Source organism: Thamnophis sirtalis, unplaced genomic scaffold, assembly GCF_051295495.1.
Source record: "Thamnophis sirtalis isolate CommonGarterSnake01/CBP01778 unplaced genomic scaffold, rThaSir2_p1.2 scaffold_9, whole genome shotgun sequence".
NCBI classification, from domain to species: Eukaryota; Metazoa; Chordata; class Lepidosauria; order Squamata; family Natricidae; genus Thamnophis; species Thamnophis sirtalis.
In genome coordinates this window covers 263,966-330,563 of record NW_028261389.1, presented here as the reverse complement: position 1 = coordinate 330,563, position 66,598 = coordinate 263,966, and the positions used below count along the sequence as shown (strand labels likewise).

Genomic DNA, 66,598 nt, shown 5'->3' with positions numbered 1-66,598 from the left:
ACTCTGCTGTTTCAGACGGGCGGCTGTCCAGTCGCTTCTTAAAAGCTCCACGACTTCTAGAGCTCAGTTCTTCTGTCGGGAACCCCTTCTGCTTGGGGCAAAAGGGGGGGGGTACTTTTAGCAGTCCCTCTGCTGTGGGGAGGGGAGGGGGGGCGTCAGCCAGGCCTCCCACAAAGCCTCCCAGGTTCTGCTGTGAAGTGAATCCAGTTTCCCCCGTTGACTCTGCTGCTCAGAAGGATGGAAAGAAGGATCACGTGACCTGAGGCACATCATAAATATGAATCAGTCCCAACTCCCTGAATTTTGACCGTGTGACCGTGGGGATGCTGCAACGCCATAAGTGTGAAAAAGGGTCATAAGTCACTTCTTCTGTAACTGAACAGTCACTAAATGAACTGTCGTAAGTCGAGGACTCCTTGTAGAGAAAGCCCTCCTGTCTCCTCAGAATGCCTGGGACTACAAAGCTCATCCAGAAGCCCGGCCCTGGCCAGGCCCCATTGGCTTGGAAGAGGAGGGGGGGGCTGGGGCTGGTGGGGGCTCTGTGGGATGGCTACACGTGGCCATTGGAGGTCTGGCTCTCGGCATCGGCCACGGGGGCAGCCCTACCTGGGAGGGCTGGAAGCTTCCCTGCCAGTCATCCCAGCCAGCCAGCCAGGGGGGAGGGGGAGGGGCTGCTGGGGGCGGCCAAGCCAAAGTCTTGCAACATGCCAGTAAGTGGCCGAAGGGCCTCTGAGCGGGAAGCGCGGCTGGCCATCGCGGCCTCTGGAAAGAGTGACGCGGCTGCAGGAGGCGATGGCAGCAGTTGGGGCCAGCCGTCTGAGCGGCTGCTGGGTTCAGGCTGGGGGCCACGGGGGGCTGGCGGAAGCTCCGGGGGTCAGGGCAACCTCCGCATCTGGGCTGGGACCCAGAGCGCCGTCGTCCCTTGCAGATGTCCTGGATCTTGGGAGTTTGGGCAGAGGAGCGTGTGGGTCTGGCCCTCTGCCTGCTGGCACCCCTTCTGTTGCAGGCGCCTCATCCTCGTAATGCAAAACTGAAGCCTGGCTTGTCCCGTCCCCCCCCTTCCCGGCGCCAGGGAAATGAGTGCAGAGCCAGCCCCATGACCTGACTGCCCCTTCCCCAGAGCCTCTTAGCGCCTGCCCCACACTTCCTTGCCCAAGCGCCCTTCCCTGCAGCCCTTCTGCCCAAGGTTTCCCAGGGGGCTGACCCGCTGGAGTGCCCAGCATGAGGAGAGCCACTTCCGTGCCTCTCTACCAAGTGGGACCTTCTGCCAACCGACAAAACGCAGAGCCAAGCGCCTGGTTTTGGCCCAGGGCTGAAGGGAGGCAAATGCAGACCAGAGGGCGACGGAAGGGGGCCGGGCGATGACGGGCTGGCTGGCTGTTGCCGCCACCACAGACTCTCTGATGGTGAGAAGAAGAAGCCACCGCCTGGCATCTGGAGACGGGCAGCTCTGGGGATGTTGCTGACTTAGCTGGAGCTCCCCCAACGCCCCTCCAGGGGCCGGAGGGCTTCAGGGAGGTGGGGGTTGGGCCAGTGCTGGGCACAGGAGCACCTGCAGGGGTCTTTGGTGCCCACAAGGCCCGGCTGGGGGTGGCTCCCTGTCACATGCCAGCCACACATCCCCCCTCCTAGCCATGGGGGCCACCAGGGTAGAGTTTGGGGCAGGATTTCCCTGGGTGGGTGGCTGCATCGTTGGCAACCTGAGGGGGGGGGGTCCTGGCCCTGCTTATTTCTGCCGGCGTTTCCTTTTGAGGTTCTTGCTGGAGATAATCCAGTGCAGGATATCAGGCTGGAATTCTTCAGGGCAGCTGGAATTCTTCAGGGGCAAATGGGTGGACAGCTGCCTCCTGGGCCTTTCCTTGATCGCAGTTCGGTGCCTGCCCATTGGAAAGCAGAGGCTGGGGAGAATCACTGCCGCCTCCAGCAGTCCCTTCCTCGGGCGGCTCTCCCTTTGGGCACGCTGGGCTAAGGGGCCAAGAAGGAAGAAGACTTGCTGGGCCCCCAAGGGACACACAGCTCCCCTTGCTGTGGGGCAGAGACTGCTTGGGTCTGAAGCACAGGCCGGTGGCCTGGGGAGTCCCAGAAAGGAAACGGAGAATTGCCCCTTCGGTGTGGAAGGAGAAGCCCTGGTTTATGCCACCCCCTGCAACTGCAGAGTGCAAGACCGGGGGGGGGGGGCATCAGGGGGTGAGAGGCTGAGGGGGCAGGAATTCCCGAAAGGGGGATTTGTGGAAACCGTGACCCTTAAAAGACTTCCCAAATTGGGGGAACGGACTTTTGCAGGGACCAGGCTCTGAAGTCCCATGCCCACTTCATGCTAAACAACTGATTCCCACAACAGTCATATTACCTACTAAGATTGTATTACTATTATTATTATTATTATACAATTGTATCACAGTGGCCAGTTGTTTCGCCGGATTTGGCATTGGTTACTAGTCGGGCCCCACCCAGGGGCCTAGGACGTAGTAACGTATTTTCGTAATATGCGTGCAGATCCAAGCAGTGCGGCTTTTTGCATTTGACTGATGGGGATTTTGTCCATTTTTAACTCTTTTAAATGTAATTCCAATGCTTTTGGAATAGCACCCAGTGTGCCAATTACCACTGGAATTACCACTGCTGGTTTGTGCCCACAATCATTGAATTTCGATTTTTAAGTCCTGGTATCTTGCGATTTTTTCATGTTCCTTCTCGGCGACCCTGCTATCACCTGGTATTGCGATGTCTATGATTGTGACCTTATTTTTCTCAACCAGTGTGATGTCTGGTGTATTATGCGCCAGTACTTTGTCGGTTTGTATACGGAAATCCCACAAGATCTTGACCATCTGATTTTCGGTGACTTTTTCAGGCTGATGTTCCCACCAGTTTGTTGCTGTTTTAATATTATAATTTTTGCACAAATTCCAATGGATCATTTGCGCTACTGAATTGTGCCGCAATTTATAATCAGTCTGGGCGATTTTTTTACAGCAGCTGAGTATGTGATCAACAGTTTCATCAGCTTCTTTGCAAAGTCTGCATTTGGCATCATCAGAGGATTTTTCGATTTTGGCCTTAATGGCATTTGTGCGGATAGCTTGTTCTTGTGCAGCCAGGATTAGTGACTCTGTTTCTTTCTTTAATGTACCTGTTGTTAACCATAACCAAGTTTGTTCACTGTCCACTTTGTCTTTTATTTTTTCCAGAAATTGGCCATGCAGTGCTTTGTTCTGCCAACTTTCCATTCTTGATTTTATCACATCTTTTCTGTATTCTTGTTTCGTCTGTTGGGCCTTCAGTAGATTTTTGTTTTTTACTTCGATTAATAGATTTTCTTGACTTTCTTTTAAATAATCAGCCAGTGCATGTTTTTCTTCTTCAACTGTTTGCTTCACTTGTAATAATCCTCTGCCACCTGATTTTCGGGTCAGGTATAGTCTATCAGTATCACCACGTGGATATAAGCTGTAGTGCATTGTCATTGGTTTCCTGGTTTTTCGGTCCAAAATGTCCAAATCAGCTTGTGTACAGTTAACTATACCAGCTGTGTATCTTATAACTGGTATTGCCCAAGTATTTATGGCCTTGATTGTATTTCCATCGTTCAATTTAGATTTCTGTTGGTGTACTCTCCCCTGACAATTGTTTTTACTTCTCCGTGCTTGATATTTTTGCTCTACTGGCAAGATGTTATTTGTTTCCAAATAATCCATAATGTTATCTGCAATAATGCCTGTGAGTAATTCAAAGATTGTTGGCAAGCATGTTATTGGTCTGTAGTTTTCAGGTATTGTTCCTTTAGTTGCATCCTTCTGAATCAAGTATGTTTTTCCAGTTGTCAACCATTCATCAATTTGACCATTTTGTAAAATTTCAGTTGCCTGGCCAATATTGCATGTAAACTGGTCAGATATTTGAGCCAGAAACCATGCAATTGGTCATTTCCAGGTGATGTCCAATTCTTTACTTTTTTTACTCGATTTTTGACCATCTCAGTTGTTATTTCTAACACTTGCATTTGCTTGTTGCCAATGCTTTTCTCAAAGTCATGTATCCACTATGCTTCCTTATTGTAGTCCTTTGCATTTTCCCACAGTTCTTTCTATAATTTAACCGTGGCCTGCTTTTCTGGTTTTTCACTTTTGATGTCACCATTCACATTAAGACTTTGATAAAAACACCGTTGGTCTGATCGAAATTGCTGATTTTGTTTATATTGGATGATTCATGCCTCATATCTTTCAATTTTTCTAGCTGTTGCTGTTATCTGCTGTTTTACAATCTCTACAGCTTCATTGATGTTTCTTGTATCCAATCTATATCTTCTGATTAGCTAATCTATGATTTTGCTGTTTTTAAGCCGTTGGTCATGCATGTTCTTTAAGTTACTAGAATCTGCCCTTAATTTTTTGACTTTTTGTTCTAATCGGATTTTCCACTTTGGCTTTGATGCTTTTTCCATTGTGTGACTAGGTGCTTTGATTTTAATGCCTAGTTCTTTAGTGACTATTACAGCTGCACTGTACATTAACTGATTCATTTCCAAGATGGATCCCGGTTTGATTGTTGAAAACACTGCATTAACCATTTTCATAATAGGGGCCAAAATTTTCTTTGGCACAATTTTTAATGATGGTAAACGTTGCCTTTCCTCATTAGACAGAAAATGCTCCATGATCTTGTCCTTCAATTCTTTTTGTTTTTGAGTTAGTTCATCAGTTGGTTCAATGATATCTGGTTCTGGTGGTGGTGGTGTTATTTCCTCCCCGACATTTTCTTCTGGGAGTTCTACTACAATGTCTTTAGTTGTGTCTTGAGTATTGGTTGTTTCCGCTCGTGATGTTGTTTTTTTATTTTTGCAAATTGCCTGAATTTCCTCAAGTTCAACTTCACTAAACACTTTATTCCGTATAATAAATCGCCTTTGATCTGCTAGTCATTGTTCACTAACATTTGAATCTGGATATTGTTGTTTCCATAATCCATACATTCGCTTTAAATAGCCTCTTTTTTCTGGCTCTGAGTTGTAATAACAGGCCATTATGGCATGATTTTCATCTACACTATATTTTTGTCATTTTGGTGGCTGGTCCACTTGTAGCCCACTTGTTGACGGATGCCCAGGGACCTCAACATCCGCCGTAGCCCTTGTTAACCCGCGCGACGACCGATGCGGTATATAATTTTTATTCGTTTCTTTCACCATGTTATATGGGTTGGCGGTTTTTTTTTTATGGGGTCAGGTTGGCAACCTGATCCCAACCCTCCTCCTTTCTCATCCAGGCTTGGGACCGGCAATGGGGGAGTTGTTGTTGTTGTTATTACTATTACTATTATTATTTGGTTAATCTTTGGTGAGATTCACAGCCTTTGAGGCTGGTTGGTAGCTCAAGAGCTCGAATCCTAACCAAGGACCTAGGAACTGTTAAGGTAACGTCGGAGGATATCAGCTGTTCCAAGTAGGGAGGTTTTTTTGTAGAATCAGAATGTTCAAGTCTGATAAATTTAGAATTTCCAAATAGAGAGGTAGCCCTTTGGGTATTGCTCCAAGGGATCCAATTACAATCAGGAAAACACACGATTTCTTTTCCACAGTCGCTCAACTTCAATTTGCAGGTCCCGGTACTTTGTGATTTTTTTTCTTGCTGTTTATCTTCAATTCGTGCATCTCCAGGTATTGCAATGTCAATGAACCATACCTCACAAGGTTTGTCTAAGAATAGAATAGAATAAGAATAGGAATAGAATAGAATAGACGAACCTTGTGAGGTGCTGCCTGAAAATGGCATGCAGATTTTCAGTTAACAGATGGTGGCACTACAGCTGCTTATGCCCGGTGCCTTTTTTCTGGCAGAATCTGCCCAGCCCTGGAATATTGCAGCCAGAGACATTTGCCAGAGCTTCTGAATGACAAGGAGCCCCCTGCCCTCCTGGCCAACTGAGTCACTGCAGATCTGAGAGAAGGGTGGCACAGCACCCAGGGCTGGTTCAAGGGCTGAAGGCCGACTGGCAGGGTCCTGCCCAGGGGGAGCCAACCTCAACCTGTTTGGGCCTTGGGCCACTGATGTCTCCATGGACCCGGGAGGCTCCTGGGTGCCTAGTCCTTCTCGGCCCCAAACAGCAGAGAGTTGGGGGGGGGGTGTCCAGGTTCCACCATGGGGTCCCCAGGCCCATTTCCCCAGTCCCTGCAAATGGGGGGGGGGGCGATGGTCCTGCCACTGGGCAGCACTGAAACCTCAGCTCCCTGCTGGATGGTTTGTGGGCAAAGTGAACTTGGGCACCAACATGCCCAGCCATCTGACCTCCCTCCTTGTGAGCTCTTAGGCTCCACCCGGAGGATGCCACCCAAGCCTCCCTCCCACCCACCTGACCCCACCTCAGGCACGTTCAACCCCACTTCTGAGTTTGGCAGCTCTGGGAGGGGGCTGTTGGTGGGAGCCTCTCTGTGCAGGCGTGGGGGAGGGAAAGCAGAGGGGAGGGGGGCAGGCTGAGCAGAATCAGTCCTGCTCTGTGCCACGTCACCTGCGGTGCTGCTGTGGCTGCTTGGGGCCAGGGAGCCGTTGGCTGGGCCTCCGCCAGGTGATCCACCTGGGGAAGGCAGCCAAGGCGGGGCAGCCCCAGGTCGCCTCCTCTTGGGAGGGGTTTTCCTCCATCGCCGGCTGCTCTGCCTTGGCCGGCAGCCAGCCAAAGTGCTCTTGGCGAGGGCCTGGGTTAGCTGCCTCTGCACTTGCCGTATCCTCTGTTGACCCGGGTTGCTGTGGAGACACGCGAACTGCGTCTCAATGGCAGCCGGCTGCTGTCATCCTGGCCTGCAGGGACCCCGCTTGCTCGCCACGGGGGCCCCAAGCCGGGTCCTCACCAAGGGAGGGTAGCCCTTGCGAGGGGTCCACTCAGGGCCCTTAGCCCGCAACCCTGCTGCTCCAGGGCTGAGGCACAAAAGCTGCCAGGGACAGAGCCGATGACTCCCTGGGGTGCCCTGCCCTTGCGTGGTGCCTCTCCCAACTGGGCCCCGCCAGAGGTGAGGCTGTGCCACCTTCTGTGGCAGATGTGGCTTTGATCACCACCCAGGAAGGCATTTGTGGCCCAACCTGTGTGCTGGGAAGGTGGTGGGAGGGATTCAGGTGGCGTCCAGAGAAGGTCCCTGAAATGCCGCAGCAGGCGGGCTCTTTCAGCAGCCCAGCAATCTCTTCCTTAGCACTTCGGAGCCCCCTCGGGGTCCTTCGATGGCAGCAAGGGTGGGCAGGGGGCCTCTCAGGGCTCCATCCTGGCCTAGGAGGTTTTCAACATTTTTTAAAATTGCTTGGAGAAGGGGATCAGAGGGGAAGGCTTTACATGGGCAGACAATACAAAGCTGGGGGAGGTTGCCAAGGCCCTGGGAGATCAGCTCAAGATCCAAGAAGCTCTTGATAGGCTTGAACCTTGCAGTTCAAGGGTGACGAAGGTAAAAGTCTGCCCCTAGGTAGGAAAAATCAGACTGACAGGTAGAAGGCCGGAAGCACTCGGCGGTCGCACTTGAGAGCCAGATCTCAGCCTCTTGGTAGGCCTCCAGTGGCGTGTGAGCCAGCCGTGCCAAAGGAGCCAACGCCATCCTGGGCTGCATCAGCCAGAGGCGAAAGGGGGGCTTCACGGGAACAGCTGCGGGCTCAGGTCCCTCCGGAACTCCTCTGTCCAGATCCTGTGAGCCCCTGGCCATCGTTAACCCCCGGAAGAGGGGCCTCCCCGCAGCCTTCCCAGCCTTGAAGGGCTGCCCCAGGGAAGGTGGTGGCTTCCAGTTCTTCTCCAGGACCTCCGAGGGCAGGACAAGGGCCACCCTGGCCGAGAGAGAGAGGCTGAAAAGCAGGGAGAATTTCCTGACTCTTGGGGCGGAAGAGCTGCCCCCTGGACTCAGGGCCCTCTTATCTCTAGAGGCCTCCAAGCAAAGACAGCCCTTCTCTGGGATGCCTTGAGGATTCCTTCTCTGAGGGTTGGACTAGAGGACCTCGCAGGGCCTTCGCATCCTTGGGCTTGTAGGGTGATCCCAGACTTCTTTCCTGTCAGTGAGGGGCCTAGCAGCTTCAATTCCACAAGGCACCGAGATTGGCTGAGCCTCCTGTGTGTAGCTACTCCTGGGAGTTAGCTTAGTGTAGCTTATTGTGTGAACCTCAAAATACGTGGATTCTGGGTCCAGGTTAGGCGTGTTTTGCACAGGCTGTGCAGCCTGGAGCACCTTCCTTTGTCAGTGTGCATGCACACCTCACAGAATGGGGGGCCTGTACCCCCATGGAGGGAGGTGCTAGCAGCCGGGGGTTCTCCTCCCCCCAGATGAGCATCTGTCCTGAAGTGGCCTCTTGCGGCAACGTGAAGAGTGGGGCTGTCTCCCCCCCCCCGCCAGCCACGCAGGGAGGTTACAGGAGGACGAGGGTGGGTGCGGCTGCCTTGGATTGCCGCCAGCCCCCCGGCCCTCCTGCCTGCCTTCCCTCGCGAGGGAGAGAGCCCCCTCCTCCTGGGGGCGCAGAGGCGCCTCTCCGGCTGAGCCCCCTGCTCTTTTTCAAGTCAGCACGGAGGAGGAGGGGGACAGATTGATGGGCTGGGGGCTGGGAGGCCCCCCAGCCCTGCTTTCTGCAGGCCCTCTGCCAAGGCACCCGGCCCGGAAGCCCATAGGGGGGCACGGAAGGCGAAGCTCCAGCCGGCAAGCGAGGGGCTCCGTGCTCACGTGTCTCCCCCTGGGGCTGGGGGGCTTAATTAAAGGAAAGCGGATCATAGTTCACACGGAGTCCTCAAACGATCCGTCACGTTTTAAACCTGATCTTTTTTTAAAAAAAATCCCCAAATGTTCAGCTAAAAGAAAAGCCTCCTATGAACGCAGGTAACAAAAGGGAAGCCACCCGGGCGAAGGGGAAGCAGGAAGGGCTCCAGTCTCGGCTCCCCCTGGGCTGGGCGGCTTCTGTCTGTTGGCAGGACGGCCGAACCAGGCAGAGTCGGCAGAGTCCCAGCTGGCCTGTGGGGCAGGGACAAGCCGGGACCCCCAGGCTGCAAGTCCCTTCTGAAGCAGGGGGGAGGGGACCCTGGGGCCGAGGTTGACCTGGGGGGGGGCTTCCCTCACCCCCGCGACCATCCCAACCAATCATTTGGCGATTGCTGCTTCTCAAGGAGCTGCTTCCCTGCCTCCCCCACTTGTGTCCTATTGAGCTGTCCAGTGATGGACCTGACGGAGTCCAGGGTCACCTGAGGCTTCCTGACCTCAGCTTCACGCCTTCACAACCTTCCCTTATTCCCCCAAGAAGAAGCCGGCTGGCTCAATGGGGAAGGGGGGCGGGGGTTGTGGGTGTGTTGTGGAGCACCAGAAATGGTTCTCCTGGGGAAGCCAACGGCCAGGGGGAAAGCCGATTTGGTCCAATGGTCCTCTCTCAGCCCTCGGTTCCACCTGCCTGCCTCTGGGGAAGGGAGATGGGAGGGGCAGATGCAAAGAGAGAGCGGTTTGACAATAGAGGTGGCTTATACGTTGGATGGATGGATGGATGTGTGTGTGGATCAGTCAATCAATCATTGACTCAATCAACCAATGGATGAATGAATGAATGAATGAATGGATGGATGGTAGGGAAAAGGCCATTTATTGTCCCTGTTTGCTATTGCATGGTTCATACTGGGAAGCCTTGCAAAAACGTAAGAAGCAGGGCGTCAGAAGGAGGCCGTGGAGATGGAAAGGCTGGTCCTCCTGTGGGATCCTGTGCAGAATGGCAGCTTGGAAGGGAGGATTGGCGGCCAGGACAGATGGATCCGAGGGCAACGGGGGTCCGGGGCCAAAGCTCTTGGTCAGATGGGGTGGACCAGCCAAGCCCAGTGGAAGCAGAGGAGTGGAGAGGAGCCCCTTGGTCAATCTGTGACTGAAGCCAGGCCTGGCCAATGGGGTCTGGGTCGGGAGGAGGGCCGGGGCGCCTGTGAAGAGTGTTGGAAGAGAAAGGCTGCAAAGCTCCATCTGCTTCTTGGAGGGAAAGGAGGTGGCCAGGAGCAACAGAATGTCACCAAGACCCTCCTCGTAATGCAGGGAGGAACAAACGCCATAAAATTCAGCAAAAGGCAGTTTGACCTTGGAAGGCAAAACCTGGCATTTGTCCTCCTGCCTCAGCAAAGAGGCCTCTGGGGGGGGGGAGGGGGGAGGGAAGGACTTCTCAGCATCAGTAGCTGCTCTTGCAGTGGGGTCTGTGTGTGTGTGTGGTGTCTGAAGATGATGAGCCTCCCCTCCCCCCACTATAAGAAGGAAGGTCCACAAGCATTGAACCATCTGGTTTTTATGAAATATGGAGAAGGCTTTCCCTCCCTCCCTCCCTCCCAGACACAGGCACTGGTGGGGAATGATGGGAGTTGAAGTTCTACCCATCAGTAAGACCACCAGCTTTTGGAAGGCTGAGAAGGGATCCCTCAGGGATCAGTTTGGATCCCTCCCTCCAGAAAGTCCTTTGGTTTCCCAGCACATTTGCCCGAGGCCCCCTGGGAACAACCCCCGCTCAACTTGTGGGAGCCCCTCCCTGCCCAGCCAAGGAATCCAAGCAACAGAAATTCAGAAGGTTTGTTTATAAAACATAAATAGTCTTCCAGGTATATAAAGAAAACCACCAGCGTGGAAAATAAATCAACGGAAATAAATAAAAAGGCCACTTTTTTTTACAGGAGAAAGGAAGGGCTTCGTTGGATGTGTCCCCCCCCCCTCCTCAAGGCCCACTTCGGGTCTAAGCACCGCAGGGGGCTGGACTTCGGTTGTTCACGTTCGGGGGGGGGAGTACGGGCAGCACCGCCCGAAACTAAGCGCCGGTGGCGGTCTACTTGATGGCGGGAGGGGGGCTGCAGAAGGCAAGGCCAGCGCGCTGTCCCGGCAAGCCCTCCCACCCCAATGCCTGTCTGGTGGTGCTTCAGGGTCGCCCTCCCAGGTGGCTCCTTCCCCGCGTCTCCTGGGGTTTGCCCGTCCCTATGATCCAGGCTTTTCAAAGGTCTGGGGAGGCCGCTGCCAGGGAAAGCCTTCAACTGCCCCCCCCCCCCCCCCCGCTGAACATCCTTCCTGCCGAGAGGCACACAGAGCGAAGGCGCCTCGGACTGCAACAAAAACGCCCCAAGTCCGTCGCCAGGAGTCTCCTTGCTTGCCGTGGTTGAAGGCGCAGCCGGGGATTTCTGGATTCTGGATCGAGTCTCCTGGATTGGGCTTTTCACAACCGGCCTGCAACGTTTTGCTAACCCAGCGCCTTTCCCTGCCGGTCTCCCCAGCACGGTTTGGCTGGTGGGTCTCCCCCCGCCCCCCGCCAGGGGCCTGAGAAAGAGGGGCTGAGCCACCGCCGCCCCTGGCCGCCTTCCCAAGTCCTCCGTCTCGGCCGTATCCAAAAGAGAGCTGCGATGCCAGTCTGGGGACGAAGGAGGAGCCGGAACCGGCGGGGAAAAACAGGGGAAATCCTCTCCTTCTGGGTGTTGACTCAATCGGCGGGCGAGCCAAGAGCCAAAGGCCCACGCAGGTCTGCCTTTGAGGGAGGAGGGGAGGCGTCCCTTTGATCTCGGGGACCAAGAATGCAGCCACCGCTCTGAGGCGGGGAAGGGAAACGCAGCCCCAGCCCCGAAGCTTTGCTTGGGAAGAAGATACCCAATCCAGGGAGTCGGATGTGGACCGAGGAAAACCCCGCCCGCTCCGCCCCCTGGAATCTCAGGGAGCCCTGCCCTGCCCTGCCCCACCCACCACCCACCCCGCTCAGGCGTGGCTGGGGGCTGCCTCGGCAAAACGCAGATGTTCTGAGCTCTGCGCTTGCTCCGGGGCTCGGCCAGGCCCACAACGCCCGGCTCTACCCAGAGGTTCTGACCGCCAGCCTCCGTCCAGGTGTTTCGCCTCCAATAATCCTCAACTGCCTGCTTGCCTGGGATGAGATCCAGGGTGGCTCTCTGGGCCACAAGCCTTGCAGGCGGAGAGACATCCCACCCTTGGAAGGAGGGGTTCTTGCTACACGTTTCATCACAAACTCGCCCACCACCATTCCCCATCATCCACCACCAATACTCAGTAATTCTCTGCCCTACAAAGCGACACCCCACAACCGAGAAAATCCACCCTGGGATTTGCCCACCAGGGAAACAGCCACGGGGGCAGGAAGAATCTGCCAACCAGGCTTGGGTGCCAAATGCAAGTCAAGCCCCCCCCCCAGTTTTGCTGCAGGGGTGTCGCTGCTGGGCCGCCCCTCTCCTCGAGGCAGGACCCTCCCTAGCAGTTGTGCACGTGGTCGAGGTGCTTGGTGATGCTCTGCAGGCACTTCTGGAGGCGGTCCAGGGTCACCACCGCCGCGGTGTAGGGAGAGACGGCCAGGCGCTCGGTCAGGTTCTGCAGGGCGTCGGAGCGGGCGGGCCTGTGCGGAGGGCAGCCCAGGTGAGAGCCGAGCAGCTGCAGGAGGCTCTGGAGGTTCTCCACGTCGTGGGAGATCTGGACGACGGGGGCCTCCAGGGGCAGGTTGGAGAGGACTTGGTGGAAGAGCTCCAGAGCCTCGTCCATGGCCTCCAGGCTCTGCACCGGCAGCTCCCCGGGGATGAAGTCCAGGCCGTTGATCTTCAGGCTCAGCGGAGGGAACTGCAGAGAGACAGGGGGGCTGCCGATGAGTTTAAGCAGGGTCTGTGCACGCGCCGCCCAACCAGGCTCAGGGCAGGAGCGCAAACAACCCCCCCCCCAGGAAGTGCCTATCTGGCGTCTGCTTGAACTCAGACCCCACTTACACTGGGTCCCCCGGCAGCGCCTCCTCCTCCTGTTAGGAAGTGGCTTCTGGGCCCTCCGGTCTGAATGGGGCTGCCTAGAACTGACATCCCCCCCCCCTTCGGGCTGGCGCTGGGCAAGAGGCCGTGACACGCACCCTTCTTCCCTCTCCCAAGGCCGGCTGCGGCTGCTTCTTTGGGAGCACGGCCTTAGCCCTGGCCCCCATCCCAGAGGCCCCGTGGGGGGTGGGGGTGGCGGGGGTCTGGCTGCACCGTCAGGCTCCTCGACTTGGACGGGGTAGGGGCGCTCCCTCCGGGCTCCTCCTCCTCCCGCTGTATCCCCAGAGCAAAGATGAGGCAATTGAGATTTCCCAGCACTGACCTAATTAGGTGGCTGCCTCCCTTCCGCACCCCGTCCCCTCCCGTGTGGGTGTGGAAAGACGAGTTATGGTATAACGGTTTCTGGTGCAGCCGCCACGTCTTGTGGCGAAGATGCTCAACCGGCCCAGGACACCGGCTGGGCTTGGCCCCGATGAGCTGTTTTGCTCCGCGGCGTGAAAGCAACGCGGCTCTGCCTGCACTGGGGTGGCCTTGGGGTGCTCGGGCCTCGCCCAGCCGCACTTCCACCAGGAAGGCGCGCAGCCAGGAGCAGGAGAAGCTGCCGTGTCTCTGCGTGTGTGAGGCCCGCAAAGGCTCCCTGGCCTCCCCAGGCGCCCCTGCAGCTCCATAGCGGGCTCAGAAGCCGGTCGCGCAGTGGGGCTGCAGTTGGGGTCAGCTCGGGGCCCCGAAGGGAGGGTGGTCTGCCGGGAAGCCCAACCTGGCAAGAGGGGAGCGCCCCAGTGGCTGGCGAGGAGCCCCTCTTACCTGGTGCTCCTGGATCCTTGCAACGATCGTCCTGGTGAGGCTTTTAGTGTCGGCGATCACCTTGTCGATTTTCACAGACCGGCTGTAGAAGAGGGGCAGCCAGACCCACAGAAACCCACACACAGAAATGCGAGGGGAGCGCATCTTCCCCTTGAGCCCTGCGGGGGGGGAAAACGGGGACCAATGAGGGGGGTGGGCTGCCAGAGGGAAGAGGGTGAGGGGGTGAGAGAGGAAGAGGGGGGGGAGATGGCAACCCTGCCCTATCCGAGGCCATTGCAAGCAGGGCTTGTAGGGGACAGAGAAGGGGGTGGGGGCTGCGTGGCTGAGGAAGCTGGGCTGAATTATTTGTCAAAGACGAGAGACACTAAAAACAAGCAAAACGGCGCATTTCTCTTGGGGGGGGGAGATGTTGACAGGACTGTATGCTGAGGGGAGCCTGTGAGGTTCTCTTTCCTGGCGGACTGCAACCCCACCCCCCCTTTTCAAACCGCTCTTCCCTAGAATCCGCCCAGCCCGAGATTTCAACCCTCCTCCCAAAGCCCAGTCGAGTCCGGGGCTGCCCTGGCACGGGGCACGCAGAGAACAGCCTGGCATCGCTTTCCTGCAGAAACGGGCGTTTCTCCGCTTCCCAGGAGCGGCAGAGGCGGAGGGCGGCTTGTGGCAAAACCGCTGCGTGGGAGATCAGGGCTATGCCCAGCAGGGGCCACACCAACGGCTGCCCTGCCTTGCCCTCGCCTCCCGCGCCGGGCTGAGGGCCGCGATGCATCTGGGCCCCTCCCAGCCAGCCCGGCTGTTGGGAGCCCAATCAGGGCAGGCCTGCCCTGCCAGTCCGAGCGCCCTCTGAAGTGGTGCGCGCTTAATGAGCCCCGCCGCTGACGGTTGGGACAAGTTCCGTCACCTCGCCGGCAACGGCAAGCAGAGGCAGCGCCTCCCCGGGCCCGTGGCCATCCAGCTGCGCTCGGCTCATCCCCGTTACATAAACAGCAGGGAGACTCCAGGCAGCGTCCGGCCCAGGCCGGCAGGAAGGCAAAAGCGGTCGGAGACCCCCTGCTGGCCAGCCGTGGGGGCGGGGGGCTTCCTGGGCAATTGGCTTGGAGATCCTCCCGGTGGCTGAGCAAGAGCGTGCCCGGGCCCCCGCAGGGACAGGCCGGCCCCCCTTTAAGCAGACAGGGGCCGCCCAAGCCGTCGTGTGGCCCAAGCCCACTGCCCAGCTGGCTGACCCCTAGAAAAACGAAAGCCCCCAAAGCCCTCAGTAGGCTCACCCGAGCTGGCCTCTTGGACACTGAGCCCCCTCCCCCGTCACAACACGGGGATGGGGACAGTGCACTTGCAGCAGGTCCAGGAAAAGCACAATCGGCAGGCAGCCCCCCCCCCCGCCCCTGGATTCCTCCTGGACCCCCCCCTCGGCCCATCCCGAGTCCGACTCACGACCACCTGGGCACTTCAGCCCTATCCGGCCCTAAGGAAGGAAATGCTGCTCAGTCGCAGATTGGGGGGGGGGACCTGCCCAAACGCCCTTTGCCGGCTTCTTGGGGGGACCCAGGTTGAGACTGGGGGCTCCAGCTTCAAAAGTCCTGGCACTGCTCCAGCTCTGCAATCCGGGCAGGGCCGATGCCGGGCTTCTCCGGGCACCCTCTCACCCAAGAAGGGGCTGCCTGTCTGGAGCAGATGCAGGCGCCACCCCTCCCGCTGCGAAGCCCCCCCCCCGCCCAAGTGATGAAATCTTGGCGTCCCGGCTTTGCTCCGGCTGCCTCTGGCTCCGGCGCGCTCGCCTAGCTGGGCCCTTGGCCTTGTCCCCGCCGACGAGCGCTGGGCCGTCGGGCTGGCGGGAGGCCTGGAAAAGGCACCCTGGCCTGGCAGTGTTCTCTCGACACGTTTCCCCGAGCCAGGGAAGGACCTCGCGGTGGCTCGGCTATTTTTAGGACGGTTTGCCTTTACGGCTTAGGGCGTTGTGCGAATCCAGCGCCAGGGCTCAGTCTGTTTCCAGACTAACTTCCCCGAAGTTGGTCTCCGCTTGCCACGGGGCCACGAGTGTCCCCTTGGCGAGGCCGGGTTCCGGAACCAGGAGGCGCCTGGAAGCATGGCGGGAAGGGCTGGAAGAAGGTCCTCTGCACAAGCTCAGAGGCACTTTTCCCGGCAGCCAAACGGCTGCAAAAAATCCATCCCACGACCCGCTCCCCTCTTTCCCCGCTCCCGCCGCGAGGAGCCTCACTGCCAGCGCATCATTGGTTCTGCGGACGGCGCAGCTCACCTCCGCCCGCGGTGCTGCTTCGCGCTTCCGCCCCGGCCTCTGAGGCTCCATCGTAGCCGCGAACCTTTTATAAGTGCAGCGTTGCACAACGCGCAACCGGCCGCGACTCGGCTCTGCCCGGCCCTGCCCGTCCCGTCCCTGCTCTGCCCGGCTCCTCCCTCCTCCCTCCCTTTTCCCCTCCCTCGCTCCCTCCCCCATGCTCCGGGGCCCCGCCACCCCGGCAGGAGGGACCCACCCCGGAGACTCACTCGGCTTGAAGGCTGGACGGGGGGGGCTTTTAGGGACACCCTTTCCCCCTCCCTAAGCACGGACCCCCCCCCATTTGGCAGATTGGGAAATGGGCGCGAGCGGAGGGGAACGTTTCGCATTGTCGTGGCCTTTTGGCTGACTAGAACGGGTTTGGCCCGTCGACCTCCTCCGCTCGCCTCTCCACTCCGCAGACTCTAAGCCGAGGGCAGTTTTACGGGCAGATCCTGGGTTAAAAGGCCGATTCACCCAGACCGCTAGACCCCGCTGGCATCCGGGGGCTCAGCGCCTGGGACAGCCTTGCCAAGCGACACCGGAGCTGACCTCCTGGGCCTGCCTTCCTTCCTGCCGAAACCCAGCGGGCGTCTCTGCTGGAGTTGGTCTCCCGCTTCTCCTTGCGGCGGAGCAGCGAAACACTTCAGGGGAAGGGGTGTGTGGCAGGAGGCGATCCAGCCTCCGGCTAAGGGTTAGGGTTAGGGCCGGTTAGAGAAGGCAGCGGACCTTTCGGAGCGGAGGGGCGTCGGAAGCGGTGGTGCATTCGTGAGGAGGAAGGGCCGCGCCGTCGGGGCTCCCTAAGCCCTGTGAGTCCAGCCGGTCCAGGCGCTCAGGCGGCGGTCGGACGAACCCTCCGGCCAAGAAGACCCGGGCGAGCGAAAGGAAGAGGCCACCCCCGTGTTTTTCCCTCCCACTTCCGAAGGAGCTGGAGAGAGCCTGAGCGGAGGGAAGACGTCTCGGCCAACCCCCTCCCCCCCCCGCCAGGACCCCCTCTGGCCTTAGGAGCCCGGGCGCCCACAGGGGGAACGCGATCCTTTGAAGAGGGGCGCGCAGCTGGACGCGGCCAGGCCACTCGCTTTAAGAACCGGCCGAGCCTTGCAAAGTCCCACCAGACGAACGGGAGCTCTGCAGTCCCCTCGCCTTCGCGGTTCAGCTGTCCTAAGTCAGGGTGGGATCCATAGAGCAGGGGATGGGCTCCTAGGAGGGTCGGCCTGAGACGGCCGGACCAGCCGAAATCGGAACAAAGGGCGGGAAGGGATCTTCAGGTTCTGGGTCCATCTTTTCCCGTGGGGCGGCGCCTCCTCTCCCCACCTACCCTGTGCGCCCTTCGGCAGTCCCATCTCTTTTCTTCTTCCGCGCCCCCCAGCCCCTCCCTTGCCCTCTTTAGCAGATGCGATGTGAGGCTGCGAGACCTCAGATAACCGCATCGCAGAGCCTCCAGACCCGAATTTAACATCTCTGGCTCGAAAGACCGACGCGGGAATTCCCCTCCCCACCACCTCCCTCCCCCGCGCCGCCCCATTCCCCTCGCTCGACTCCAAAGAGGATTCCAGGTCCTCGCCGATCTTTATCGGGGAAGGAGGAACGGCTGGGCGGGTGGGAAAGGGGACACCAGTGGCGAGGGCGGCGGATAAAAGCTTATTTTAACGAAATTCCGTCCCCCTCGACTTTTAATCACGCGGGCGGGCTACGTGGCGAGGGCCGGTTTCCCTTCAGAGAAAGTGATCTTCCCTTCAGATGAAGAGGGATCCAGGGGAAGCTGATGCCGAGGGCTGGGGGGGGGGGTCCTAAGGCGCCCTTTCCGCTAATCCGGGGTTTTGCTTACTTCTCACCCCTGGGGGCTGGGGTGGGAGGGCGCAGCGTGCAATTACTGCCCAAAGGGCGATTGTCCCGGGACAGTCTCCGCACATCGCGTGACCTTCCAAGAGTTGCATATTAAAGCACCCGGCCGATACTCCGGAAGCCGCTCAGCGCGGATCAAAGGTGATTAGGGACTGGAGGCTAAAACATAGGAACAACCGTTGCAGGGAAAAGAAAAAAAAAGGGGGGGGGCAACCGATTCTCCAAAGCCCCCGAAGGCAGAAGAAGAAGCAACGGATGGAAACTAACCAAGGAGAGAAGCGACCTGGAACTAAGGAGAAACTTTCTAAGAGTGAGGACAATTAACCAGTGGAACCACTTGCCTCCAGAAGTTGTAGGGGCTCCCTCACTGGAGGTTCTTAAGGAGAGGCTGAGGCGAATTTTGTCCTTGGTTCTGCCAAAAGGGAGAGAGAGAACAGTGGGTGGCCCAGGGGCTCCTTCCTGCTCCTCGGGGCTTGTGGGCAGCTCAGTTAGAGCAGATGAGAGAGGAGCAAGGTGGGAGGAAATGTCCCTCTGGGTCCCCTGAGCCCGTTTAGCTCAGGTGGGCTCAGCACAAGTGACCTGACCCTTCCACCAGGGGCGAAAGTCCTGAGCCCTGAAGGCAGCTGGCTCAGCGCAACTCCCTCACTTATCTACTCCCTTCACTGATGTGCTCATTGATGTGAACGCATTGCTTAGATCAGGGGTGTCAAAAGGCCCAGGGGGGGGGGCAGATCCGGCCCTTGGGGTGCTTAAATCTGGCCTGAAAGGCTGGCCTGGGAATAGCAAAGGACCAGCCCACGGTGCCCCTGGAAACGAAAATGTCCGCCCCCCCCCACTCCATTTGTGGCCTGCACAGCCTCCTGCAGCACTCCGCAGACCAAATGGGGCATGGGGGCAGGGTGCACAAGGAGGTGTCCATCCCATCTCCCCTCCCCCCCCCCCGGCCATCCCACGGAGAATTACAATGCTGATCCGGCCCTCAAAGAAATCCAGTTTGACACCCCAGGCTTAGATGCTTCCTTTGAGCAGAGAAGGAGGCCCTCTTCTCACCTCTCTTTAAATACTCCCGTTGCTACATTGGACCCCGGGTGGAGAGGAAATGCAGAACACGGATGTCAACACGCAGGAAGGGCCAGCAGGGCAGGATCCATTCAGGCAGCGGATTCTCTCTTGGGTGACACGTATGAGCCAGCCGTGAGCTGCAGCTGCCAAAACAGCCAATGCAATCTTGGGCTGCATCAACAGAGGTAAAATATTGAGATGCCAGGAAGGGATCTGGGCTCCACGCTGCCCTGGTCAGATTAGCCCTGGGATCCTGTGACCGGTTCTGTCCCAGAAATACAAGAAGGAGCCTGAGGAACTGGGAGGAGGGCAGAGAAGAGCAACTAGGATCTCAGCAAACACTGCGAAGACCCTGGGATCCACCCCAGCCTCCAAGGGCTGCCCCAGGGAAGGCAGCAGTGGGGCAGTGGTTTCCTTGTGTTTTTATTTATTCAAAGTTTAGGCCGCCCATCCCCCCTAGAAGCTGACTCTGGAGTTTTTCTCTGCAGCTCTGAGGGCAGGACGAGACCCACCCCACCCGGCAGGTGGATCCAGAGAGAGTTCTGAGCTTGAAATAAGGAGGAGATCCCTGACTTGGAGAGCCACTGAGGCACGGAGCAGCCAGACTCCTGAGGTTTCCAGGAAAAAGAGGGGTGGAGATTTTGTTTCCAAGCTCCTTTCGACTCCATGGCCCTGGGGTTATTTTTCTGATTTAAATACAGCTCCCTCCAGAAAGGTTGCTTAGAACAGATCAGAGGAGGAAAAAAGAATGGAACCCCCCCATTCCTAAATGACTGAGGAAGACAGAGGATGTCTCCAGAGTATGGAAGAAGCATCACAGGGGGGGGGGGTCTCAAAAGGGACCGGCCTCACCTGAGCCCTCTTTGCATGAGAGGCTTGGAACATGTGCCTGTGTCTGTGGGGGAGGGGGAAAACACTTGGGCTGTGCTAACATACAGCAATGCCCCCCCCAACCACCCCCAGCCCCCAGGGAGTTGTTGGGCTCCATCCCTGGAGGCTTTCAAGCAAAGGCTGGGCAGCCACTTCTCGGGGGGCCTCTGAGGATTTGGCCTAAAGGGCCCCTGGGTCCCTTCCAGCCACCAATTCTTCAGTCCCCCCCCCAGCACCTCCTTCGGGCTCCTCTGCCCACCTGCTCCTTCCCTTCACTGGGAGTCCCTCCCCCTCCCCATGGAATCTGGGGATGCTCCCCTTCTGGCCCTCTGGAGATGAGGGGGCAGCTCTGCCCCATCTGGGCTATGAGGCCGTTTCAGCCATTGGGAGAGGGGCCCCCCTGCCCCTCCCCAGCCCCCTTTTCTCAGGACTGCACCTGCCAGACCCCCTTCCTCCTCCCCGGCCGGCCGGTCCAAGAGCTGGGGGGGGCAGAGGACATCCCACAGCCTGTTAGGAGGCCCCGCCCCCTCCAGGGCCCTGGCGCAGGAACCGGCTTTTCTCGTCCAGCCGGTTCGACTCGTGTGAGGAGCTGAGACTGCTCTGGGTGCAACAGGGCTCCCCGGTGCCTGCCTCCTGAGGGCCTGGGCTGGCTGGGCACGATGGAGGTTGCAGTCCAAGCGCAGGCTCTGACTGAAGGGTTCCTTGGTCCCTGCACTCCAGGGCCCCCTCCTCTCTTGCTCTTGTCCAGGAGCCGGTGGGGCAGCTTTCCTCTTTCAGAGCTGGGGGTCAGGAGGGGTCCCTCAGCCGGCTTCAGGTGGATTGCCTGGAGGCCCCCCCCCCAACTGCTTGGGATCCGGTGAGCCTGCCAAAGGGAGCTGTGGAGCTTCACCCGCTGATCTTCTGCTTGGCTCCCTGTCCAGGACAGACTTCCCATGAAGGGCCCCCCCCAGTAGCCCCTCTCAGCCAGCAGAGCAGCCCTGGCAGGCTCAACCTGCCCTTCTGGGCAAGGGGGCTTCGGGGAACTTGTGTGCAGAGCCTGGGTTTGAGCCGCTGCTTGGTCGGCCCCCAGCCCAGCTGTCCTGGACCCGTTTCCTTAAGAGGTTTTCTCTCCCAAAAGCTTTTTCCAAGGCTCTTCGGCCATTTTCCCACCCTTCCCTCTCTCCTGTCAACACAGCAATCCCATCAGGTTGGGAAACAACGGCTGGGCCAGAGTGGCTTCAGGTGGGGATTTGAACCCAGATTCAAGCTGAACCCTAGTTCTGCACAGGCCAGCAATTACGCTAATTAATTTGTTTGTTTGTTTGTTTGACACCCAGCCAATCAGCCCTCAGCAAAGTACAACTCTCCACATCTGTCATCCGGGGCTGAAAACAAACAGCTGGGCCACATTGAAAAGTAAAACCACACTTAATGATGAGATCTGCAAAAGTGGGGAATAATATCTGAATCCAATGAAACGAGTGGCTTAAATGAGGGAGGGCCCAGGGGCCTGATGGCATAGCTGGGTCTTCAGCCGTGGGGGGTTCTATCTAAGGAAACAAGGTGTTTGGGGTGGGGGGTGGGGGAACTAAGGGGGTGAGAATAGCTAAGGGACACCTAGAACGTTCCGTGCTGTTTCCAGGCCTTGAGCCTCGAAGGGGGTCCAGCAGCACCTGGAACCTGGCTGGTAGTTAGTGAAGCTCTTGAAGGAGAGGGGCTGCGTGGGGTATTTTTTTGAAAAGCTTTTTTATTTTTCCATTGCCACTCTTACATCACTAATCTCACAGTGTGTCGTCTGGGTACAGTCTTTGTGTCATCATATTTAACAGTTACATCGTTTAAAATCTATTTTTTATCTTGCCTTTACATTTACATTTCAATTGTCTTTTAATTCAACTCCTCCCCTATAATTCTAGATTCTTTTCCAAACTATTCAATTTTCTGATCCTTTTTGTCTAGATTCATTTTCTATCCAGTGACAAAAACATCCCCATATCTTATAATACTCTGGTTTTTCCTTCCTCAGAGGGAGAGGTAGTTAAAAAAGCATATTAGACTGTGCAGAAATGAACAGATTAACGCTGGCAATGAAAGAGAAGGAAGAACCAGGACCGTGTGGCTTCTGTGGCTGGCTTGAGATGAACCCAAAGCTTTCCGGGCAGGTCATGGAGTCCAAATGCTCTTCAAGGGCAGCCCCACGCAGAGACCACTTGGAAGGCAACTGGGGGGCGAGTGACAGGGGAAGAAGAGAAGCCAAGAAAGGCCTCTGCTTGTGGACAGGAAGAAGATCCCGTCAGCCGCGTCTGATCCCTGCTCTCCAGCGGAGCTTTGAGTCTTAAGTTCATCCCAAATGACAAGCCTGTTTGGGAGTGTTGAAGCCCCTTCAAACGGCAACCTTGGAGCCCGGAGCCACCCGCTTTCTGCCTTCCTTAGAGAAATCCCCCCCAGGGCTCTACATTTGCACAGGGAGGCCTGCAAAACTAAAAGAAAGCTTCCAGGTTTAAAAGGGATCTTGAGGGATCAAAAGGGTCCTTTCTGGGCTAGGAACCGGGAGGCTCTCTAGTCCCATCAGAGGCCTCCAGTTGGTTAGATGGCCAGGACTGGCCACTTAGTTGGGTCTAGAAAGGAGGAAACGGCAAGTCCTTTGAAAAAACAGCAGGGGGTGTTGCCAGGTGTCAAAAAACAACTTCAAAGCCCAACTTTGGCTCCCTTCCTCCTCTTGTTCAAAGCCCAAAATACAAGTCCCTTCGTTCAGCTCTGGATGTCCAAATGGGATCTGCCAGTGATGGACCATTGCAGGAACCTGTGGTTTACCAGCGCCATCTAGAGGCCAGATGTGTTGTCCTGGGGAGAGGCCTAAGAACAGGGGTCCCCAAATTTGGCAACTAGTCTTAAAGTTGGGGATCCCTGCCTAAGAAGGTCCCTTCGTCCAGTTGCTCTCAAAAAGGCCTCCTGCTTTTGCTCTCCTGAGTCCCATTGAAAGGACAAAGGCCTTGAAGATGCCGTGTGCAAGAGGGGCCTTTTCTGAAACCCAATTCCCATAAACATTTGGACCTCCCTTCTGGCACCGAGGGCGTTACTTAGCTGGCTAACACCAGCTGGTGTGGTGCAGTGGTTAGAGCGCCCATTGTAGGCTGACTGCCCACTGCCAGGAGTTTGATCCCGACTGGCTCAAGGTTGACTCAGCCTTCCATCCTTCCGACATCTTTTAAGAGGAGGTAATAGCTGAATAAAATTATTTATATTTGTTGTGATGAAGGTTAGGAGTCTCTCCTTTGTATACTTTTGGTTTTATTTGCATATTCTTACCTTTATTTCTATGGGGTTTTTCTTTTTGCTTCTATTATGTATTTCTTTCCAATGTTTTCCTTTTTTTATTCATTCTGTTTTGCCATCTTTATTTCAGTGTGTATTAGTTTTATTCTCTTTTTATGACTCTGAAATGCCTTGATTTGGGTTCAGTCGGAGCAACTGAATGGAGCTGAGCATTTACTGGCCGGATGCCCTTCCTGACGCCAACATGCAGTTCACAGCAGATATTTTTTTCTTTGCGTCCTAGGAGAGAAACATCTGCTGCTACCTAGAATTGAACTATCAACCTTCCAAGTGGGAAGAGAATGTCTTAGGCCATCCCACTTCTCTGCATTAGTTTTAGTATTGTAATTATATTTAATAACATTAATTGACAAAGGTAGAACAAATTCGATCCTGTAGCTGCTTTTAAAAGGTACTGTGGTGCCACGCAAAGACCAGGATTTTCTCTCTCCCATCACTCACTTCAGCTCACCAGGATCCCAGGAGCTGGCAAACGGGTCACTCGCACAGCACAAGGATCAGCCAGAAGGAGGGTGATCCAGTCTGCCCAGAAGGCAAAGTAAACTGTCAGTTGCAATTCGACCTCCGGCAGGCTCTGTTGTTGTCTCTGGCAGGATCGTCTTTGGAGAGATAAAGCTATTTTGTTCCCTCTCACAGCCGGCGCTTGCTTGGCATGGAGAGATCCGAAAGAGGGGAGAGCCCAGCAGCCCCAGACTGGGGATGGAGGTGGGTCACCTGCCCCAAAGGGACCTTCTCTCGGCCTTGAAGAGGTCCCAGTCCAAGAGGAAGGAAAGCCCCCCCCCATTGATGCAGCTGTGACCAGGTGGCCCCTCCCCTACAGAGGAGCATATCTCCTGCCGGGGGGGTGGGGCTTAGCCTTTGGGGAACTATTTGTGTCAGGGAAGAAGGGGACAACCCTGTTGGAGGGGCAGCTGAAGCCTGTGGAGCACATCATGCATTTGGTGAGGCTGTGCATCCCAGGCTCTTCCATGCCGGTTCCCAGAGCTTTGTGGGGACACATTCAGGTAGAGAAGCAGGCAGGCAGCTCCAGGACAAAAGAAAGGACCATTTAGCGGCCTTCTGCCCAACTTAAACAATTGTCTTTACCGGTAACATGAATTGTGCCCTAAAGTGAGGATTCCACATCAATATTCTGCCCATCGGAGGAGCCTCCTAAGTCTTCCACAAACAGGACTTCCTCTTGTAGGCCAATAAAACCACTCATGAAGTGCATTGCTGGAACTGGCCCAGTATCTTTTCCATATCAGCCTCAGAGGTTCATGGTTTCCTCCTGCAGATAAGCCCTGCCCGGAGGGGATGAAAGACCCCTTAAAGGCTGTTTCCATCCTCTGAGGGGATCCTCGTTAGAAGTTAAGAAAGATCCTGCTGACCAGATTGAGGGCGGTATGGTCCAGCATTGGAGTTGGGGGCTTGGAAAGTGCCTAGGGGCCTTGTCCTAACCCTGAATGTGTGTGCAGAATCAGGGTCATTAGCAAAAGGTGGGCAGCTGCATTTTGGGCTCCCTGCTGTTTTCAAGGGGTCTTCAAAGGCAGCTCATGGAGAGGTTTGGTGGAGGGTCATCCAGAGCTGAGCAAAGCCTCTTCTGGCCCCCGCGGGTGATGGACCTGCTTCCTCAGGGACGGTCCCATCCCCTTAGAGAAGAAGGGCTCTCCAAATGTGGCAACTTTAAACTCTGGCTGGCTGGGGAATTCTAGGAGTTGGTCCACAAACCTTAAAGTTGCCAAGTTTGGAGAGCCCTGCCTGAGAGGCCATGCTGGAGCCAGCGGAGCACAGCCACTCCTTCTCCTCAGCTTGAATTTCTCTCACCCCCGTTGCCCTCCGGTAGTTGCCACTTCTAGGCCACTCTCTCCTGGGCTCAGCAGTGAGCAAGACAAAGGCAGGAGTTGCTGCCTGGTGCCCCCTTTGCCCGGGTGAGTCCTGGTCTCTGGCTTGGCTCCCAGAAGATCCAACGCAGTCATTCCATCAGGTATCCGCTGGGTGTCGCTCTTGCTCCAGCTGTAGAACCAAGCCCCTCCCTGGGTCTGGGGGCTTGGCCAAGAGAGCCTTCGTGGAAGTTGGGAGGTGAGTGACGGGTTGACGGTCGGGGCAAAAGCTTCGACGGGGAACGGCGCGTGGCGGCCTCATTTCGGAGGCACCGAGGAGCCGGTGGCGGAGGAAAACACGCCCCCGCAACTAACTTCTTGGCTTTTGAAAATCCAGGCTGAGGCGCCTCACTCTGGCTCTGCAACGGTCCCCTCGGGGCCCCATGGCTGACCGAAGGCTGCGGGGAAAGGCCGCCTCGGGGCTGCTTCTCTTTAGCGCGAGCGCGCGCGTGTGGGATGCCTCCCAGCGCGCTCAACGCCTGCCTTCCCCAGAGGGAAGCGCCCTTCCGAAGCCCTTCACAGCCCGGTCTTTGTTTCCCTGCTTCCGAGGCCTTATTGGACCCCCCCCCCCTCCGCCAGCTGAAATGCCCAGGTAGGTGTGGGTCCCTTCCCCCCCCACCCCCTCTTCCAGGGCTGCTGGGGCTATCCAGCTTCTTCCCTTCGTCCAGCGCCTCTTCGGAGGTCCTCGGCTTCCCCGCCCGACGGCTGGCGGGAGGCAGCGGCTGCGGGGCCCTTATGCTTGCGGGCCCTTCCTGCTCTTTCCCACCGCAGTGCTCCCTCGGCCGGGCCAGTCCTCGCAGCGCATTTCTGGGCCACGGCGGTCCCCGTGCATATCGGAGGCGGCGCTTCTTTCCAGGCCGGGACTGGAGACGGAGCGAGGCAGCGGGAATGATGAGGCCTTGGGGCCCCGGGCGGCTGGCTGCTCCGTTTGGTCCACGGATGCCCCCGGGCAGACGCTGCTCTTCCTGGCCCAAACCTTCCTTGAAACGGACCCGCTTCATCCGGTTACCTCCGCCCACCCTCGGCTCCAAAGAGCGGCCGGGGCTGAGAAGGAAGGAGGGCCCTTCTCCAGAAGACGCCCGAGGCGGGGGGTGTCCCAGCCCTCCAGCGCAGCCGGGCGACCGGATCCTCCGCGCGTTGTCGGGCGCTGCTGAGGCTGGAGAAAGCGCTGAGCTGGAAAGGCGCCCCAGGGCGGGGGAGCCGAGTCGGAGGATTTGCCTCTGAGCGCCGGAGCCACAATTCAGGTGGGATGAATGAGATGAAATTTTTATTACGCTCGCAGACCAGCGTAATGGAGAGGATAATTTGGTAAGTGCCTCGTTCGCTCTCCACGGAAAACCGCTTTCATGGGAAAGCGAGAAACGGGGGAAGCCCCGAGCAGCCGCAGCGGCTTTCAGCGAGTCGTGAGAGGGAGGGAGGGAGGGAAGGTGGCTCGAAAGGGCTTCGCTGGCCTTCAGCCTTGGCACAATGCTAGGCGCGCTCCGTCCAAAGGACCTGGAGTGGGACTGTTTCTCCTGGATCCCTCCTGCTGAATGTCCCCGCTGGGCGGAGGGAGCCTAGTCCTACCAGCAAAGTGGCGTGGGGCTCGTCTGCCGGCTCACCAAAGGCTGGAGAGGAAAGCTGGGAGCACCTGGAGCAGCTTCCCAGGGATGCCCCAAAGAAACTTCCTTGGCTGCTGAGGAATACCGGTGTAGCCCATCCCCGGGAGAGTCATCCCTCCCACCCCAAAAGCTGCCTCTATACATACCTGCTCTGAATGCTCCTCCTTTTTCCCTCCCCAGGTGGAGCCCAGGGAAGGGCTCAGGGGCCCCAAAGCCCCTCCAGCCCTGTGGATGAGGGTCCTTGCAGCGCTCTAGTCTCCCCTCCCCCTTTGCTGGAAAACCGCAAGGAGACTTCTGGCAATGGAGCAGGAGAGAAAAGGCTGCTCCCTGTTGGGGAGCCTTCTGGGGAAGCTTGGATGCCCTCGCAAGCAAGTCCTGGGGGGTGGGGTGGGGGGGCAGACGGTCAGGAAGCAGCAGGTGGCTGCAGTGTCCGGGCTCATTTGCCTGACAGTTGAGAGCACCTGTGGGCCCCTCCGCTTCACCTCCTGGCTAGCTCATCAATTGCCTAAGCTGGAACCAGCCTGGAGAAGACCTTCCCACAGGAGCCACTAAGGGACAATATTTGTGGCCCAGGATTGAAATGAAGGGTCCTTGGTGCTCTCTGAGCTTGGCAGTTTCCTTGCAAACATTTCTTGCTCAGCACTGATGAGGTTACCTAGATGGTTAACAAGAAAGCTACCAAACTCAGAAAGCACCAAAGACCCTTCGTTGGCACCTGTGTTGGGATGGGGTTGCCCTGTCCTCATCCTTGGATGCAAGAGGGCAGGGAAAGGGTGGGATATGAGGAGCCGAAACAGAGGGAGGCCGACATCTGCCCCGAATTTTCCCAAGGGATGGGGCCTGTGCTGCTCGCCTCTGGCAGGACCCCTCCTTAAGGGCCCCACGGAGGGCAGAGGATGGGCTGCCCGGCCTCTGAGCAGGGAGAGAGCCAGCTCCTTTCCTTCCTGCTGTTTCCCATCAGCTGCTCTCCTTCCTCCCCTCTGCTGGCCTTTGTTTTTCAAAGCGTCATTTCATTCTGTTTGTTTGAATCAAAGAGGAATAAATTTCCCATTTTTCCCAGCAAATCTCTAGCACACGGAGCAACACCAGAGCCCAGCTACCAACCCCCCCCCCCCCAGAATGGAAAAGGACTCAGCTTCCATCTCAAGTGCCATCACTGTAGCAACTGCAGGGGGGGGGGCAGAGGCAACCAAGGATGAGGTCTGGGGAGGGGGGAGCGGATGTTGCTGTCAGAGGCTTTCCCTGGGCTTTTCCCCTTGTTTTCCAGCTTCCCCAGAGTACAGTAGAGGTGGACAGGGCCCCTGCGGGACAAACTCTCTGGGTTCCCAGCCAAGACGTCTGCTGGCTTCTCTTCTGCTGGGTTTCGGCTGAGCTTAACTGGGCCAAAGAGGCGCAGCCAATGTTGGTGCCCCTCACCAGTTGGTAGAGGCTGAATTTTTCTCACTATTGTGTTCCATTGCACACCGGAGCCCCCCCCTCTTGTAGGATGTGACCCCAGAAGACCGAGATCCATGAACTTTCACCAGGTGCCGAGTCATCTCTTGCATGATGGGTGGGGGGGAACCCTTGGAAGGAAGGGGGGCCCTCCGCTTAATTTTGGTTTCCGCCAGGCTGAGGCCCAGGGAAGGAAGAAGCAGCCCTTTGCTACTCTAAGACGGAGACCCCCAGACTAAACTGCCCAGCTCTGAATATAAAGTTGACATGGGGGGGGCGACTTGACCCTGCCCAGGTGGCGCACGCAGGGCCTTCTCGTGCAGCCCCGTCCCTGGCACCCCCTCTGGTCACATCCTGAACTAAGTGGGCATCCAGGTTCTCATCTGGGAAGGAAGAGGGGAGCTGTCCTCAGCGGCCTCTTCTGCTTCCACAGCACCCCAGGATGTGCCTCCCCCAGAGCTGGGGGGTCTTCAGAGCCCACCCCCCTCGGCACAAGGCCTTCGCAGCCGCCTCTTTCCCCAGCGCTTCAGGGCTGCTTCGAGCCATTAGAGCTGAAAGGCAGTGATGAATTCGGCCGGGGCTGCTCAGCCGCTGGCGGAGAAAAGCAGACAGGATTAATCTCCTGCAGGGCATTGGGGCACAGGCGGCGCTTGGCGTTTCGCAGATAAAATTGCTCAGATTCACACTGCGCTTGAGGTGGCTGGGACAGGATCTAATGAGGTGCAATCCGGCCGTTGTTGCAGCTGCTGGTGGGAGGAAGCGGGGGGCTTCTCCGTAGCGGAGGCCCAGGCCCCGCCTGGCTCCTTCAGGCAGCTGAGGGGAGGGAGGGAGCTGGAAAGGGTTTTCCCCTTCTGCAAAGGGAGCAGAGCAGAGCTGCAGCTGGGGAGCAGCCTGGATGAAGGGGCTCCTTGGCCTTGGTGGTTCATTGGGTGGGGATTCTAAAACGAGTGCAGAGAAGAGCAAAAAAGGAGATTAGGGAACTGGAGGAAAGACGTGGAGAATGGGGGTAGGAGTTGGGTATGTCTGGTTTAGTGAAAAGGATTAGTGGGTAACAGGAGAGCAGCATTCCAGCATCTGAGGGGCTGCCCCAAAGAAGAGGGGGGCCCACCTATTCTTCAAGGCACCTGAGGGCAGGACAAGAAGCGACGGATGGAAACTAATCAAGGAGAGAAGCGACCTGGAACCGAGGAGAAACCTCCTAACAGGGAGGACAATTGAGCCCTGGAACAGCTTCCCTCCAGAGGTTGTGGGGGCTCCATCACTGGAGGTTTTGAAGGAGAGACTGTCTGAAATGGAATAGGGCTTCCTTCCTGAGCAGGGGGTTGGACTAGAAGGCCTCCGAGGCTCCTTCCAACTCTCTTATTCTATTCGGTTATTTCAGAGCGTCAGAAGCTGCCTGGCTCTCGGCTGGATGACCTCCTTCAAGATTTAGATGGTGGGAATGTGATCTTCCTCATCCTAGTAGCTGTCTTTGTGGTCTCTATTTGGCCCCGGTGCATTCCTGGACCATCTGCAAGGGCGGGGCACCGCTTCCTGGAGGCCCCCCTCCTTTTGGAGCTGGTAGAGGAGCAAAGCAGCCAAACACCCTGCTTGCTCTGGTGATGCGTCATCTCACACCTCCGCCCATGCCGATCTGGAGATGCCACGGAGGTCCCATGCAGAGTCTGGAGGCTCTGGGAGACTAGAAGAGCAGAGATGGAACTTGACCCCTTTTCTGCTGGACTCCCCTGAAGCGTCTCCATGACTCAATCGCCCTACTAGGGGAGTAGATGGAAGCTGTGGCTATGGGGGCCTTTGCCCATCCCTGGGACTGTATTGGGGCTGCATTTGGCCACGGGGGTCTTGCCCACCACCCTTTGGGCTTGGGTACTGCAGCACGATCTCCTGGAAGGCCACCAGGGATGGCATCTGGCCCAGGGGCTTGCCTGCCCTTCAACCACCCAGGCCCTGTTTTATCTGCCACTGCATTTTGGTGCTTCGCCTGCAGAGGTCGCCCCCTTTGCCCCATGGAGAGCCCCCCCCAAAGAGCTGCCCATTCTGTGCAGCCTTCTGGAGAGGGGAGGGGGGAGCCTTGAGGATCTCCACTTGACGGCAGCCCCCCCCCCTCCCCATGGCCCAGGCACTGCCCGAGGTCAGAGGCCTCCCGTCGAGACTCCTGAAGTCGGAAGCTGCGATTGTAACAAATCGGCCAATAAAGAACCGATGGCAGCACTCAGACCAAGGGGCCGACCTCAGGGTGGGCAAGGGCCCCTGGCGCCCCTGGGGGGGAAAGGCCGCACTTCCCCCCCCATCCAAGTGCCCCACTGGAGAAGAGCCTTTGCTGCTGCCCAGTGCAGGAGGATCCCTGAGGATTGGGAGGTGGGGGGAGGGCTGCCTCAGACCCCCTCCAGGCTTTTAATCCAACCTTCCTCCTCCTTCCCAGGCGGCCTCCCTCCTGTGTGTGTGCTGAGTGTGTGTGTGTGTGTGGACTGGCAGAGGCTGTGAAGCCCTTGAACCTTCCCCTGCAGAAGGCCAGGAAATCCCTGAATTTCCCCTGTTGGCCATTCTCCCCTCCGCCCCCCCACCCCAGTGCCTTCCTGGTGCCTGATGGGCTCTGGAGTCCACGGACAGGCACAGGGCCCTGCTGCTCCCAGCCGAGCAGAGGGAGAGGCGGGCTGTGCAGCTGCCTGTCCAAGGCATCCGTGCCCAGAGAGGAAACGTGGGCAGCCGAGCCTGAAATCTCCTGGCCAGGCCATTTATCAAGCATTACCTTCCGCGCACAAGTGCAGCCTCTTGTCTGAAGGGTGAGAAAGCCTTTCGCTCCCCTTCGGCCGCTTCTCTCCAGATGTGTCAGCTCCGATTATTCTCAGCCGCCCGAAAGCAGCCCAGGCCTTCAGCTGCTGGCGATAGGCAGGGCTCACCTGTCCAGGAGAAGCCAGGAGGTCTCTGGGGATGGGGGGGCAGGAGGGTCCCTTTTCAGCAGCCCAGGGGCGCTTTCCCACACAGGCAGGCAGCGAGGGACCCCTTCACCCCCTCGGCTTCTTCTTCGGCTGCACTTTCAGGAATTCTGGGACTGGAAAGCTGAGGCAAAGAGAAACTCCCCCCTTTCCCCCCCCCCCGTGTGTGTGTGTGTGTGTATCTGGCACCTCAGCTCCTCTGTCTGGTTCAAAACCCTCCTGCCTATTGCTGCTTGCCCAGCCCCAAGGACCAGCCAGCCCCCCACCTGTTGCCCTCTGGCCCTCGGAAGCCCTTCTTAGGCCTCAAGGCTTCTGGTGTCCTTTCGGCCCGTGTGGAAGCAGAGAGGCTCCCTCTTGAACTCAAGAATCAAGGGGGAATCCGAACACTTTGAAGTCTGGAACAGATTTTATGGCTGGTATAAGACAAGGGGACAAGACTGGAACAAGCTTTATATATGGTCATTGGACAGAAGGGTAGACACTGTACTAAGTGGGCTAATAGTTAATGGTTAAGGTGTATATAATGCAGATGTGTGGTCGCTGTGACTTCGCCTGAACTGCATTGTTTTGAATGTAAAAACAATGAAAATATTTTAAAAAAAGATTTCTGGGTGTCCCAGGACAACGTAGAGAGCAGGAATTCCTTAAAGGCAGGGGAGCTGGGGCTTCTCTGCAGGTTTCACAACTCCTCCTTCAATTGCCCTTTGGGGGTCTTTGAGCCAAAGCTCGTGGGGTCCTTCTTTGGCCCTTCTGCTGTCTGCCAGAGTCTCCCTCCGGCTCTTCCCAGAGAGTCCAGGAGTTTCAGGGGAGGGTAGAGCCCCCCACCCCACCCCCAGTCCCAGCTACTCCCATGCAGTTCTGAAAGACGGACCAAATAGGAAGCCTGAAGCTAACAAAATGCAACGATAATCCTAGAAGTCACCTTAGGCATATCTCCGTAATGAGCATCTATCCCAACTGCTACGTTATCTCTTTATTTATTCTGCATTTAATTCCTGGGCTTTGGGCCACCTGAAGAGGGCTCCGAGCAGCGCATATCCTCTGCCTTGGGTTTGAAGGAAGGCAGCCGTCTGAAGCCTGCAATGCATTTTCTTGAACAAAGAACATTATTTTATAATGGAAAGAATGTCCCGATGAAGGTGGTGCACTTCGCTCAGAAACATTGTATAAACATTGTATAAATGTTACCTGCGACTTTTGAATTCCGGTTCACATTGGAACTGCCAAGTGCGGCTCAAGAGCCAACCGCAGCCCCACCATCAGAGCAGCCTCCCTTCACCCGGACAGCTGACCATCGTCCCACCTGTGAGAAGGTGGCTCCTCTTTCGAGCCAGGTGTCTTTGGGGAGTTGGGGGGCCTTGGGGGGGCGGCTTGTGCTCCGTCCTGCGAGACCTTTGAGGCTGGTAACCTACCGCCAAGCCCCCCTCCCCCCCCGTCCCTTCTTGTCTGATGACGTGATCCCTCGCAAATACTTTTTGGGGTAAGGGCTTCCTGGCTACTTATTGGAGGAACAGCAAGCCCAGACCGCAAAAAGATCCGAGAGAGAAAGGCTCCAAATCCATCCACGCAGGCGAAGGCGGAAACAGGCGAGCCGTTGCTCCGGTGGGCTTCGTCTTCATCACTCCGAAGGCTTCATGGCTGCGTCCTCAGCTGCTTCTCTGCCGGAGGCCCAGCCCTGCCTGGAGGGGGTCAGCAGCAGCCTGCCCATCACCTGTTTCCTGCCCCTCCTCACCAGCTACGCCCCCAAAAGAGAAGTTTCCCCTCTGCTGGGAAATGCACATTCTCTTCACACTGAGTGGGGCGGGGGGTTGTGGTGTTCCCTTCACATCTCCATCTCCGTTACAAGGCCCCCTGCCCAGGCTGGCCAGAGGAAGAGGAGGGCAGCGCTGGCCTGGGGGAGAAGCCTTCTGGGGAACATGACAGGTGCCTGCAGGCCCAGGGTGGCCTCCGACTGGGGCTTCGCCTGGCCAACCTGCTCCACGGGCTCTCCAGGTAGACGCTGGTGCTTCCCTGCTTCAGGCCCAGCTGGGGGCTAATGAGCCTGGTGTCCATCAGAAGATTGTAAAAGTCCTTCACCAGGTGAGGCTCTCCCTCCATCCCCCGTGACCGGCACTTCCTCTCCTGAAGGCTCCCGCTTCCTCCTCCCACCAATCAGTGGCCAGCCACGGGGGGCCAAAGGGCGTGGCTGAAATGACGAAGACCCCCAAGAGGCTCAGGATCCTTCCCGCAGTCTTTGAGGCTGGCGTCCTTGGGCCTCAGTGGCCGGAGATTCCCAGCCCTTCGCTTCGCCTGACCTGCAAGAGAGAGGCAGATGTTACGGGAGGCATCCCTGGCAAAACCCCATGAGATCTTAGGAACTTCTGCGGTGGCTAGAAGACCCCCCCCCCCGGAAGAGGCTGAGGGGGGGCTGGGGGATTGCAAAAGGGCCCTGAGCTGAACCTGGCCGGGAATTCTGCCCGAGTTAGAGGGAGGGCGGGAAGGGAGGGAGAGCTGGCTGTCCAAACTCCTCGTGAGCAGAGAAGCAGGTTCTGCTCAGAGGTCCGGAGGTCTTGGGACCCTTTCCTGGGCCTGGTGTCCAGCCACAGGGCCCCAGGGGTCCCTCCCGCCCTGGGCTGACCTCCTTCTCCTGCTCTGCCTTTCCTTCCAGCAGTTTGGCAAACGTGCCGTTAATTCTGCTTTTTGAGGCTTATTCCTCTTCTGAGGCTGAGCTGTGGGAGGGAGACTTTGCCACCTTCAACGTCCTCATAATCACAGATTAATCGTTTGATTTAGCACCAAATCGTGGCTCCCCCAGACTCGGGGGGAGGGAGTGCTCCCCCTTCTCACAAACCCTCTTTCCCTGCTCGACTCTGCAAAGCGCCCAGGAACTGAAGCCTCCTGAGCTTCTTTCACAACCGCAAACTGACGGTCTAGTGGTCTCCCTCACCGCCCGGAGCCCCGGGGAGAAACACGACGCGGTGCCGGCTACAAGTTGTCGAAAGCAGGCTGTCAGCGCCTGAGTGAGTCCCGTCCCCGGCCCGGCCTTGCCGCATGGTGACAGCCACGTGAGCCTGGCAGAGTCCAGCAGCAGCCAGCGAGCTGCCCTCCCAGAGGCTTCAAGTGCACAGTCGGTGTGGGGCTCCGACTGACCCCTGGCCTTGCCCAGCTTCCCTCAGCTCAGCCCAGGAGGGAGGCCTGACCCAGACAACCCCTCTCCTCCCCCCCCCCAGTGGGAGCAGCTTCTGTGGGCTGCACTCGCCCCCCAGTTCCCAGGAACTGGATCTTCCTCAGCCTGCAAATGGCGCAGCTGTCCTGAAAGAAATCAGAATAGAGACGGAAGGGACCTTGGAGGTCTTCTAGTCCAACCCCTGCTCAAGCAGGAGAGCCTCGACAATCCCAGACAGACGGCTGCTCAGCCTCTTCTTAAAAACCTCCATGCTGTTAAATTTCTGTTAAGTAAAACATTTGTTGAGTGAGTTTTGCCCCATTTTATGACCTTTCTTGCCACAGTCGCTAAGTAAATCACTGTGTCAAACCTGAAGATGAGACCTGTGCAGGCATTTTTTGCTGCCTGTTTGCTAGTAAAAGGATTTGGTTTGACTTCAGGTTGGCCACTCTCTAACTCTTGAGAAGGGGGGCTGTAGAGATGGGGGGGAGGAATGTTACGTCTAGGTGGCCTCCCTTCCCATAGGAGGAAGAGGGGAGGAAGGTGGAGTTTGGGGTCCCCGGACTGACAGCCTGAGGATGGATCGGAGATCGTGACCAAGTCGGAATTGCACCGAGTGCTTCCAATGTGATACGTTCCTCATGGAGAGACTGGAAAATGGATGCCTTGGGTTTTATTTCACGGGACGTGGGACTCCCTGCGCTTGACACACTGAAGTTGTTAAATTAGCAGCAGAGTAGAGGTGACTCTGGCTCCCCCAGTGACTTTGCTCCTCAGACAGTCGGAAAAGGGGATCAGGTGACCCCGGGACACTGAAACCATCATAGATATGAAGCAGCTGCCGAGCCTCTGAATTTTGATCCCATGATCATGGGAATACTATAAAGGTCATAACTCTCAAAAATGGTCGTGAGTCAGATTTCCCAGTGCTGTCGTAACATTGAACAATCTGTTGTTGTAAATGGAGGACTGCGGGTAGGGGTTCAGCCGGAAGGGGGCAGGGCCTAAGGAAGATGGGAAGCGCTGAGCAGACAAAAGCCCCCCCTCCCCCCCAGGACTGAAGAGGCAAGGGACTCAAACGGAGCCTTCAATATGGGCGTCTCCTTTTCCAAATCAAGTGGCATTTCATTTTGAGCTCCACTGAACTAATAATTAGGGTTTCAGCAAGTATTTGAAGAGGCCTTAATATGCAACACAGTTAACCAATTTCGCAACTGCCCATTTGAATTAAAAATTCAGTGCTGATTGGTGAATTTCATAAATGAAATCCAGCAGGAGGTTTCAGCTCTTATTTTGCTGAGAGATTTTCTAATCAATTTGTGCACTAATTAACTTATGAATTGATTGCTCAGTGCCTTGGTTGACTAATTTTTCTTCTGCTGGGGGGGGGGGGGTGGCAATTCCCCCCCCTTTAAAAAAAGCTCCTTTGCTACTGATCCTCCGGCTTAATGCAGTAGTAATTAATGCTATTACTATGAAGTAATCAGGACCCCCCCCCCCCTTTTGTCATTAAACAAACCGAGCTGCTGCTGTTGGCTCCACTTTTGTGAATTGAGGAAGAAGAGAGAAGCCGTCTGGAGGTCAGGCGAGATGCAGGCAGGCGAAGTTTCCACTCCTGAGTCCGGCTTTCTCGTCCCAAAAGACCCCTGGGCTTCCTTGCTTTTTTCCCCTCTGGAAACTCTCCGCTTCTCATCCCAGGAGCTTCTTCAGCTCTGACTCAATTCCTTTAGTGAATTTCTGGTGGAACCTGGGAGCATCTGAGAGGAGATCCAGGCCCAAGGCTGAAAGCCACCGTTGGGAGCCTATTCAGATATTGTTCACTACGTGGCGGCTCACCAGAAGTTCCCTGGAAGGTTCTCGCTGGGATGAGTTTATTCCTTTGCCAACACGAGTCTTGCCCTCCGTCATGCCAGAATGAGGACGGAAGAGGAAGCCCCTCTGTGCCAGGCCTGCCTTGAAGATGGGCCTCACGTGGCTGGAGGACGTCCGGCAGGAGAACGAAGCTCTCCTTCTGAGTGACCCACGGAGACCTCACGCCCCGTTCTTCTCCGAAGGGACCATTCCTGAGCTCAGGAGGAAACCCGTTTGGCCCATTTGATCTTCTTAAACTGCAGCAAGCTCCAGGTTTGGAACAATTGAAAATGGCTGGTCAGAGAGCCCAGGAGATGCTTCAACCGGACAGGTGAAAGAGAAGGAATAAAAGGATCAGGAAATGCAGTTCTTCGTTCCAGCTCCTGGTTCAGTTCTGCATTCAGCTTCCCCTCCCGCGTGGTGTCCTGCCTTCTAAACTCTCCCCCTCAGACTTCACCCTGACGGGCACAGAGGGAGCATCATTCAGTCTTCTTATGCTTCTCTCTAGCTGGAGGCTGCTGGGTCATCATTGCTGGGTAGAATCAGCAGGGCAAGAAACTCAGGATTATAATTCTGACTTTTCCTTATGTCTGCACCCTGTTCCTAAGTGCTAAGTAAACTGTGGTTCCTATTAGAAATAGTGGCTTTCAGTATCAGTGGTAGTAACAGCGGTGAGAAAGGGGAAGAAGCCACGGATTTCATACAGGAAGGAGGAAAAAACCACGGATCGCCATAAACTGCAGAGAGGCAGAACATCATAAACGGCGATGCTTCTCCTTCAAAGAATGTGCCCAGAGTGGATGCAATCTGGGCTGCCCGGCTGCAGGATCCTCGGTGCGGCTTGTTCTCGACGCAATGCTGTTGTTGATTGCCGCATCCCATCACCGGTTTGTTTCCAGCTTGGGACCCACAGGGGGAGGCGGGTCCTGCTGCCTAAGAGGCTCCCCTCCACCCTGAGCACGCCTGCCTGGGCCCCCGCTCCAGTCCTGTCATTCCTGCGGCTGAATTCTTCAGGCACGTAAAGATGGCGATTGTGCTGAGACTGAGGCTAAGGCAACGGCTGCAGGAATTGGGGGTGTCTCATCTAATGAAAAGAAGGGCCGGAGGGGGGGAGACGGGACCTGATGGCCGCCTCCCAGGATCTGAGGGGCTGTTGCAGAGAAGAGCGGACAGGCCTGTCTCCAAAGCCCCCGAGGGCAGGACAAGAAGCAACGGATGGAAACTCATCACGGAGCGAAGCAACTTAGAACTAAGGAGGAATTTCCTGACAGAGGAATTGAGTGGAATGAAGTCCTGGGGGCTCCATCACTGGAGGTTTTTAAGAAGAGACCGGGCAGCCGTTTGTCCGCTGCTTGAGCAGAGGGTTGGACTAGAAGGCCTCCAAGGTCCCTTACGATTCTATGAGGAATTGGGAGCTTTGCTATCAGAAGTGAGCAGCACCGCTTTCCTCATGACTTTATGCCAGAGTCGGCTGGGATTCTGCACCCTGGCCAAGAGGCATCGGGAGAGCGAGCGCCAGGGGGCCCACAGTGGCCCATGGGGGCCTCTTCCTCCCAAAGGCCTGTGCACCACGAGGCCTCCTCCTCCTCATCATCCACGCAGCCTTCCGCCTGCCTACTAGAACGGTCCCCACACATCCAAGCATTGGCATCCTATGGCCGACGTCGTTGCAGGCAGGGTGACCGAGTGATCCAGGTCATGGATGACCTTTGGAAAGAGCCCAGGCTCCTGGGATCCAGACCGAAGCTCCCCCACCCACCCAGGAGGCCCCCACAAGGAAGCCAGGCTGAAGTCCCCGGCCCAGCTTCAGCCCTGGCTGGAGACCGAGGAGCCGCGCTCACTGACCTACATCTTGCTGAGGATGCTGGAAGCGCTTGGGGGAGGCTGCCCATTCATCTGCACTGAGGCTGCCCCCCCCCAGCCCCCCCCCCCCAACAAGCAGCCTGACTGGTTCGATGAGAATGATGAGGAGACACAGGCTTTATTTGTTGAAAAGCATCGTCTTCATCGTGTCCATCAGAACCACTTATCGTCAGCTGCCAAGAAAAACGCCTTTCCCGGCGCTCGTAGGAGAGTCCAGAATAAACTGTGAAAAATGCAAGATGCCTGGCTGGGCGCCAAGGCAGGCAAAATGCAGAGATCCACTGATATAAATGCCATGAAAGGGTTCTTAGAAGCCTTCCGCTCTCTCCGTGGGCCTCAGTCGCTGGGGATTCCTCCTCCTCCTCCCCCCGGGGCCGATGGCACGACTCTCCTTAGGGAGCCGGCTCAGATCCCACAGAGACCCTGTGAAGCTGCCCTCAGCTGACCATCTTCCCTTGACCTTGAGCTGACTCCCCAGGCCGACATCACCAGCCTCACGGGGCAGCTGCCGCTCCAGCCATCTAGCCGAGGGCAGAGCCCCGGGATGACACCTGCGGAGACCCTCAGCGTTGGTGGCCCTGTGTTTGTAGAGGAAGTCCCTGAGTTATTCCGGTCTTTTGGAAACAAGGATCCATTCCTCAGGGATTGAACGCTGCATCCGTCACCCACCTCTCCAAGGGGAAGGGCTCCTGCAACAAGGGTGGCCCGGAGGTCCTTCCTCAAGAGGCGACTGGACTTCCTCTGTTTTCCCTTGAAGACATTTCATGTCTCATCCAAGACTCTGGAAACGTCTTCAAGGAAGAACAAAGGAAGTCCAGTCGCCCCTTGAAGAAGCACCTTGGATGGCTGAGGAATCTCCACAGAGACCTCTCAACAAGTACGTGGCAGCCGCAGAAGAATCTCGTGGCTCTGTGTGGCCCAGAACAGCCTCGCAGGGGTTCTGCTCAATTGCCCGGTCACTCGGCTGGAGCTTGGCCAGAGTCACCCTGAGGCTGACCCAGAGGTTGTAGGACTATTGGCATGATCTTTGCTATGTCCCAACTTTGGGAGAAGCTTCAGGGGCAGAACTGTGGACTCTGTACAATCTTTGTGGACCTCACAAAAACCTTCAATACTGTCCCCTCCCCTCCAAAGTTTGGCTGCCCCGTCAAGTTCATCCGGACGAAACCAGTTCCATGTTGGACTGAGAGCCAGAGTGCTGGGGGGAGGATCATCCCCTGAGGCATTCCCAGTGACTGGGGGTGTTAAGCATTGCTCTGTGCTGGCACCCACATTGTTCAGCATGATGTTGATTGCGATGCTCAGAGTGATGCCTTTTAGGACAGTGGCGCTGGAACCGGCCGTAGATCTGGCGGATGGGGGGCTCCTCGCCCCGAGGAGACTTTAAGCTGAAGGAAACTCTCCTCAGTGCTTCTCTTCTGCCAGGGACCGTCCCCCGAAGGTCTCCTGAGAGCCAGTGAGGCAGGACAGTGTGGACAAATTCTCTGTGGCTTTGGACAACTTTGGACTCACCGTCAACCAAGGACTGGAGCCGTGGACCAGCCTGGTCCTCCTGCGCCAGGCACAGAACCCAGAGTCACAATCAAAGGGCAGAAACTTCAGCCCCTGAGCACTTTGACTTGCCCGGCAGCCCCCGTCCCGAGCAGTGACCGTTGGGGCCGAAGCCAACGGCAGGAGAGCCCAGGCCGGCTCTGCTTTCAGTCGGCTGGGTGGGAATGTTGAGCAATCAGCCCGGCATCCAAACTGAAGGCCTGCGGAAGAGCTGTGGGACTCCCTGCCCTTCCGCCTGTCTGTGGGAGGCATGCAAGACAGCTCAGCCGTTTCCACATGGCTTGTCTTTGCGATACATTAGGCATCAGGCGGCTGGATCAAGTACCAGGCATCGGAGTTCTCTCCAGAGCAAGTCTCCCGTCACTCCACACACGGCTGGCGAGAGCACGGACCGGTGGGCAGGTCGTGCGATGTGTGCGCCGGGCGAGCACACATCCAGGCGGCTCCTTTTGGGGAATGCTGGGCTGGAGAAGGCTCTGGTGGAGGGCAGAGGAAAGGTGGCAGAGAGACATCAACAGCCTCCCTCTCGACGCTTGGCAACCATTGGGACAAGATCGCTCAGCCCGGCCTCCTCCACAAGGGCTGCCAAGCTTAGGAAGCCAGGCCCACTGTGGAAGCGCGACCGAAGGACGAGTTGTGTCAGTCTGGGAAGGGCAACGCTTGCCCAATGAGTGCCAGGATGTTCCCTGCCCGAATGGGCCTGGCTAATCTCCTTCGGACGCACCACGCTCAGTTTTAACGTGACTGATGGCGTTGAGATCTCCATCGACCATGATGTTCAAACAGCAACAGATTGTTGAAAATCTTGGAAAGAGGTTAAGTTCACCTCCTGCTGCTTTGGTGCAAGAGGAAGGCAAAGCAATGGAAATCCCCGGGCACCACTTCTTCACGGAGCTTCAGGCGCTGGCACCAAAGAGAGGTTCACAGTTATGGGCGCAACTTCACTGTGGCCCCAAGGGAAGCCAAGCGATGGGCTGAAGCCCAATGTGAAGACATCCCAGGCCGCCAGGGCTCAGCAGCCTCCCCCTGCAGGGTCATTGCCAAGACTCGGTGGGCCCCGTCAGGCACTGCAGAGTGGATGCCCTGCCGCTTCCAATTTTCCTGACCCTGATGCCCATCATAGCTCCCTGGGCATTCATGGTCCCAGCCATTATTATCAAGAGGAAAAATTTAGAATTATCCAGGCCTTTTTCAGCTGGGAATCAGATCTGGGCTGGGACCGCGTGGGTTGCTCAGGTAGGGCTCTGGAGGATGGGTCGTGGGGGGTGGCAGGAGGCAGTTCTGGTCCTGCTGGACTTCTCAGAGGTTTTTCATTCCTTTGTCCATCCTTTCTTCTGGGCTAAGTGGGAGGTCCAGGCAGCATTTTGCAGATAGTGAAGAGGCGGGTGATATTTCCTGACAGTCAGAGCGCTTCACGGGTCCGGAGGTTGTGGGTGCTCCCTCGTTTGAGGATTTCAAGAAGAGACGGAGCAGCCACTTGTCTGAAGGGTCTCCTGCTGGAGCAGAGGGTTGGAAGGGCTGGAAGGCCTCCAGGGTCCTTTTCAACTCAACTGTTATTCTGCCATTCTATTATTCTGTTAATTGTCATGTTACAAATGTTATAAACCGCCCTACAAGGGTCACTGTATTTTTTTTCATTTCAGGGTAACTCTTGTCCCCTGGTGTATTGGTCATGGCAAGTTGGCTGCAGGGAGTTGGCTGTGGTGAGCTGTTGTAGACCCACCACCACCACCTCCTCCTCCTCCTCCTCCACCACCACCGGGGCTCTGAGGCTGGAGAGGCTTCTGGCCAGGAGAAACACAAGGGACCCCAACTGAACCCAGGAGGACCTGGTGCAAATCACCTGCCTGGAAGGGGCCTTTCAGCCAGGAAGCCACGGAAGGGCCCTTTGTCTGGGCAGAGCCTGGGAGGGCCTTGCCCACTAAAGCCAAGGGGGCACGGCAGGACAGGGTGGTTGGGCTCCCAGCATGAAGCCCAGGTTGCACCATGGGGACCCTGCCACGCGTTGAGCCTCACCAGGCGTCCATGGAGGGCCTGGGAGCTCCTAAGGGGGCACAGCCAAGCAGAGGCAAACCGGCCTCCCTTCCCTTCCCGGCTGCCGTGGAGATTGGCGAAGGATGGCGAGGATTCACGGGTTGAGGCTCTAACGGGCTCCAGACCTTCTCAGAAACGACCCTGGGATCCTCTCGTCTGCTCTCCTCCTTGTGAGGCACTCGGGGCGCACAGGCTTGGTGGAGAGCCAGAGGACTGGATGCCCGAAGGGCTGTGAAGGGAGGGTTGTTACAGCCACCAGATGGGCAATTGGTGCCTGGCAGGTGAGGAAAGAGTAACCGGCCTGACTGGCATGCAGAAAGTCTTGGCTTCCGGCTCCTGGCCTGGCAGGAACAGCTCCCCTCCCCCCCCCGCCGTTTCTTCTCCACTCCCAGATCCTCCTTGATAGGAGGAGGCGTTCTGGGGACCCGCCTTCTCCCAGGTGGGGCATTGGGGGGGTGTCTCGTGGCCGCCTAGGGGGGAGGCGCATGGGATCCAGGGAGGGTGGGAGGGGGCTGTGCAGCAGCAGCAGCAGCCTCTTCAGGCCCCAGCCATCTCCCTCCACTGCGGTTTGATTTATTGGTAGAATTGTTTTATTATGTATGAATTAAAATTAATTGCATTTTTAGTAGCTGTGAACAATGGATATTTGTTGCACAACGTGTTATGGTTACAGACTAGTAATTTTATTGTTGATGATACTGAATTAATTGTTATGGATGGAACTGGCTGATTGTGCTGTGCTTAATGTGTGGATATGGATTCGGCTTTTTCCTGTTAAATTTTGATGCATGGCTGTGATTCCGAGAGCGGCTCAGGAGGGCCAGGAAGAGCGCAAGGCTCTTATTCTGCCCATCCATCAAGGCTGAAGAAGGCAGGCTCCCCTGCCCAACGCCAGCAGGGGGGAATCAGAGCATTCAGCCCGGGGTCTGCTTTAGGAGGGGCCCCCCGGCTCTGCCACCGCTGCCGCTGAAGGATCCCTCGGGAGTCTTCCGGCTACTCCGCCCTTTTATCCCCCAAGAGGCTTCTGGGCAGATATTACCTTTAAAGATGAACCACACCTGCTGGCGAGAGAAAGATGGGAGGGGGGGGCAAAACGGAAGCTGGTCGCTGGGGAGTTTTTACTCTCTGTCCTGTTTGCACTCCATGGGCCCCTGGCTTCCTCTGCCCCTTCCTCTGCGGCTGAATGGATCCAACATTAAGACTTCAACTCCCAGAATTCCTCAGCCGGCCAGAGTTGAAGCCCACAAGTCTTAACGTTGCCTAGTGTGGAGACCCCCGCTCGGAGGAACGTCCATGAGCACCTAAGCCGAGGTGTATGGCTGGCCCTGCAGAGATGAACCCCCGAGAGGAGCTGATCCCAGCATGCACAGAACCCCGGATCCAGGGAGCCCCGAGTGGCCCCGAGGCTTCTCCCCAAGGATTCCTTCCTTGCTGAGCAGCTGCCAAATGAATGCCAAGACAGAGATTCTGTGTTTCGCCTTCAGCGCCTCTCCTCTCTGCAGCCCCTTCCTCAGCAAAGGAATGACTGGGGGGGGCGGTTTTCAAAGGGTCATAGATGAGGAAGTGACGGTGTGACACACAGACCCCCCGGTGACCAGAGCCCCGCCCTTTGGCAACATGCACCTTATTGAACCCCCTTTGAACGGGTGGGGCCTTGATCACCTGCTGTCCCAGCCACCGGGGCCTTTCGCCTTTCCTTCCCTCATAGGTGGGCAGCCAAATGTAGAGCCGGCCCTTTCCAGAGGTGGCTCTTGCAGGGTCTGACGGCTTCCTAGTCCAGCCAATTTCCTCTGGGACGTTTGCTGGGACAAGAGACCAAATAAGCTTAATTTCTTTTTTGGGGGGGGGTAATTTTGCCCCCTCTCAAAATATTTTCTGACCACGTGAATGATCACCAGTCAGCCATGGGCAAAGGGCATCTGCTATTTCAAGCTGCATCACTAGAAGTAGATCTCAAATCATGAGAAATAAAAAAAAATAAGGAATCCATCCTACTTTAAACTGGACACAGTCCATTTACAGAATAGCAGAGTTGGAAGGGACCTCGGAGGTCTTCTAATCCAACCCACAATATTCGGGCAGGAGGCCCCATACCATTTCAGACAAATGGTTGCTCAACCTCTTCTTAAAAACGCCCAGTGTTGGAGCATTTACAGCTTCCGGAGGCAAAGGCTTTTCCCCTGATTGATTCTTCTCACTGCGTGGAAATTCCTCCTGAGTGAGATCTCGCCTTGATTGCTTGCCATCCCCTTCTTCAGTTGCTTTGGAGAAACACAGCAGAGGGCCAGGTGACCGAAGGAGAAGTGTGTTGTGGCTGCCAGTAGCCAACAGAGCTGGTAGCAGATTCGGACAGTGAGGTGGTTGGGGAGGAAGATGGGCCAGTCCTGGAGTCTGGGGAAGACTCTGAGGAGGGCTCTGTGTCGGAGGCAGAGAGGGGGCCAGGGACGTCTGACAGTTATCAGCTGCCTTCAGAGTCATATGTAAGTGAGGCAGAAGAACAGCTGGAGCCTGTTCCCAGTGTGCGCATGCGCAGAGTTGCCAGACAAAGGGAACAGCTAAAGGACAGGGGTCGACTTGGGAGTGAGGCCACAGGTGGACGGTGAATGGCCCCTCCCAGAGGACATAAAAGAGGAGCGAAAGGGGAGTGGAGTTTGCAGGAGACAATTAGTTCGCTTAATTGGTTCGTGACTCTCCGAGACTCCTTGCCAAGTTCTGCAGAGATCGACCTGGCAGCTCTGCAAGCCAGAGAAGGTCTGTGGCTGTAAATCCTCCCTTGAAAGACTTTGCTGGATGTGAATGAGCAGAATTCACAGTAGATAAATAAAAGGATTTTGGTTGGGACCAGGACTTTGCTTCATGCTCTTGTGAAGCCTCAGTCAGAACAAATTGTTGTCCTCCCATCCACCTGGGGCAAGCAGGAGGCTCTGGGCTACGGAGGCTGATCGGCTGCAGATCAATGCTCCAGAGTGGATCCCTAACCAAGAGGTTCCCCAGTGTTTAGGAAAGAGCATTTTGGAGGCGCCAGCCTGAATGCCTTTTCACAGAGCAACCCACTTTCGTGTCCGTGGCAGTGGCTGCTCTTCAACAAAGGGCCCAGGGTAACAACCGTCACCATCACACGGCTGGGAAGCTGGCTTGTCAATCAGATGCAATGAGCGAACATGAACGCTGGGGAGAAGCCTCCGATGGTCAGGAATGAAAGAGATTTGCCTGGGAAGCTCCGGCCTCCCCAAAGTTCTGGAGGACCTCCAGCCAGCCACTAAGACCTGACAAATGTCTATTATGTACCCTGAGAGCATCTGCACCAAGACAAACTCCTTGCGTGTCCGATGACACTCGGCCAAATGAAAGAATTCTAATTCTAATGAGACTTCCTGTCCACTAGACAGGAAGGGGGGATCTCTTTGGCCTGGCTGATGTTGCAGCCACACTTCCTGTAGAGGTAGAACCTGCAGAGAGCCGGCCATTCAAAGGAGAGCCTGGCCAACAGCCCCAAATCCTGAGAATCAGGCAGGTTGTGCTTCTGCCCCATGTCAGGGGGTCCCCAGAGGCCTCGATTTGCCCAGATAGGAGGCTGATGTTCCAATTCCGATTCCAAAGGTTCGAATCCCGCCTTCTTATCAGGCTCGGCTGCAATGAGCATCTGAGATGCTGCTGCATTCTTACGTTTCAACTGGAAAAGGAAGAACGGTCCCTTCCTTTAGTTCATTTATGGAAGAGCTTATTTTTCCTTAGGAAACATCGATCTTTATGACTTATGGATGGAAACCCACCTCCCTCTGAAGGCTGGGCAGCCGCTCTGGCAAGAAAGCTGAGAAAGGAAACTCAGCGGAGACGGAGGCTGTGGTTAGCAAGAGCTGAGCAGGGGCAGGACTGACACCTGGTGGTTTCTCTTCTCCACAAGTCAGAGGAGCGGTTAGCCAGCCCCCCCCCTCCTCCCAACGCCAAGCCCTGCAAGAGCTGCCCCGGGGGCTTCTGTGGCTGCCCAGCACGCAGGAGGAGGAGGAGAAGATGGGCAAGGCAACCACGACTCTCTCAGCTCTGACTGAAGAGCAGGAGGGTCAAGAAAGGACCTCTTGAGATCCATTCCAAGCCTCACTGAAGGGCCCGGGGGGGGGGAGGGGGAGAACAAGCAGTGGCACGAAAGGCCCCACCTGCACCCCACTGCCCTTTCGGTCAGCAGCATGGAGGGCAGGCGTCTCTGCACACCTGGGCAAAATGTTTGATTCCCCACAGATGAGGACGGGGTGCCCAGCTGCCTCTGAGAAAGGACCCACCATGTAGGCAGAAATGACACTTTGGGAATCACATTTCACTCAACCACCCAATTCGGGTTCCAGCCAGCATCTATGGAGATGCCCGAATGAAGCCTGCTCTGTTTCTCTGCCTGCCTGGACTGCAGTCTGCCCTGCTCAGGGTGGCACTTTCTGCAGAGAAGGAAAACAAACCCACGTCATGCGGGGTGGGGGGAGGGACACACAGGCCACTCTGAAACAGGTCTACAGGGTTGCAGGCAAGGATGCCCGGCCTTTGGCAGCCCAGAGGAGGGCTGACTGGCAGAAGGCCCACTGTCATTGCCTCTAGGCTGGACTGGGGGCTCCAGGAGGACTCGCTGGCCACCCCTCGGCATTCCCCCACAACTCAGGAGCTCCCCCATTGCAGGCCGCCCTTCACCTGTGGCCCAGGCGCTCCCAGAGTGGCCCGAAGTGACTCTGGCCGGTCAGGGGCCATTTGCGCCAATTGGCCTCGCGGGGTGAGGAAAAGCCTCCGCGTAGAAATTGCGCCCTGAACGCCAGTACCTGGCAGGTTTCCCGGCCCGGCCCTAAAGCAGGAGCCTTTCCGGGGCTTCAGCGCGGCTTTGGCGGATCCGGGTTGGCGGCGCGTCTTCCCCGAGTTTTGCCCCAAGTCGTCTCTCCCTCTGCCGGAGTCCCGCTCGAGCGGCTCCCGCTTCGCTTGCCGGCTGAGGGAGCGCCGCCAAGGCCTCCGGTCGCTCCAGCTGCGCCTTTCCGTGGCCCCACCTGGGGGGCAGCCAGGCTCGTGTCCGGCGCGGCCGCGTCTCCCTGCGCGCCCGGCGAGGGAAGCGCCTCCCTGCCGAGGGCGGGGCGCAGCCGCTCCTGCCGCCGCCGTGGAGCTGTCCTCGCCCGCGGTGCTGAAACTGACCGGGCGGGCGGGCCCTTCCCTGACTCTGCGAGAGCAAAGCGGCGGCGGCCGCGGAAAGAGGCTCTCCGTCTGCTGCCGGCCTGACATGGTCGGCAGCTCCGGTCTGCCCAGTCCCGGGAAGGAGGCGGCGGGGGGGGGGGCACCATTTCTGCGAGCATCGGTGGAGGAGGGGCTGGCAGGCTTTCTGGGGGAGCGCCGGGTGGGCTGGACTGTGGACATCGGGGGGAGACGGGAGACTCCCTCAGCCGGACAGAACCACAAGCGGACAAAAGCGTGGAGCGGCGGCCGGCGAGTTCCTCCCCCCGGGAGCTGCTCGTCCAGTCCTCGTGAACCTCTGGAATAGCGCGTTTCGCCAGCCCCGCTCGCGCCGCTCCCGCGCTCTCCAAATTCGCTGTCCCCCACAGGGTCCCGACGGAAATGCGAGCAGCCTGGGCCGCTCCGGGCAGAGCAACAGTCCCGCCCGAGGCCCGCGGGACCTACCTTCGGGGCGACGGATCCAACGGGGGCGCCCGCGAGGGCGACCCTGCCCACCTCTCTCCTCTGCGCCCTTGCCGGCAGATGCGCAAGGCGATGTCTCCCGCCCGTCCGGGAAGGCTGGACCGGCGTAGGGCTGCCCGCTGGAGCCCGACCCCGCTCGTCCGCTGGCCGAAGTCGTCTCTGCGGAGAAGTGTCCCCGCCTGGACGCCGGGCGGCGGCGGCGGCGGCTCCTCCACCCCGTCCGCTCCTGACCTGCATTGACGTCACTGCGTCACCAGGTTTCCCCTGGAAACACGGAGCAGCTAAAAATAGCAACCCGCCGAGTCAGCCCCGGAGAGGCAGCCGGCAGCCACCGGCCAGTAGAGTCGCCCTGGGCCGTCGAGGAGCAGCGGGGGAGGGGCGCTGGGTCCGGAGGAAGGGGAGCACCCGGGCGGAGAGATTGGGGGGGGGGCGACTGGAAGCTGCTAGCCCTGTCCCGCAGCTGCTGGGCTGCTGGGCTGCTCCTTCCCCCTTCTCCACCGACGTCACCCTTCTCTACCCTTCTCTTCTGGGGTAGGCAGCTGCCCCCCCTGACCTCTAAGCAGCACTGTGGGGGCTGCGCAGTCTTTCGGGTTTCAGCCGGCCGGCAGGCGAAAGGAAGCCCACAGGAAAGGTGAGCCTTGAGAGGCTACGTCTACCGGTTGGGGGCTGGCAGAGGCTAAGCTGCCCTGCTGGTGCCTCTTCCAAGGACCCCAGGAGGGCTTTAGGAGGCCCAAAGTGTTTGCCACCAGCATTCCAGGCCTTGGGATGTGGATGTCCACCCCTGCTGTTCCAGTGGCTGGCTGGCCCCAGGGCTCCGGAAAAGAGCTTGGCTTTAGGCGAGGGGGGGAAAACTGCCTCTTCCCCCCTGCCCCCTCCCATCACCCCTCCCTATCCGCCTGCATCTCCACAGCTGAGTCCACCCAGGCTGACCACTTCCTGCTGGAGCAGAACAGCCAGCCTGCCCTCCCTTGGTCAGCCACAGGAGCCCAGTCCTAAAGGATTGACCAGAGAGCAGGCAAGGCTTCCCATCCGAGGAGGCTAATGTCTGCTCTCCAGGGGACTTGGGGGAGACAGCCTGATTTTCCCCATGGAGGTGGGGGGGCTCCTCTGATCCCTCCATCAAGGTCAGGTGGCTTCACCTCTGCAGCCCTTCCCAGGAGGGAGACACATTTTCATCAGTGGATAAGGGGGGGGGAGCAGCTGCTCCTCCCTGCTGCCGTAGCCCTTTCTTAATTAGGGGTGCCTTTTTTGTAGCTCCTGCACCACTTCCACACACCCTTAAGAGAAGTTAATGCTGAGCAGACACAACATGTTGTGTGAATGCAGCTTCTAGGAGTTGATGTCCACAAGTCTGAAAGCTGCCAAGTTTGGAGACCCCTGATCTAAATGGTGGGATTGAAGTATGTAAGCGGTCAACATTTACCGGACAGGCAGGTAGACGGGCCTAAGAGTAGCCTCAGTCTGCACCAGGAAGGGCTTCATAGCTAACCGCAACAGCAACATAGGGGCCCTGGTGGTGCAGGGCAGTATTGCGGGCTGCAAGTGTGATGGAAGGAAGGAAGGAAGGAAGGAAGGAAGGAAGGAAGGAAGGAAGGAAGGAAGGAAGGAAGGAAGGAAGGAAGGAAGGACGGACATGGTGGTGTAGTGGTTAGAATGCAGCATTGCAGGCTGACTCTGCCCACAGCCAGAAGTTTGATCCTGACCAGCTCAAGATTGACTCAGCCTTCCATCCTTTCGAGGTCTGTAAAAAGAGGACCCAGATGGTTTGGGGCAAGAGGCTGACTCGGTAAACTGCTTAGGGCTGTGAAGCACGGTGGAGTGGTATATAAGCCTAAGTGCTATTGCTAAGTGGGAAGGGAGGGAGGGAGGGAGAGTTGTGGTTAGGCTAACTCTGCCCATTGCCAGGACTTTGATCTTAACTGGCTCAAGGTTGACTCAGCCTTGCATCCTTCAGAGGTCAGTAAAATGAGGACCGTAGGTCCATGATGGCAAACCTATGGCATGCATGCCACAGATGGCACATGGAGCCATATTTGCTGGCACACAAGCTGTCTGCTCTGCTGCGCATGCATGTACCAGGCAGCTGATTTGGGGCCTTTTGGAGGGTGGGTGGAGGCCATTTTCACCCTCCCCGGGCTTCAGGAAAGCCTCCGGAGCCTGTGGAGGCTGAAAACTCCCCCTTCCCATGTGTGCGGGGGTTGTGCCCATATGCGTGGGTGAGGGTCGTGCACGCATGCGCAGGTGGCCAGGGCACCATCACTGCCCTGGGTTGTTGGGGGTAATTCACAGACTCTGGGAGTGCTGTAAAGCCAAGGTGTATATAAGGGCAGGTGGTCTCTGGAACTGCAGCTGAAAGGGCGGCTTAGGAAGGGAGCATCACAGGGGCACACGGGGGAACACGCCTGAATTGCAGCATGGCCTGCTTGACCAATCGCAAGTGGTGAGTAGCCCTTGAGAGCAATTACAATGCCTGCCGTTTTGGAGGCATTAGAGGATGCAGTTGCGAGGGGAGCGAGGCTCAGGCCCTGCTGCACGAGAGGAGCCCACGCAAAGGCTTTCCAAGCCACAGCCGCCCGCCTGATCTTTCAGCAGCCCCCACGAGACCCCCAAATTGTGCATCCTTTGGGGCTGCGCAATTCCCCCGAGAACCAGCAATGGAAAATCTGGACCCACATTGTTTCAAACTCCACAGCCACTTGGCCTTACGAGGTTAGCCTAGTTATGAGGGGTCCCTCGTGCTCTCCGAGCTTGATTGTTTTCTTGCAGACGTTTCATTACCCAACTAAGTAACATCATCAGTGCTGAGCAAGAAACGTCTGCAAGGAAACCACCAAGCTCAGAAAACACCGAGGAAACCTCGTTTCAACACTGAGCTACAAATATTTCTCTTTGTTAACCTACTTACTTATGAGGTTAACCCAGTTACCACACTGAGTGGTAATGTGCCCCAGAGGCCTCAGGCACTTAGCCACCCTGGGGCACCCTGGGGCAAGGCGGGCAGCCAATAAATTCAATAAATAATTAAAAAGAAAGCAAACAATTAATATTTCTCAGGTGCTGCAGAGGCAGCTGCCGGCTTGTGAGCTGGTCGGAGATGATGAAATTTTTTCACCTTCTGCTTTTTTAATTCAAGGTTTTCTTCTGCTGCTGGTTTTTCCAGTTGGATGCTTGCTAAATTATGCGGTTTTGTAACTAATGTTGCAACATCCTGGAAGCCAGGAGGAATCCCTCCAGGCCCCCTTTTCTCTCACCTGGGGAGGGAAGCCCAGCTGAGGAATCCTTGCTCGGCTGCCTCCTTGTCATGACCCTACTGGGGGCGGGGAGAAACCGTGGTCTGCAGCTGCTGTGGCAGGGCCCCCTCTCCACACCCCTCGGGCCTCTTGGACAGCCCCCCTTATGGAGGGAGCCCTACTTTGGCGCAGGCCCTCTGGTGATCCCCCCTTTGGGTATGAAGAGGGGGCGACTGCTCAGTTCCAGAAGGGCCCCCCCCCGCCCACGCCTGGCTGCCCTTTGCTCCACCTTAGCCAGCAGCTCCAGGCTCACCCAGATGATGCCAGCCTCTCTGCCGTTACCCAGCAGCAGGCAGCACATTATGGGCAGTGGAGGAGGGGAAAGAAGCAAACTGGAGCAGCAAAAGCCCCCCGTCAGTTCCCTTAGTGGAAGACCAGCAGGTGGGGCATCAGAGGGGCCTCCACTCCCAGGCATCACCCCCCCCTCCATCTTTACCAGGCCGTGGCTGCGAAGGGGCAAGAAGAAAAAAACATGGCCATGTGCAGGATCAAATCTTCCTTCCTTCCTTCCTTCCTTCCTTCCCCAATGCCAGCATTCTGGGTGTTGACAAATAAAAACAGACCCAACAGCCAAGGGGCTGAGGACGGGGCTTGGGGAGGCCCTGACCATTCCTTCCAGGGCCCTCGGGACCATTCCTGGGTATTGGAGGTCCACAGGCCCAGCGGTAGCCAGATCCCATCTCTAGCCTCGCCTCCTTCCTTTAAATGTGCAGTTTTTCACTAATTGCTGCTTTAAATACGTGGAACTTGGATTCAATATTGTTTTAAATGTGGTGGGCAGCAATACTGGTAGGGCCGCATGGATAAAACCCAAGGTGAGCTTCGTGCCGACGCCCGGTCAGTTCTGGAAAATGGTGCCGCTTCCCTGGAGGAGTCGGGGGAGCGAGTGACCCCCTTCCCCAGGGCAGGTTGAGTTTGGGGGAGCTACAGCCCAGCAGGACGGATCCCGGCAAGTGGGGAGGACCCGCCTCTCTTCTCCACAAGAGTCTAATTTTATAGCTGTTAAGTGGAAGAAAACGTTAATTGCAGCAATATTGTTCATTGTTCGCCTTCGTCTCCCTGTGTTTGTTGTCTGCAAACAAGCTGAGTTTAGCACTAATTGTTCTGTCTGTTAATTGCCTGATCTGAGAGACACCTGAATTGGCAGTTCCTCCCTCCCCCCGCCCCCCACAGCCAGCCCATCCTTCCTCTTCCTCTTCACCACCCCTCCAGATGCCCACCCATCTCTCCAGCCGGCTCAGCCGCTCAGAACGAGATGTGGCAGCCAGGAAAAAGCCCCTGGTGAGCCGGGCTTGGCAGCAGGGTGAAGCTGGCACCATCCGGACACCTGATGCTTGGCTGCCCGTCCCTGGGCACCTGCCTTTTTCACCCCGAGACAGAATGAAAGGGGGACAGGAAGTTGACTGGCCTAAACTGAACCTGGATTGGCCCCCCAGAGCCAGGGGCCAGTTCTGGATCCAGGTCCCCTCCGATGGCAGCCTCCTGGGTCAGCTAGCCAGGGATCCCTCCTCCTGGGGAATGTAGCGGCCACAATTCTTTGATTGCTAAGCAAAGCAGTCACTAAGTGAAACTGCTGTGCTTATGATTTAACTTCAGCTTTTCTTTGCTTTACAGACCCGCAAAGGTCATAAATGTGAGGACTGGTTGCAAAATTACTTTTCATCACCATCATAGCTGCGAATGGTCGCTGAACAAAGCAGACGCTAAGGGAGGACTACCCATATGGCGCTCTGTGAGGGCCTGTTGCCACCTGCTCCTTCCACCAGGAGGTCCGTCCTTTGGCCCGCAGAGCCCCTGGAGCTGAAGGTCTGCTGTCCCCCCCCACGGCGTGTGATGGCCCGGGGGGAGGGTCCGTCCCTGAGAGGAGGTCGTTTCCTTAGTTAAATTCGGGGGGTTGCATCGCTGGGGGAGTCCAGCCCCTGTTGCTCTTTTCACACAATCCGACGTACCGGATAAAGCCGGGAAAACCAGTAAAGGCCGTAAGGCTGGAGGGGCCTCTGCTGCGGAAGAGGGAGAGGCCCTGGGGCAGACAGGCAGGGGGGCTCAGGCAGCCTTGGATTCCTCGCCCCCAACCCGCCCCTCCTGTCCAGGCTGGCTTCTCTGCTGCTGACCTCCCCCTTTATCCTCCCCCCCCCCCAAGGTCCCAATTGCAGAGGGGGCTCCGCAATTGAATCTCTCTTCAGACCCGGCTGGACAAGAGAAACCTTTTCACATTGAAGGCATCCAAAGGAAGTTAAAGAGGAGAAATGAATTGGCTGGATTCTCTTATTTAGCCCCCCCCCCCCCCCCGGTTTGGTTGCCATGTTGTGTCATGGTTTCTTGTTTTTAATGTTGCCTTGAGATATGAGCTAAAGCAACACACACACACACACACACACAACCGGGAGGGGGATCTGGGCCTGGCCTTCTGAGCAGCCAGTGGAGTCCCCCTGCCAGGTCAGCCAGGTGGGTGGGGCCCAATCAAGAGGGGGCGGGGCTGAGATCAGAGAGAACACCCCACCCCACCCCCACCCCCATGCAATGCAGGTCCTCCCAAGAGCCCCTGCCAGCTCCATGAATCCTGAATGGCTCAGCCAGGGGATTGCGACCGACACTAATTGGCTCCTCCGGGCTCTCCGTCCCAGGGGGAGGGGGGCTCCTTTCCTCCCAGGGAGGGGCCTCTCCCCAGCCCCACGGCAGCTTCTTTTCTCCACAAGAGTTCAGGGAAATATGGGGAGCTTCCTAACAAGGCAAGCTGGGCTGTCATGCCAAAGCTTCACTGAGCAGGAATCGTTCCTTCTGCTTGTCTTAAATCTCCCGTCTCCCTTGGGGAAGGAACCCTGTCTTCAAGCTGGGGAAATCTTTTCTTTACTGCCTTTATTTCCAGTGTGTTTCCAGACACACACACACGCACGCACGCACCCCTGCATCCGAAACTCTTCCCAGAGGGCCCAGATCACCCCGGCTGGCGTTTCCTCCATTTTCTCCGGTTCTTCTGGGTCCCTTTTACGACAGATCGATATGAAAGCTCTGAGATTTCGGCCGTTCGTTTGTGCTCCCTTTCCCAGCGGTTCCTGACATGTGATTGACAGACCTTGCCCCAGTCAGAACCTCCAGGACTCATTTTGCCATTTTCACAATAGCTCTGGGCAGAGACTCGATCTACACCCCCCCTTTAAATCCCCCCCCCTGTGCTGGTTCCTGGCAGCTCAGATGCAATCAAAGGGAACAGCAGGGGAGCCACCTTCGTCTGCTGACCGACCAGCCCCTCTTGTGGAAAGGCCCCCATGAGCTGCCCTTCCTGGGCTGCAGAGAGTGGGTGAAATGAGGCTTCCAACGGAGCTGATGCTGGGGAAGGGCAGGCCCTGGGCGGCTGCCCCTCTTGTGATTCTGACCCACTTGACCGAGAGGCCGGGTTGACAGAATGAGGGCAGACAGGCAGCGGCTGAAGTGCCCGCCCAGCGTGGCCCATGGACAAAGCAAGAGGGCCGGATCAATGGACGGAGATGACCTGCTGAAGGCCGACCTCAGAACGGGGCAGACACCACCGTGTGTCACTTACAGCTCAAGCCACTCAGCTGCGCTGCTAATGAGCCCAGGCCCATTCTGGGCAGCCACCCTGCACAATGTGTGTGTGTGTGTGTGTGTGTGTTGCATTCAGGCAGCCACACAACCGGAGCAGATCCCCCCCCCCCCAAGCAACACAAGGAGAACCAGGCCAGAGTGGAAGCAGAACCTGCTGCAAAGCCAGCTGTCTCCTTTGCCCCCATGCCCCCCTCAGCAGCCGCTTCACAGCCACACCGAGAGGTGTCCTGGGAGGCTCCTCCTGCGGTGTGATCCTCACACGGGACAAACGGGGCACCTGTGCAGGCATGCAGCAGGCTGGGCATCCAGGCTCAAAACAAGGACACGGCTGGGATGTCAGAGGATTTCTGGCTCCAAAAGGCCCCGCTTGGGAAAATAAGTGGACCATCCGGGGGAGGAGGCTGAGCCTGAACCCACCCCAGGGATTTCAGGCCACTTCAGGAGGCCTCAGGCAACACAACGGGGTCTTAACACATCACGGCTCTGGATTGGAAAGATGCCAGCACACACGCACACACACACGCGTCCTCTGCGCCTACACAGCCACTTCCTCCTCCCCTCCCCCTCAAAGCCTCCCCCGCCCCAATTCCAGTTTGATCTGCAGAAGAGAGCAGCTCAGGGAAGCCTCCGAATGAAAGTTGCTAATTTGGGAAGCAGCTTCCAGGGCGAAGTCTTCTGGTCTCCAGCTGAGAGGTGAAGGCTGAGTGGGCAGCAGGCCTTTCAAAAGACAGGAGGAAGACGAGACCTCCGGAGCGTCTTCCAACTCAGCAAGTCGGTGACTCTCTGGCTTGTAAAATTCCACGGAGTGACGGTGTTCACACAACCCCTCCAAATTGCCCCCAAAGGAACCCCCGTTACGTTTAAGACCCTGGCCTAGAACTAAGGAGAACTTTCCTAACGGTTGGAAGAATCAATCAGTGGAGCGGCTTCCCTCCAGAAGTTGTGGGTGCTCCATCCCTGGAGGTTTTTAAGAAGAGGAGACTGGACGGCCATTTGTCTGGAACGCTGTAGGGTCTCCTGCTTGAGCAAGGGGTTGGACTAGATGACCTCCGAGGTCCCTCCTAATTGTTGCATTTGGAGAAGCCTCAGAAGATCCTTGAAAATATCCTCATGCAAAGAGTTTAGGAAGAAGAAGGCAGCAGTTAGTGGAAGCCAGCTGGGATTTTTAAAAAATGAGTCATGCTGGACCAACGTTGTTAGTGTGACAGCGAGTAAATTAGAAAGCCAAGGGAATGCTCTGAACATCGCCTAGGCACCCGATGCAGGGGGCTCCTTGGTGAGAAGCAGCCTGGGTGGGTGGTCCCGCTGCAAGATGGCTTCACAGGTGGTGGAACAGCTGTGCCTCACGGGGGCTTGTCAGTGCATTCGCAGTACATGGGGAGAGGCAGGTGGAGGGTCCCCTGGGGGTCTCTGACTTGGCCCTTCTTTACATTTTGGTTTGGTTTGGTTTTGGTTTTGGTTTGGTTTTATTGACATTTGTAGGCCGCCCTTTTCCCTGAGGGGACTCAGGGCGGCTCACAGAAACCAAGGGAGGGGGAATACAGCATTAAGACGACAACATATAATAAAATCAACACCATACATTCAATATTCGGGCGGGGTAACGGTCCTTATCCCCAGGCCTGACGGGCGAGCCAGTTCTTCAAGGCTGTGCGGAAGGCTTGGACGGTGGAGAGGGTACGAATCTCCACGGGGAGCTCGTTCCAAAGGGTCGGGGCGACTGCTGAAAAGGCCCTCCTCCTTGTAGTTGCCAGCCGACACTGGCTGGCCGATGGAATGCGGAGGAGGCCCAGTCTATGCGATCTTATAGGTCGTAGGGAGGTAATCGGCAGAAGGCGGTCTCTCAAGTATCCAGATCCACTGCCATGTAGGGCTTTATGGGTGAGTAAAAGCACCTTGAAGCGCATCCGGAGATCGACAGGTAGCCAGCGCAGCTCGCGGAGGATAGGTGTTATGCGGGTGAATCGGGGTGCACCCGCGATCACTCGCGCGGCCGCGTTCTGCACTAACTGAAGTCGCCGGATGCTCCTCAAGGGCAGCCCCATGTAGAGCACATTGCAGTATTCCAGCCTAGAGAGCACAAGGGCCCGAGTGACTGTTGTGAGTGCCTCCCGGTTCAGGTAGGGTCGCAACTGGCGCACCAGGCGTACCTGGGCGAATGCCCCCCTGGTCACAGCCGCTAAATGGTGGTCGAATGACAGCTGTGGATCCAGGAGGACTCCCAGATTGCGGACCCTCTCTGAGGGGTATAAAATTTTACATTTTCATCAATGACTTGGATGAGGGGGCGGGGGGGGGGCTCCCAGAGGGTTTTCAGGCAGGCTGGGTGAGTGGGGGATGGGTGTGCAGTTGCTCAGAAGAGAAGCTCCAAGGTTTGGCTCTGCGCATGAAGGCCAACAAAATGTGGTTCAATGTCAAAAATAATTAATAAAGTTCTACACTAGGCAGGAAACAGCGGCTGACGGGGGGGGGGGGGGGCTCTGGCAGAACCTGGCTCAGCATTTCTTCTGGGGGGGGGGAGGATCTGGACGTGCTCTGTACTTGGGGTGGATCTGTACTGGGAGTGGGGAGGATGGAGCTGCAACTGTCCAAACAGTCAAATGCCAACCATGCCATGTCAAAATCACAGGAAGGGACAACTCTGCTCTATGGCGCACTGCGGATACTCTGCCCACTTCCGGATGCCGTCACAATGAGGAAAACGGGGCTAAGAAGGGAAACGGAGGCCACACAACTCCCCCCCCCCTCTGTGGGCAGGTCAACTCTTTGCCAAACCCCATCAGAGCCACGGCCACCCTCCCTGCCCAGACAACCCCCCCCCACGCCTTCCAAGGTCCAGCCACTGGAGCAGAGACGGAGGGCAGCTGAGGAAGGACCAGCAGAGAATCCCCCAGCCTTCGGAGCCCTGGTGGCACAGTGGTCAGAGTGCAGTATTGCAGGCTAACTCTGCTCACTGCCAGCAGTTCGATCCTCACCGGCTCAAGGTTAGCTTCCATCCTTCCAAGGTCAGTAAAATGAGGATGCAGATTGTTGGGGGGCAATAGGTGGACTCGTAAACCCCTTAGAGGGCTGCAAAATACTGTGAAGCGATATATAAGTGCTATTGCTTCCCTCCTGCTCATCTGGTGGCCCCCATGCTCCACCCTTCCCAGTTGGCTCCCTCCTGGAAGCCCCATAACGGAAAGGACCCCGGCCATGTTGGCAAGGGGCCGCCCGGCTGGCCCGTCCTTCAGCTGCCTGGGAATTCCTGCCCTGCAGCCTGACCTTCTCTCTGCCTTGAGCTCCTTCCTTCCGTGTTTTCCAGGGCATGAATTGGAAAGGAGGCAGAGGGGAGAAATAAGGCAGGGAGAGGGGATTAAATCCTGTGAAAACGGTTAAAGGACTCTGGGTCTCTTAATGTGAAAGAAGAGAAAAGGGAGGGGAGAGAGACGTCTGATCCCCAGAGGAGGAAAAGTGGCTTCATCCAGCAGGTGCCCAAGATAAGACAAGGAGCAAAAGGCGGCAGAAGCGCAACAGAGGGACTGCAAAATCTGCAACCGGGAGGCATCTCCTGCCAATGGGAAGCTTGAGGCAGTGGAGCAGCCTGTCTCCTGGGGGGGGGGGGAGGAGACGGGGGTTGCTGCCCCATTGGAGATTTTCAAGAGAAGGTCTGGGATAGGAGGGGGGAGAGGGGAGTATCCTGGGAAGGGCAGATAACGGGAGTTCTAGTCCCACCTTCGGTATAAGGAGGAAGCCAGCTGGGGGATTCTGGGCCAGTCCCTCTTGGTCAGCCTAGGGAGGAGGAGAAAAGGGCGGGACCCTTCCGAAATCTTGCCAAGAAAACTGCAGGGACTAATTCATGAACTGCCCAGGAGCCAAGACTGACTCAAAGACACAGCAAAGGAGGAGGAGGAGAGAGGGTTGGACTAGAAGATCTCTAAGGTCTCCTTCCAATCTCCTCTTCTATTCTCGCTGCCTAGTGGGGGTGAAGTGGGTCGTGTGGACGCTGCCGCAGACCCGGCCGAGCTCTAGAGAGGAAGGGGGGACCTTTCCAGGCCGAGGACCCCGAGGGCCGCCAGGGAGGGGGAGAGCAGCCCAACGGGACGGCCGGGCAAAGGAAAAGGACGAGCGAAGCCGCCAGTCCATTAAACCGGCTACCTGGAGGGAGTGGAAGCCCCCTCCGAGCATTCATTGAATAAGAGGCGCATTTGAGCCTTGGACGCAGCGGATCACTGGAGAGTTTCGCTCACTGACTTCCTTGCGGGCGTTCATCGGGCCACGTGCCAGACGCGGGACAGGCGGGGCGGGGGAAAGAGGGCGTCGACTGGCCCCGCCCCTTCCCCTGCCCACCCAATTGGAAAGGTTTGCCGCGGGGGCGGGCCGGGCCGGGCCAGCTGGCCGAAGAGGCTTCGCCGGCGAGGCTCGGCAGGTTTCGGGAGGCTTCGCCGGGCAGGAGGAAGCGGCGTGTCGGAGACCACGAGGAAAGGCGCGGCGCTGCCTGGGGCTGGGGCCGGGGGCTGGTCCGGGCTGCGGGCGGGAGCTGCCGCTGGGCGCGCCTGGTAAGTCGGGCGCTGCCGGGAAGGCGAAGCCCCCGCCTCGACCGGACGCGCCAGCCTTGGGGCCCGGGTCGGCCCCACCGCACCGCAGGAGACTGGAGCGGGCCGAGGGGCTGAAGCCGAGTGGCCGCCTTCGCCCCGCCGCTCGCCCCGGCCAGCTGCTTTTCCCCGAGCCCCCTGGAAGCCGGCAGGAGGCGCTTTCCCTCCATCGTGGCCCCTTCTGGCCGAGGGGCTCTTCGGGATCGGGGGATGCGGAAGGAGAGGCCGGGCCACGCATTCATGCCCCGGGCAAAGGGGGGGCGCCCAGCGAAGGTCCTGGGAACCGGGGGGGGCGGGAGAGGGGTAGTCAGTGGAGTTCCCACCGAAACGGGGGGCCGCCTGCAGGGCCCGCGGGGAGACCCCGGGATTCATGAGGCAGCCAACGGAGAGGCGATTAGAGGCGTCTCCCCCCCCCCCGGGAGGAGCTGGTCGCTTCTGGGCCCCGGGCTTCAGGACGGAATTCCTGTCGGTCGGTCGGTGGGCTTCCAAGGGCAAGAGGGAAGGTCGGGGATTCGGAAAGGGAGCCTGTGCTGGTGCCAGGAGGGCTCTAGGCGGGCTTAGCCTTGAGAAAAGACCCCTGGGCAGAAGACGCGATTGACAGCCCTCTTCAAAGACCCGCCTCCCCCCCCCCCCCCAGCAACTCCTGCGGCTGTCTAGCGCAGCTATTGCAATGCCCCCCCCGCTGCCTAAAGATGCCCCTGGGGCCAGACGCAGGGGGGGGGGCTCAGGTAGAGGCCGAGGTTCTTGGCTGTCGTCCTGGAGTGCAGGCTGCCCTGAAGGGTGAGGGCCAGCACTGTCTTGGGTTAAATGCTGGGAGCATAAAGTCCCAGAAAGCCATAATTCCCCTCTACTCTGACCAGACCCCATTTCTGGAGATCTTCAATCCAGTCACACATTGAAGCAACTTCACAGGAGGAGGAGGGGGGGGGTTTCCGGGGCAAGACTTTGTGAGGAACCTGTGAGCTGGTGGAACAATCTGCCCCGTTAAGCTGCTCCCCCTTGGAAGGAGGAAGCTGAGGGCCCTTGCTCAGTGCTTCAGCCAAGAAGGGCTGGGACTGGATGACCTCTGAGGTCACCGCCAACTCTCTTGCCATGGTCACTGCCAGTAGGAAGAGGTTATGTGCCTGCCCGTCTCACAGCCCAGGTCCTTGTTGTACCCCAGGAGACCTCCGCTCAAAGGCTTCTTTTTAAAAAAAAAGTTTTTCCCCCCTTTCAAATTCATTCATAGATATACATTCTTATAATTGCTATTTAACATTTGTCTGTTCATCATTAGACTCTATACTCATTTTTACGAACATATATAAAATACTGTTTGGGTCACTTTCTTGCCACCCCAGGCCTCCATCTTATTTTGCAAAAACCTTACTTCTTCCATCTTTTCAGCCTCCCTTCTCTACCCTCTTCTTTCCTCTTCTCCTTCCTCCTTTCTTCTTCCCCCCTCTTTCCCTTCTCCTCTTTCTTACCCGCTCTCCTACTCTTAATTCCCCACTCAGCTCAAAGGTTTCTGTTGGACTCCTGGTTGTACGATCTGTGGGAGGAGCTCCTTTCCAGAGGGCAAAGGGACAGCCAGAGGACAAGACGCCGCCTCCCTAGCCAAGCCCAGAGCTGGAGGAATGCGGATAGTTGCTTTAGTCTGTCAAGATGCTGTCTGTAGGTAAAGAGCAGCAGAGAAAGCAACGCTGGAAGGGTCACTCTTGGTTCCTGGGCCACAAAAGGATCCTGGGCACTGAAGAGCCACCAGCCACCCCCATCCCTTCATCTGGAGGGGGGAGGGAGTCACGGAAGGGTGGGAGGGACCTGTATTTCCCTCCCTGACTGCAGAGGGAAGGCAGCTTCTCTGCTGGGTTGCGTGAGTGCAGGCTCCCCCAGCAGTTGGCCTGAGAGAGAGGGGGGGGGGCTTCAGCATCTGAGCCTCTGCTGTGTAGGAGAACGAGGCAACCCTGCCTCCTCCCCCCTCCCCCCAGCCTTAGTTCTGGGAAGAGTGAGCTTCTGGCCACCTCTGAAGGGCTAAGAATAAAGCGCCAATATTCCCTAGCTGGCTTCCGGTTCTCTGTAGTGACTCCCAGCCACATCACGTCTTTGGGCCTGGTTTCTGGGAATCCTGGCCCCATGCCCAGAACTGGAGGCAGGCAGGGAAGTGCCAAGAAGGCTAAAATGCTTGGACGGATTTTAAAGCTTCTCATTCAAACTCCAAATGTCAGGACGGCATCATCAGACTCTGCACACGGCAGGGAGCTGGTTGCCTGCCTGCCAAGTGATGCTGGTAGGAGCAGCCGGAGAAGCCTACCTGGGTAGGAGCAGGACAGCGGCCTCACCTGCCTCTCAGGGGTGGCCACCAAGTAAGGGGCTGCTGATGGATTTCATGGGGTGCAGAACGGCTCCCCCTGAGCCCAACTTTGGGGCCGTGACTGGTGGTCCATCTGTCTCTGCCTGATTGGAAATAAGGCTTTGGTTGCTCTTCTTTGGGTGGGGTCCCAGCCTGTGGATTTGGGGGGGGGGGTCTCCCCTTCTCTTCCACAGTGTCTGCCGGCACTCCAGTGAAGGGGATGCCCCCTCTGCTCCTGGGGCCCTGGGCTAATTGGCAGAGGCAGGGCCAGCTGCTTTGGCAAGATCTGCGGAGGGGGGGCAGTATTTTTTGGGGGAGGGAAGTTGCAAGGAGGAGAGAATTACAATTTCCCCAAAGGTTGCAACAAACAATTGAAATTGCAGCCTCTGAAGAGCTCTGTTTTTTTAAAGATTTTTTTAAAATTTTAAAACAAAACATAAATTATGTTGTAGGGGCCCTCTGAGTCGGCTCTGGAGGAGGTGGAGGACGCTGGACAGGGTTCCGACTCCGAGCAGGGCGCAGAGAGACTGGTTGGCCACCAGGTGGCGCCTGAGCCTTGGACCAGTGGGGAGGAGACGAGAGTGATCCAGAAGCCAGCAGTGAGTTGTTCCTGGATGCACGCCATCGAAGAGCTACTCGGGTCAGGAGCAATTACGCAATTACAGGAGGTGATTGCGCTCAGCTGATGGTCATTAGGTTCCTCTCCAGACTATAAAAAAGACTGCTTGTGCACACGGCCCTCTTGCAGAAGTCAACGCATTGACTAAAGAGACCTGTTGTAACTAACGTGGCAGGCTGGATTGCTGCCAAGGTTTGTCTGAGTTGCTGCCAAGGTCCTTATCTGTTTGTTCTGCTTGGCTTTCAGCCACCGAGATTTTGGTCTTGCTAATTAAAGGACATTCCAGTTAAGCTTGTCTCGGCATTCGTTACTGGACGGAGGAGGGGGTCAGAACACATATCTATTTAGCAGGTCGTTTGGTCACAAACATTTGTGCATCACAACTTTCAATTGCATATAAAATCAGTAGTTATCAACCCACTATAGGTTAATACATTGATTATCATTGTAAATCATATATTCAGTTTACTCTTATGATTTCTTCCTTTTGTACATATACTCTAAAGATTAAATTCATATATATGCTAATTATCTGTTACATCATTGTAAATCTATTAAGTAATAACATATCTTTATGGTATCTCTTATTTTAATATTTCTTGCAGTATAAAAAATGATTCACTAACATATTTGTATATCATTACTTTCAATTATATTGTAAAATCATAAAATATCTATCAAATATATATAAACACATTTATCATTGTATCTCATAATCAACTACAATTATTATTTCTTAATTTTAAACAAGATATTCTAAATATTCAATTCATATATATACCAATATTCCATTACTTTGTTGCAAATTTATAGAATTTATATATTCAATTCATATATACACCAATATTCCATTACATTGTTATAAATCTATAAAATCTATATAAGAGTAATATATCTTTATATGAAGAGCTCTGTTTTGAAGTCTAATTTAGAAAGATTCTTTTGAAAATCTTCCAGACACATTTCATGGCGGAAAAAATAAAAGTTAAGCGTCACCGTGACAGATATAAACTTAATATTGTTTCTCTTATTCTCCCTGCACTGAATTCCAAGGGCTCCGTGTGGGATTCGGAGGGATTCGATTCCTGCAAATGCCAGCCAGGAAAGTCACATGCTGGCCCCATGCCCCCCCTTTCCCCCCCCCCCAATCAGAAGATCTCCAGGCAAGGAGGGCCATGAAAAGGAGGCTGACAGGATCTGTTTTGTTAGCGAAGGCTCTTTCGCTTGGGGGCTGCTGCGGCTGAGTGCGGGGTGTGTGTGTGTGTGTTCCTTTGTCATTGCTGCTTTCCACTCAGATTGAGGCCTCCAGTGCAGGCCCTCCGTTCAAATCCTGGCACAGGACTGTGGAGTTCCTCCTGAAGGGGCCCCCTTGGCCTCTGCGCCCATCTCACCCTGGGACTCCCAGACCCATAGGGCTGAGTTTGGAAGCCAGAGAGAGCCCAGAATCCCTTCCCCCTCCCCCAGAGCAGGAGAAGCGGGAGCATCTTTTTCCCCATCATGTTTTATTTGTTTTATTTATATAACATTTAATTTTGATCAAACAGTATGTGTACTGGGCACGGTTATGCTTAAGTGAGCATATTTTTGTTGCTATATTTCCTCGCCATCATATTTATAATATAATAACATAATATAACAACATTACTATTTAACGTATCATCTTTAACAACTCCCCTCCTTATCATTTCCTCCAATTGCGTCTCCTCCTTTCTAACGTCTGTTATTTAGCCATTGATAAAATGTGCCCCACATCAAAAAGGATTCCCTTTCTTCTGTATCCTGAATAGCAAGGGTTAATCTACCCATTTCTGCAGAGTCTGAAATTGTCTTAAATCCCATTCCCCTCAGACTCAGGGATCTCGTCTTTCTATTGTTGTGCAAATACCCTGTTTCCCTGAAAATAAGACCTCCCCCGATAATAAGCCCTCCCTGAAACTATTGCGACGCAGCAGCTGCCCTGAGGTGTCCGTGCCTGCTGTCTTCTGCACCACAAAAATAATAGGACCTCCCTGAAAATAAGGTCAAGTGCTTATTTTGGGCGTCAAAAGAAGATGAGACCCTGTCTTATTTTCAGGGAAACAGAACAATTCTAGTTGCAGTTAAAATATGCAGGATCAAAGGTGGTGTTTTTATCCTATGTTTCAGGTAGGATGCCCAACAAAAATATCTCTGGCTTCAAATCTATATGTTGTTTATCATTTTTTCCAGCCACGTATGTATTTTTGTCCAATATTTTCTTGCTGTTGGGCATGTCAACCACATATGATAATATGAACCAGATGCTTGCTTACACTTCCAACATTTAGCCGATCTGTCTTTAAACTTCTTGAAGGAATAAGTTCCCAAAGATCTCAGCCCTTCGGAGAAGGTTCTCTAGGTCCAAAGGGGCAGCTGATGGGAGAAGGGGGGGGGGGCTCAGATCCAGGGAAGAGCGTCCCTCAGGAGGGTGATCAGGCGACTGGACCCTGGGGGGCAGAGGGCCTTTGCAGCCCCCACCCAGCAATGGAGGAGGCGAGCCTGGGGGCTGACCAGAGGACCCTGGCAGGGATGGGGAGTGGGTCTCCAGAGGGAGCAAGGCCAGGAGTCCCCAGTGGGTGGGAGAGGAGGGGCTTCATTCCCCCACCCCTCAAAGCACCCAAGAAGGGCAGGACGATCAGCAGCTGTGGCCCCAACCAGGGCTCCGTGCCAGAGAAGGGGGTCGGTGAATTGGGCACAGCAGCACCACTGGAAGTGGGCAATTGAGAAGGGGGAAGACCCCCCAGGGGCCCATAGATGGCTCCGGATCCTGCCCCAAATGGCCTTGGAAGGGCCAGGCCGCCTTCAGAAAGAAAGTGGAGCTTCTTGGGCCAAAGAACAAAGTCCATGGGGAGGGAGGGAGGGAGGGAGGGAGGCACCCTCCCCACCAGAGATGCCAGGGAGGGGCTGCCAGTGGGGGGGCCAGGGCCGGGTGAGCCACACGATCAGAAGCAGAAATGGGAGGTGGGGGGAGGGGTTGGGAGCGCATCCCTCTCCACCTAAGGAGTCATTTGGGAACAAAACCCTTTTCAAAGCCATGTGTAAAATAACGGCTTTTTAGAAGAGAGACGACCCGCGTCCTGCCTGGATTTTCATGCACACCCTGAGCTGCCGCAGCAGCCCCCAGCCCAGCGAGCAGCGGGAGAAGGCCGAGCCGCTCTGGCCGAGGGCAATGCGCGCTGGCTGGTTGGCTGGCTGGCTGTCCTTGGGCCGGGTTCACGCAGCACATGGAGCCCTCAGCCCAGAAGAGCCAGGCACAAGGGCTGGGTTGCGTAACAGCACAATGTGACAGCCAGGGTCACAACACACACAGAGGGAAGGGCCCAGTTCCCACAACACACTCCGCACAAACGGCCCCCTTTCAGCTGCGCTGGTGGTGGTGTGCAGCAGCTGATTATGGGGATGGATGAGGACGATGGGATCGGTGTGCTGTGCAATCACATTTACTCACATGTACACACACACACACACACGCACACACGGCCTACAAATCTGCTTCCCCTCTTCACTCTGAAGTGCCTGGTGAGTAGCCAGCACTATCGATGGATTAATTGATTGATTGGTTAATTAAAACCATCTACCTGCTTCCAAGCCGAGCTCCCCTGCTCAGTTGTGAAAATGCCAGCTGGGAGTGAGATGGGAGAGCTCAAAGGGGGTGGGGGGCTCCTCCTGAGGGGGTCTCTGCTCCCCAAGGGAAAGTGGGCTGCCCCTCCCTGTAGTCAGATGAGGCTTCCTTCCATATTGGGGTTGGGGGTTCCTCTGTCACATTTTATTGGGATTGGCCCCTCTCTGAGGAGCATCTGATGAGCACCACAGCTTGTGATCCCCCCTCAGCTGATGGGAGTCTTGTGGGTCACCTGTGTGTGTGTGTGTGTGTGTGTGTGTGTGTGTGTGTGTGTGAGGGCTGAAGGCAGCTTCTCTGGCATCGTCTGCCAGCAGTGGGGAAAAGGAGACTTCGCGGGGAAGAGCTGCCGCCCTCCTGCCACAGGGGTGTCCCTACAACACCTTTACTCCATGGGTGAGAGGACTCCAGCAGTCGCATTCACAGAATACACAACGCTTAGGTGTGTGTTTGTGTGTGTGTGTTGCACCTCAGAGCCAGCCATTTGGGTTAGTGTATAACACATTTATAATTTAGCCAGCCTTGTGCAGAAAAATGGGTCAGCTCCAGAAGAATCCGCCTTCTGCCGGGTCTCGTATCTGGAGACGCCTCCCTGCCAGCGGCTGGAGTCTCGGGGAGGCCCCCACCCACCCAGGGCTCTTGCGGGGCTCCCCTGCAGCAGGGCCCTCGTTTCTCCCCTGGTGGGGCAATGGGAGGGCACCCGTGTGGTGGAAGGGAAGGGCAGCCTTGTGGCGGAGCTTCCTGGGTGCCTTTTCACCTGGAAATGCCCAGCACAGCCTGAGAGAAATGCTCTTTGGGTGCCCTGCAGATCTCTGCAGAGAGACTGGACACCCGAGGCGAATGTCCTGCGCCTCCCGTCCATCTGGAGGGCCCAGCTCGCCACAGCGCAGCCCCTTCCCTCCCAGAAGCCCCTCCCTTCCCCCTTGGCCACCCCCCCCCCCCATGGGACTCTGCCTGTCTCCTCCAGCCCTCAGTGATGGGATTCAAATCATTTAACAACCGGTTCTCTGCCCTGATGACCAGCTGGGTAGGCGGGGATCGGTGGTCATGTGACTGGGTGGGCGTGGCCAACTCAACATCACTCAGGTCGATGGGCGCTTCGCCTTAGCTGTTACAATGGTAACAAGGGTTAACCGGAGAGGCAGTTTCTGTAAGCAGGGCAATACAGATCAGGCTAGAAACAACACCAGAGTGTTTCCTTCCTGCCTCCCTTGCAGGATTAGCCCTGGAAAGTGGGGAAAAAACAAAAGGAGATTTCTTCCAACAACCGGTTCTCCGAACTGCCTGGAAAGTTAAGAACCGGTTCTCCCTGATAGGTGCGGACTGGCTGGATCCCACCACTGCTGCTGGGCCTGGTGCCAGGTGGTCGTGCCCGTGTAGGAGGCCTGGGGCTGCATCATCTCCCCGTGGCTCCTTGCAGGAGGAAGACCCGGAGGAGATGCCCTCACGGATCCCTCCCCGCCCTGCCTGCCAGGCCCCTGCCCCTCCATGCCACTGCCCAGGTGCTGTGGAGGGGGGGGGTGGCACTCAATCAGCAGGAGCGGCTTCCAGGGCCTTGGCAGAGTCTCCCCTGCCATATGTCTCTCCACGAATGCTGCAGCCCCCTCTGCTCAGGGGCTGCAGCATTCGTGGCTGCCTCCGAGGGAGGGGCCGGGGTGGGGGGGGCAGCTGGCGGCTTCCTTGCACTGCAGGGGTCAGGTAGTTATGGTGAATCTGGGGAAGGGGCAGGGTGGAGAGAGTGGCCTGG

At 56.8% G+C, this 66,598-nt stretch overlaps 1 protein-coding gene across 1 annotated transcript; it reads right to left on the bottom strand.

The window, feature by feature from the left end:
- Window positions 1-12,199: 12,199 nt before the first annotated feature.
- On the bottom strand, window positions 12,200-15,844 carry LEP (leptin). Its single transcript, XM_014076059.2, has 4 exons — window positions 15,762-15,844; window positions 13,899-13,906; window positions 13,543-13,700; window positions 12,200-12,559 (listed from the first exon to the last, which is right to left on the bottom strand). Exons 1-4 carry the CDS (start codon window positions 15,842-15,844, stop codon window positions 12,200-12,202), a joined length of 609 nt encoding a protein of 202 aa, XP_013931534.2.
- Between the last annotated feature and the right edge of the window lie 50,754 nt (window positions 15,845-66,598).

Excerpts from the sequence above, each read along its gene's own strand:
- LEP (XM_014076059.2), bottom strand. The coding sequence starts at position 15,844 with ATGGAGCCTCAGAGGCCGGGGCGGAAGCGCGAAGCAGCACCGCGGGCG. Across the intron at positions 12,560-13,542 it reads CAAGGATCCAGGAGCACCAG|TTCCCTCCGCTGAGCCTGAA; the intron begins GTAAGAGGGGCT and ends GTCTCTCTGCAG.